The 72089-nt window shown below is 36.6% G+C and overlaps 1 protein-coding gene across 1 annotated transcript; it reads left to right on the top strand.

Annotated features, from left to right (window-relative positions):
- The first annotated feature begins 43930 nt into the window (after window positions 1-43930).
- LOC124086698 (uncharacterized) lies at window positions 43931-50360 on the top strand. Its single transcript, XM_046435157.2, is given in 3 exon segments — window positions 43931-46647; window positions 46650-49028; window positions 49116-50360. Coding segments are annotated over 3 exon segments (5169 nt in total). The 5' UTR covers window positions 43931-44975; the 3' UTR covers window positions 50234-50360.
- The last annotated feature ends 21729 nt before the right edge of the window (window positions 50361-72089 follow it).

Raw genomic sequence — 72089 nt, 5'->3', positions numbered from 1 at the left:
TCATGGGAAGAGTTTTATTCAAAGACGGTGCACTGTAGGTTTTTACAAATCAAATAACTAAAGACAAAATTAATGGTGTGACTAGAAATAAAGATCATTTCCCCAGAAGGATTATTGTAGAAGCTGATGTAAGCATCCATAAACCTATAAAATAAAAGAGCACCCAGTAAAACTCAAACCAAATGAAAGCTTAACCAAGATGTAATCACTATACTGCTTCTTAAACAATGACAAAACATACTGAAAAAGGAATTAAGAGGTGTAAGAGGTGTTGTGTCCAGTCTGGCAAGTGAGGAGCTTAGATGTGGGGTTACTCCATTCTGACCCTGAGTAAAAGGCTGACAAGATCAAGGAACCAAAATCAAAGCACAAATCACTGCCCTAAAAATTGAAGAGACAGACAAGCAAAGACAGAAAACCACAATTTACCTAAGCAGAAACCTCTTTGAGAACCAATGCCCAAATAGGAAAAATATGAATCCTGATTGAGAAATAGCTCGCAGCTCCAGATGGGCAACTCTGTTAAAAACTCCAAGGGGACCAATTCACAGGGAGATGTTGAACTCCTCTGAGTTTTAACCCCAGGAAATCTATTATGTCCTTCTAGTGAATACTGGAGAAAAATCCCGTTGTGCCTTCATGGAGAGGAGGTGGGGAAGAACTATTTTGAAATATGCCAAAGTATTCTGATTTTCACAAAGCCTTGCTCTGCAAAAAACTCTTACCAGTATTCACTTCACGGAGTTTTTCTGGATCTTACCAAAGTGAAGGAAGGGAATATCCAGTTCTAGCTACCCTTATACCACAGTGGTAAGGGAAATGCCCAACTAGAAAGCTCACTCATTCATTCTGACTTACCTAAGGGAAAGGAAAAATGAGAAGCATTGCTGAAATTCACAGACTATGAATTAATGAAGTTCATAGCCCTATGCTCAATTACAGAACTACAGAAAGTTTCTATTCCACCTTCCCACTACATTACCAAAGACCTATTCTAGGCACTTCCTTTTACCAATGTCTCATGTCAACAACTACCACCACAACAAAATCCAGAAAAAAAAAATGTCAAGATTTACGAAAGGACAAAAATCAGTGTGAAGAGACTAAATGAGTACCAGACACAAAGGAAAGCTATGGAAAGAACACTGCAGTGCTCAGACCAGCAAGTGACAATCAAAGAAAACAAACACAGAAACAAACAAACAAAAAATGTGATTAATAAGCTCAGAGTTTTAATGGCAAAATCAGGCAGAATGTAAGAACAGATGGACAAAGTGAGAAATTTTTAAGAATCAAGAAGAAATGCTAGAAATCAAAAACACTGTAACAGAAATAAAGAATGCTTTTGATGGGCTCATTAGTATATTTGATATGGCTGATGAAAGGATACATGAGCTTGAGAATATGACAATAGAAACATTCAGAACTGCAAAGAGAATTTTTAAAGACTGAAAAAAATGCATAATAGAAATCCCAAACAGTTGGTTAACTACAGACAAGTAACAATTTCATAATGGGGATGCAAGAAGAGGAAAAACAAAAGTACCATTTGAAGCAATAATGACTGGGATTTCACCAGCTTAGTGCCAGATAAGCAGGAATCTTGGAGAACATCAAGATGAACCAATGTAGAGCAAAACAAACAAGCAAACAATAGGCACTGACATGTAGGTATATCATACTGAAATTTCAGAAGTCACAGAGGAAGAAACAAACTATGAAAGTCACTAAAGAGAAAAAAGCAAATTTCTGTACAGAAACAGAGATAGAAAACATAATAGGTTTTTTCTCATAAAAGATGCAAGCTAGAGAAAATGGAGTGACTTAGAATGTGGAGAGAAAAAAATTACAAGCTATAATTTTACACCGATGGAAAATATTTTTTCAAAAGTGAGAGAGAAATAAAATCTCAGAAAAATTAATAATTGAGGAAATTTGTTGCCAGTGGATCTGGCTTGCAAAAAACTGTTTCAAAACTTCCTTACAAAGAAGAAGGATAATGTAGGTTAGAAACATGGATCCACATAAAGAAAGGTAGATCAGGGGCTGGGGCTGTAGCTCAGTGGTAGAGCGCTTGCCTAGCATGCATGAGGCACTGGGTTTGGTCCTCAGCACCACATAAAAATTTTAAAAAATAAAGTAAAGGCATTCTGTCCATCTTTAACTACAAAAAAAAAATTTAAAAAAAGAAAGGTAGATCATCAAAGAAGGAACATGAAAGGGTAAAGTACTTTTCTTTTTCTTAATTCATTTTGAAGATCTATATTATTTGAAGTTAGACTGATTTGAATTAGCTTTGAATGTATATTGCAAACTCAAGTAACAATTAATATAGGTAAAAATAAAGAAAATAAAGAAATAATTGATATACTAAAAAAGTTGAAAATTTAGAATAATAAATATGTACAATTAAAACTGCAAAAAGTAGAAAAAATATGGAAAGTCAAAAAACAGGCATAAAGAATAACAGCAACAAGTATGATAGCTGATACTCCAGGTATATCAGTACTTACTTCAAACATCAATGGCCTATATACATCAGTGAAATGTTGGCAATTGTCAGAATTGATTAAAAAAATAAGATGCAACTATATGCTGTCTCCAGAAAAAAAAAATATAAAGAGATATAGATTAAAAAGAAGGAAAGAGAGAAAGATACCATGCTAAAATGAATCAAAAGAAAGGGGAAGTAGGTATATTAATCTTAGTATAGGATTCTGAGCAAGGAAACATGTTAGGGATTAAGGAGGGTATTGCATATTCTAAGAATATATAGCAATCCTTAGTGTATTTTCATCTAACAACAGAGTGGTGGGATATGTGAGATAAAAGCTGACAGAACTGCAAAGAGAAATAAACGAATTCACTGATACAAGTAAAAACTATTATGTCTCTCAGAAATGTGCAGATTCAGCAGTAAGAAAACCAGCAAACATGTTCACAATCAACAACAATCAAACAAACAAACAGTTTTAATCAAATCTATACGCTACTTTATCTAACAGCAAATTATCGCTTATTCTTTGTATGCTCATAGGGAAACTTCACTATGAAATAGTCTCAATTTTAGATTGTTTTGTAGGGAGTTATTTTTAAAGAGAAGTCAGGTATCTTTAGTTAATACTAACAGTATTAGAGATGAACTGAAAATATGGGGAAATGAAGATTCACAGTTTTCTGGAATAAATGATTTGCCTGAGATTGTTTAAACCAAGTTCTGTCTTAATTCCAAAAAAACATTTCCCTTACTACAGTTCACTTTCTCAGAATTATACATACCACTCTCTATGTACTTATTTTCCCCTGTGTAAGTAAAGGAGTTTATACAATTTCCATTGGGTAAATAGGACTTTTCCTCACTTTGTTATGCACTTCTCTTTTGATTTGTAGATTAAAAAATAAATAAGCATATTTTTTTGGCAATTTACCAATTTATAAAAGTCATGTACAGTAGTGATTGTGGACCCTAGATGCATCAAGAACACCTGGGAATAATGCTGAAATCTAAATGTCAAGACCATACTCCAGATTCTGATTGTGGAATCCAGTATGACTATTTACAGAACTCCACAAGTGATTCCAGTGTACAATTAAGGTTAAGAACAGCTTTCACTGTAGTGCACAGGAGTGGATTGAAATATCAGATATTAATGCAAACCTTGTGGTTATGGCAAGATTATTTAACTTATCTGAACCTGAGTTCCCTTATCTTTGAGGATAAAATAACTATTTCTCACGGTCAAAACTTTTAGCTCATTGTCTAACACATAACAGTTACCTAGTAAATATTCATGTCCATGCTTATATCATTCTTTAGGAATTGGAATATTTCTCACTGCAAAAAAAATTCCAAGGAAGAAAAGGTATAAGATTTTTATCAGCTGGAAACTTATTCTCTAGTGTCTGATTGGCCATTGTTGGAGAGCAAATATACTTAGGGATGAGGATAGGAAAGAAGGATAAACCTAACAACAGAGGGGACAGGTGCACTTCAGATACTCGATCAGAAAAAGAACTGAGCTATAACCACATGGTAATTCTATTGGAAAAATGATAATTATGTGTCAAGTTGCATTAACGTTATTGCACTCTCTCCAGAGTATTTGATAATTAAGTTGTCACTATCAAGTCTATGTTGAAAGTCACTTGTATTGAAGTCTTTTACCAGGAAAAGAATCTAAAGGGGAGTCCTCTTCTAATTGGTCCTCTTCGGGCATGTCAAACAGTAGACATGGTTGGACTTTCATTTCTCTATTATCTAAGAGAGTCATCCTACAAGGACCAAGGAACCGAGCAGTGGATGCTCTTTAGCAGTTTCCTCGGGAGATACTGTCAGTCCGTTGCAGGTGAGTTTCTAGATTCTTCTTTCTTTAGTCCTAGATTGGTTTTTTGAAGGAGGTCTTAAAGGTGACCATGTAACCTCCCTGGAAATAGTTAGTGGTCATGAGAACAAAAACAGCCAGATGAACAGAAGGAGCCAAATGGTAGATACTGTGTGACCGTAGATATGCTCTTAAAAACTGAAAGGAAGACAGCCAACCTTAAAAGAACCTTTGGTGACTATTGAGGGGATATTTGATCTCACTAATAAATTCAATGTTTCATTGTCTGGGATTTGCTGGAGACAGATTACATTGTATATATGCACAGAAAATAAAATACTAAACAAATTATTATTCAGAATATAAGTGAACAGTATTAAAAATAAATTGTATGTGTGAGGAGATTTAAACTTGAATATATTTGGAAATATTCTGCTCAATAAAATGAACATATTTTTTTCCTAAAGAACTTATTATTATTTTAGATGTTCCTTGATCCATAGAATATAGTTGTATAAAATGCTGGTTTAAAGCATTCTGGGTGAACACCTACAATAGTTAATTAAAAATTAAGATAACCAAGAGGAAATAAGAGGGAGACAAATGATAGATAAGTATATATATATATATATATATATATATATATATATATATATATATATCTCAAATAAAAAAATAAAAAAATAAAGCATCAGAAAACCAGATCTAAGACAGAAAAATAAATGTTCAGGAAGCTGCATTAGTAGGTGGGAATTTAGGAAGTGAGATTGGCTATGGTGAGATGCAAGGCCTTTATGCTTCTCCAAGCTGAAGGTGACATCGGGAGTTTAAGGTATAAATGGCTTCAGAGAAAACCTGATAGTGCCTAAAACTTATGTCACTAAACAGAAAATAACTCAGTATTGCTCTCAAGGAAGGAAGATATTTTCCTTCTGCTAAATGCATTTTTTTGCTGCCTTATCTTAAATTGGAGATTTTTCTTTCTTTTGGGGGTAATTATAACAAAGATGTGTTGTTGAAAGTACTTAATAAGATCCCTGCACATAGTAAATGCTCATTTTTTTGGTCAGATGTTATAATTTAAGCAACAATCTGTTCAATCTATCAATCCCTCAAACACTGTCCAAGCATAAAACCTATCAGCAATTCCTGACCTAAAGAGATGAGATTTGCCATCAAGAGCCTTGGATTTGTTTTCAAAACATATGATCAGAGTTTTTATTTATGGATTATGAAGACAAACATATTTGAACAGACCCCTTAACTCAATTATCAATGTCTCTGCCATATTCCTGCGAAATCTTGTCCTGATAACTACCAGAGTTTGCTGGGGTGATGTGAAGAGGTAGGGATAAACCATGATGAGAATATTCATATAACAGAGATTGAACTCAGCATGATCAATCTCATATCATAACACATGTGAAAATGCTTGGAAAATGCCAAGTACAAGTTGGACATAAAGATTATTGTCTGCAAATAATTAGATGAGAAAAATTAATCTGCAAATGATGACAAAACTTTTCAAGAGATCTATAAGTTGGAAATGAGTAACAGAATTTTTATGTATGTGTTTAACTTTTAGGCTGAGATAAACCATCAACCATTTCACTCAAGCAATCCAATTTGGAAATGAGAAAATGCATAGAGTGTAGAAGTGTGAGCCTTTCTCACTGTCTGGGAATACTAGCTCTCTCTAGGATATATGAGGTTCCCTTCATTTCTATGCTTGATTTAGAAATACAGTCTCGACCCAATAGTCTGTTAAATTTCTGTTAAATTTTTCTCTTCATTGCTTGGTTCAATGTCACAATGACATTAAACCACACTTGTTTGAGTGCATCAGTAAATGGTGAACAGTTTGGTCAAGATCTCAAAATGGTCTTACATATCCTCATTACAGCCTCTTTTTGCCCTTGCCTCAGGGTTCAATATACCTTCTGTTCTCAGGAGCTGTTACTATCAACTGTGCCATGGGTATCCTCCCCAATCCAAGCTTCAGCACATAGCCAAATGCTCCAACAGTACCTTTTGACTATCTCTGGTCATGAGTATAGAGATTCTTTCCATCTGAATTGCTGTTTTTTGTTGTTGTTTTTTTTTTTTGGACTGATCACTATGGGGAGCCCATCAGGAAAGAAGCATGTGGAATATACAAAGTAGAGAAATTGATTGCATTCATGTTCCCTGATGCCCAATCCTTTATTGCTTCCTAATAGAAAATATAAAAGCCAACTAGGGATTTTGTCTACACCAATTTTTTCACTCACATTTCTTTTAGTGCAGGATTTCCAGTTTTGGTTTCCCCAAATCACTATGAATCACTATCACAGGGGGAGCTTTGTATAAAGTACAAATTGATGCAATTAAAAGTTTAAGTATTTCTCTGCTTTTCCAGCATTACATGAAAAAAAAGTTTATTGGTGTTAAGTATTGTCTCCATCTCTGCAAACAGTGTATTAGTGTTAACCCCCCACTGAGATTATCAAATAGGTTCTTAAAATTGTAAGATATACAAATAATATGAAAAAGCTTAGGTAATTTGGTAAATTTCAAAGAACATTTAGAGAATATGGATCTCTGCAGAATGGGTATTTTAAGGAAGATTAATACTTAAAAATTATTTCTTCTGTCATATTATTCCCATTTCCTTCTGACCCCATCTGAGAAAATAATAAAAGTAAATATATTTGGTGACAAAAATGGAATAAGCAGAAGGATTTTAATTGATACACAGGAGTTGAGATAGAGATATTGGATCAGATAAAAAGAAGATCTTTATGACCAGCAAAAAAAGGGGAATTAATACCTGGATTTCTACCCAAAGCATACTCAGTAATGAATGATAAGTAACTAGAAAGAAACATTGAATGTTTTATACTATTTCCAGTGCATGGGTCTGTCTGGTGGTAGTTTCTGTCTCTGTGATGGCCTGTTTATTGTGGGCCTAAGTATGAGATTTCATGAAAACAACATTGGTTTAAATAAAACATACAAAATTCTGAGAAATAAAATAATTCAAATGAAAAGAACCAGTGTCCTTTGGAAATGAACTGGTAAAAAAAGAAAATTTAGGTTCCCGCAAAACAAAGACATAACATTGGAGGAACCACTACTCGACCCCCTACCAACAGAACAAACAAATCCACTCCAGCATCTGGCCTTTGCAGCACAGACAGAAGTGGGTGATATTTAACTAGGAATTTTGGTAAAAACCTCAAAATGTCAAATATGTGAACAAGGGGGAGATTAACAAGTCCATACAGAGAGATTGTCAAAATTAAACATAAAAAGGAAAAGAGAAATCCAAAGAGATCAACTGAGAAAAATTCCTCCAGGAAATAGAAAATAAAAATATATATATTAAAAAAAATACCTCTTAAGCCAAAAAAAAAAAAAAAAGCTGTAAGTAAACACTCCAAACAGAATTGCCACAAAAGCAAATATTTGACCATACTTGTATTTAAAAAAGAAACTGTTCTGGAATATTAATGGATTTTTAAAAGGCAGAGCAAAATGAAGAATTGGTTGAACTCAGACACAATGGAAGGAAAACAAAGTTAAACCAGCAGCAAAATCTAAATTATGGAGTGACTGGTACTTTCCAAATTATGCGATGGAGAGACTCATAAAAATTTAATAAGGAAAATGGAAGAAAGGTTGAAAACAGCAAATGAGAGAAAAATGAATGAAACAAAATAGTACAAAAGTTCACAGAGAATATATTGGGAATGGACAACATAAAATGTAGGCTCAATATGTGTGTCATTGTTGTCTCTGAAAAAGAAAAGCAAAACAATCGAACTGCAATAAAATTTAAAGAAAATATTGCACAAGAAGAAAAGCACTTGAATTCACAAATTGAAGGGGCTCATAGGGCACTTTGGAAAGAAAACTAGAAGACTCATTTTTATTATCTTATTTTCAAAATGCTTCTTTTGAATGGAATAGTGCACTTAAAAACACAATTTAAAATTCCATGCAGTCTTTTATGAAAGATTTTGAAAACTCAAGTTATGAGTCTTTGTCTTCATGACCACTATGCTATCATGCTTTTTTTGGACATCTTATAGTACCCCTAAGCTTGTAGACATGAACTGTACTTGATCCCCAAATCTGACTCTTTTTTTTTTAATTTTTTATTGTTGGCTGTTCAAAACATTACATAGTTCTTGATATATCATATTTCACACTTTGATTCAAGTGGGTTATGAGCTCCCATTTTTACCCCATATACAGATTGCAGAATTACATCAGTTACACATCCATTGATTTACATATTGCCATACTAGTGTCTGTTGTGTTCTGCTGCCTTTCCTATCCTCTACTATCCCCCCTCCCCTCCCCTCCCCTCCCCTTTTCTCTCTCTGCCCCCTCTACTGGCATTGATTTGTCCCCCTTGTATTATTTTTCCCTTTCCCCTCACTTCCTCTTGTATGTACTTTTGTATAACTCTGAGGGTCTCCTTCCATTTCCATGCAATTTCCCTTCTCTCTCCCTTTCCCTCCCACCTCTCATCCCTGTTTAATGTTAATCTTCTTCTCATGCTCTTCGACCCTACTCTGTTCTTAGTTACTCTATTAGGAAAGGACCTAATCTTGATTTCTCAACAATTGGTCACTCTGGATTCCATTAAAAGTTGCTCTGGGGTTTATATTTCACTGGACAAATTAATTGCTTAGTAGAATTAAAAAAAACATTGGATGTATTTATAGATAATTAGATGATAACCTCTATACTCATACCCATAAGCCTCATCAATTTTTTGGTGATAATAATTTGGGCTGACGTCAACAACAAATTAACTTAAAATTATGAAAAACTAATCAATGAGCTTAACCAGAGTTGTATAAGGTTTTTCCATGAGGAAAAATAAAACACACATGAAATATAACATAAAAATGAAGAACATTAAGTAAATGGAGACATATACTATGTTAATGGACAAGAGTTTTAATATTTTTAATGTGATAATTCCTCACAAATTCATCTATGGATTCAGAATTCCAGACAAAATACCAGCATGTGTTTTATAGAAATTAAAGAAATTATTCTACAACATATGTGAATATATTTAAGAATTAAGAATAGCTTATACATTCTTGAAAAGAAAACACAATCTGGATAGCTTATACTAGCTGGTACCAAGCCTTATAATAAAAATACAATAGATAAGACAATGAATTATCAGTGTGAAAATAGGCATATAAAAAGAGTCCAGAATAGACCAACATGTATATAGTCAACTGGTTTTTGAAAATAGCCAATTCAATTCAGGATGAAAAGCAAACTAAATTAAATCAGGAGGTATTCATATTAAACGTCACAATCTGATTTGCAAATTTTTGAAATATATTCCAAGTGATTTTATATGAAGTCATAGAGAAAAAATCATTATTTTTAAAATGTGAAATTATATTTGAAAAAATATTTCATTGAATTAAATATATTTAGATGAAAGATAGGAATAAAAACTTTAAAAAAGTAAAAATCTACTCTTGTAATCATATATCATAGGTCTATAGAAACCTAGAATTTCTATTCCATATGGCTAACAAGTGTTAATTTTTTGTAACTGCATGCCAAAAATAAGAAATGCCTATCAATAAGGTGCTCATAACAAATTCGTATATTTAAAAGATATGGTTACTAGGCTAAAATAATAATAAATTAGATATTTATGAGTTACGCTCAAAACACAGTAAAGGCAATACCCTTTTATAAATGGAACAAAGCACAGGAAAGTGACGACTCATTACAACTACAAACATAAAGCAGTAGAAAATAAACACACGGATTGGATATAATAACATTGTTGCTCCTCAGGAAATTAACCATCAATAAGGTAGAACATTTTCTAGTAAATATGTCAAGAAAATAAGTATAAATATACAAAAATAAGTTGCCAAAATACAAATACAGAAGGCATTTCAAAACTATCTCAACACACTATATTCTTGTTCAGAGTTAAAAATTGCATCTCAAATTCATTCCTCATGGGGCTGTGGCTGTGGCTCAGTAGTAGAGTGTTTGCCTGGCCTGTGTGAGGCACTGGTTTGATCCTCAGCACCACATAAAAATAAAATAAAGGTATGGTGTCCACCTACAACTAAAAATATATGTATTTAAAAATAATTTGCATTCCTCATTTAGAAAACTATAAACTGGAAAGATGATATCTTGAAATAAGAAAACAAAAACATAGTTAAGAAACTATCCCCAACTACTAACCATACACACTCACCATATCCTCTGGGAAAAGAGGATGGGGAGTAGTTGGGTGGTAGAGAATGTGCTTAGCCTGCATAGGGCCCTAGGTTCAGTCCCCTGCTTACCTACATACATGTTACCTATAATAATCATCTGGCACAGGATTTTTATCTATAATTTTTAAGGAATAAATTATTCAGATGATATCATTATAATGCTTCTTTACATAAAACCCTGTAATGGCCATTGTACTTAAAATAAACCTAACATCTAAATGATGCCTACTCAATGCCTACTGATTTCTTCTCTATCCTCATCCTAAATCAGTCTTCCCTTGCACACCAAGCTCAAGCCACATTTATACCTTTATTAAGTTCAGTTACTCCCCCTAACTTTTGTTGTTGTTGTTGTTTGGTACTGGGGATTAAACTCAGGGGCACTCAACCCTTGAGCCCCATCCTCAGCCCTATTTTGTATTTTCTTTAGAGACAGGTTCTCACTGAGTTGCTTAGTGCCTCGCTGTTGCTGACACTGGCTTTGAATTTGTAATCCTCCTGCTTCAGGCTCCTGAGCCATTGGGTGACAAGCGTCCACCACCAAGCCAGATTTATGATTCTTAATGAAGTTTCAATTCCATTGTTTTGAATACTTTTTACATATTGAAATGATCATTCATAGTGCAAGACCTGGAGTATACCAGTTTACTAAAACTCTGTTTAGAAAAAGGGAGATATGTCTTTTGTATCCTCATTCTAATTCTTGCTCTATCTCATTGTGAGCCCTGGAAGTCAGACCCTCAAAAACACAATCAATAGACTTCCCTGCTCTCTGACTTGAGGTCACATGGGGAGAAACAGAGGGTGGGAATTTCTTCCATGGATTCCCTTCCTGCAAAGTGACTGTTGGTTGGCTGCATCTTTCTCATAGGGGTCACACACCTTGTTAAGCAGTCTTCTGGGTTGCCATCTTCTTCCCTTTCCCCTTGCCCTTCCACCATGGGATAACAAACTTTACTAGTCCATGGTACAAGGCGACCTCTTGTCTCTTTCCTGATCCTGACCACAGTGGATAGTCTAGTTGTTAAACCCTTCCTTTCTACCCAGTTTGAGCCTTTACCTGACCTACATACATTTAGGAGTAACTTAACATTAGAAAACTAATTATTATAATCCTTCCTAAGAATGAATCAATAATAATAAATCATTTGAAGAAATACAGATATTTTCCATATTTTTTTTAATTTGTGCATTAAAATTGTACATAATGAGCCAGGCATGGTGGATGACACTTGTAATCCAGCAATTTGGGAGGCTGAGACAGAAGGATGTAAGTTCAAGGCCAGACTCAGCAACTTAGCGAGGCCCTAGCAACTTAGTGAGATCCTGACTCAAAATAAATAAATAAATTTTAAAAATTGGGGATGGGGCTCAGTAGTTGAATATCCCTGGGTTCAATCCTCCAAAAACCTTAAATAGATAAATAAATAAAACTGTTCAGAATGATGGTATTGTTGCTACATATTTGTACAGGCACACAATATAAAAAATATAATTTGGCAATTATCACTCTCTCGCACTTCCTCCCCTGTCCTCTCTTTCGCATTGAAATTCCCCTCCTTCCTCCCTGGTCCCTGTATGTTAGAGTGCTGACCCTATGTTTACTTCTAGGAGTTGCAGAGATTCTGTTCTAATGTAGATCTTTGATTCATTTTGAGGTGACTTTTGTGGAGGGTAAGAGATAAGTGGCTAGTCTCATTCTTCTTCATGTAGATAACCAGTTTTCCTAGCACCATTTGTTAAAAAGGCTTCTTTTCTGTTTTTGGCACTCAAAGAATATTTTTAAATTCAAAATCCATACCTACAGGAAGCTATTAATCAAGTAATATTAACTTTCCTTAACATAATAAAAAACGGATGTTAGAAGAAGAGATGCTGAAAACATAAGCATTATTAATATAGTAAAATATTAGATTGGAAGCAATCACACTAAGCTTAAGCATCAAGATGAAAATGGATTATACCATCTTGGTTATTAAACTGCATTCTAGATGTAATCTTAAATAAAATCAGAAAAGAAATAATTTTCGAAGTAGAGAGTAAAATTTTCACTAATTATGAATTATATATGTCTTTTTAAAATCTGATCAACCCAGCAGCTTCAAAACAAAAAAAAGGAGAAAAATAACCAGAAAGCCCAATAGCAGAATTAATAATAGTGTTACCAAAAACACCAGTTAAGAAATATTACATAATAACATTTGCAATCACAATGATCAAAATAATGCCACATGGTTTCTGGTATGAAACCTGAAATTAATGAACATTTGAGAAAATACTTCATGTTAGGTTTAACTTTGACACAGGCAATGCCATTTTGAAAATATATGTTCCATCTTAGACCCAGAGTCACCTCAAGGTCATAGTCTGACCTAAACACCAGACAATACTCCATCATCATGCAAAGAAACCCCAAACACCCCATCATCATAAGGAAAGAAATTATAATCTGAGACTGACATCCTGAAAACACCTAGTTTCTTATAAAGGTGACACCACAAGGACCCTTCCCTGACAAGCCCCTAGCAGTGGCCTAATTCCCCCCTCCTTCATTCTGCTATATCTACCCCAGCCTGGAAGTGGAAGATAGGACTCAGTCCCCACTGGGCCCCCCCCCCACAGGTTTTAAAACTGTGCTATTGTTGAGCAGCGTCTCCTCTCTCTTTATTTCCTTCATTTTCTTATTTCCTTAGACTGTAGAATATTTGAGACTCCGTGGTGAAAATGAAGTGGGAAAATCCCAAGAAATTAGGCAATAAATTTTTAAAAATTGAAAAATTGAACAGAAGTGGTTTTGTGAAAAATAAGGCACTTTCAATTGCTCACAGAATTCCCTCTCCAAGACCATAGAAGATGAAAAACTAAAGGCTACTTTTCACATCATACATTCCTAGAATCCAACATCTCATATATAACAAGAGCTAAATTTATGATTTCTGAATGAAATGATAAAAATGTATAATTGAATCGATGCTTGTGTGCATACACAACACCAGCGTGGCTGATGCAGCAAATGTTAAATTTCAGTTCAAACTGCCTTTCCCTGAAAATGGAAATTGCACATAAAATAATTTACTGCATGAATATTTGAGATTGTGCAGCTCTACCAAAAATAAGAAATGACTTACCACGGAGGTTTTATTACCTCCAAATGTCAATGCTTATCACTAGACTAAAGTCAAGAGTTCCCCAAAAATGTAATGTGGGAGCTTCATTTGGAGGAAGACTTTGAAAAAAAAACTCATTCAAGCCCTGTACTCATTCCTGATTTCCCCTCAGGGTCCCTTTGGGAGGACAGATGCAGCTGGAAGCCACTGTAGATGTCAGAGTGAGACAGTCACTTGAACAGAAAGATGCTAAAAATAAACTGAATGGTGGTACCACGTGCAGGATTAGCCATAAAGGACTTAAGCTTTTCTCAGAATTACAGTTATCTCTGAAAAGCTGTTTGAACTGATACTATAAGTGGGAAGAAATTCTGACAACACATCATAAGGGATTTTCATAGAGAGATTAACCACATTGGTTTATGAAACTCAGATATGTCCAGTGAATATAGAAAAGGTTAGAGATTTCAAGTTTTATTGAAAAGTTTTTCAGACATTAGACCCAAGTTTGGTGAAAAGCTAGATATTTAAGAACCAGTAGTTAATTATTTATTATTAAGTCATGGGTTTAAGTGAGTTTAAATATATACCACAGTGAAGGTTATAGATTTTGAAAGCAGAAGACCAGGTAGAAAGTCCTGGCTCCAGCCCAGAGGTATGCGGCCTCTCCATCCATTTATCTGTATCAATTCTCTTATTTAAATGATAACAATAAGAATGCAATATCAGTTATTTCAGGACAGATCATTTGGACAATTGCAAAAGAATAAACAGATTGTAAATGTTGTCTGTAACAAAGAATGTCTCTGCATAGATTTTTGCATTTCATTGTCACAAACATACTGGGATTGTAAAGAACTAGAAATGACAATTCCTGGCTATCAATCTCTTCAGTTTGGAAAAATACACCCTTTCTCACAGACCCTATCTCTTCCTCTGTCCTTCCTTCTTTCTCCCACGATCTCCTTTTTTTTCTTTCCCTAGTCCCACTTAAACCCGGAATTAGCCCCTGCTAGTTTCTGAGCAAGAAGAACAAGACATGCCCACATCCACTTATGAAAGTTCCTACGCACTCCCACAAAGTCTAGGTCTTTATTAGCTATGCATATATCTCATGCTTATTTGTGAATATGGTAGCATTTGTGTGATAAAATGAAATAAATAGGACAACTACCTAATAATTCAGAAATAACAATAATATTGTCTTTAAATATAAATATCTCATTTTGTTGGAATGTTTAGAGAAGTAGATTTGTATGAAATAATCTGTCTGAATCTCATCATTCTCGTTAGCAACAGTACAACTTTTGGGCAGTTTATTTAACACCTTTGTCTCAGATACCTTAAAAGAGAAAGACAGAGAGACAGAGAGAGAGAGAGAGAGAGAAGGATATAGAAATAAAACAAAGCAAGGGAATATGGTTGAAGTTAATGAACTAATAAAATTAAAGACTTAAGAATAGTGTTTTAATCATAAAACTAATGATTAATTATTATATATCTATATAGTTATATATCTTATATTAATTCTACAGTGCACACAACCGTGGGTCACATAATGATGCTTTTACTTATATGATTATGTTCCCACTAGATACCAATGGGGATGAAAAATTCCTAAAGGCCTCATGATTCACAGCCACCTAATGTTGTGCAATGAGTTGGTCATGTATATGTGGAGATGCTGATGTAACAATTTTATATCTTTTATAACATTTTTTGCAGCAACTTTTCCATATTTATATACACAAGTACCACTGCTTTACTGGTTCCCTACAGTATTCAGTAGAGTAGCATGCTGTAGCTGTACAGGTTTGTAGTATGGAAGCATCAGGTTATACCTATAGCCCAGGTATGTAGTAGTCTACACTATCTAGATTTGAATAAGTATACTTTACAGTGTCCATGCAATGACATAATTACCTAACAATGCATTTCTGGGATCACATCTCTGCAGAATGAACTATGATTCCCTTTATACACCACATATGTGTATATGTGGAAAGAGAAAGCACACATTGCATGTATACATTGGTGAAAAATATGATTATCCAGTCAAAAAAAAAAAACTCTATGCATTTATTTCAGAAATATTTTCAGATTGTCTGGTAGATGCAGGGTATGGATTCAGTGCTAGCAATACAGGTCAAAACAAAATGCCGTTAAGTAGGGAGCTATGACAATGCAGAATTAAAGTCTGAAACCCAAACAAGAAAATCTAACTTGCATAATTAAGCCCGTTAAACTAATTTCTAAATTGCTTTTGCACTTTAACTGTTAGTTTTGTATAATGAGAAAGCACTAAGATTAGGTACAAACATCTACTATGAATCAGCCAAATGCACAAACACCATTTTATAAAGAAAGATGTCTAACCATCTTTCTCATTTTTCAGGATACACCATTTTGCTATTTAATGAACAGTTGAATGACATCATATACTAATGTTTTTTAGTTTCCCCCAAAGTCAGTATTAATGCTAAATCCATACAAATTACTTTAGAAGCAATAGAATAGAAATAAGTAGAGAGGTTACCAAAGTTAAACTGGGTATAGAATTTGGCACCAATAAAAATGTATAATGATTTCTAAAAGTGCCCCTCTCCCCAAATTGCCATGACATAAATCAGACATTTTCAATAAGATCCATTAGCCAGATCTGTAAAACCCTCTTAGGAGAAATACCGATTTTCAGTACATTTCTCAAATTGGGTAATTTGGGGGTAATTTAAGAGTTTTGAAATCATTAAGACTACTTAGTGCAATTATATAAAGCCGACATCACAAGTATTCCTTTGAATTTTCTTCTATCTTGAAATGTAGCTTCTGTCTATATTATTTATAAGTGTAAATAAAAACAAGCCAACTATCTTTTTTGTTTCTTTAAGGGCATCGCTTTACATAAGAAGTGAAAAGAGTGTTATTTATTGGACACTCCATTTTCAATTTGTGTGAAATAACAAAGAATATTTACTGGAAGATACATATTCATAAAATATAGATCTGGTTCTACAACTTGACTCAATTTTTTGAATAAATTCCTTACCTTCTGGTGTCACGGTAGCAAATCAACTATTGTTTTCTTTACAAGGTTATTTTCTTTGATCATGGTCCTATATTTTATTCTTTGATCAAGTCTTTTTTCCCGCTTGTCTGCCTTCATTTATCTAACACCCTGCTGTTTGTTTCACTCATTAAATGTTGCTGGTTCCTAAAATGGTATCAGTGTTCTTGACTTTGGTGCATTATGATATCAAACTTGTTTTTCTTCTTCTTTTTTTCCCCATCTCTTTCTCATTTTATATGCTGAAATTCTATTTGCTGATGAACAATACTTAAAAGATAAATTTCAAAGAATTCTAGGCTACTCACCAAAACATCTAAGACAGTATTCAGTTAGTACAATAAAAAAATACATTGCTAAGTAATGTATCAAATTGTCACAATGAACAGATAGATGACTCTGGGGAAGGGTCCAAGGAGTTCCCAGAGGAGAAGGAGAATTCAACTCAGGTGGGGTTCTTGGCATATGTTACAGAAAAAATGTCTGCAGGAGCAGCCAAACAAGTCATAGGCAAAGGTTTATTTAGGAATAAAACTCTAAATACAAAAAACTCTAAATACAAAAACTCTAAATACAAAAAAAAAATAATAGCATGAGGACTATTGAGAGTAGTAGCAGCCCTGACTTGTGTGGGGAATTGAATATTTGTAGAAGGATTTTGTATTGGGGGCCAAATTGGAGGTGGAGCCAAGCAGAAAAGCACAATTTCCCACCGGTGTTCCCTGTGCTTGTGTGTCCCCTCATTTTACAAGGGCATGGGCCAAGGGCATGTTGCTCAGGATTTACAACTGTGCATCTCAATGGCTTGAGGGCATTTCCTTTAAAATTCAGTGTATCTCTCTTTTTATCCTACATCACTATCTCAAAATAGTACAGGTAATGTAACCTCTGTTCCTTCACTCTTGCTTGATTTTTGAAAGTAAGAGTTTGGGAAATGTAGAGGGCATTTTAGGGTACTGTAAAGAGACAATTTTGGCAATAGACACATAGAGTTTCTAATTCCTGCATTGCCTCAATACTTCCGATTAAAAACTTTGAAAAGTTAAAAGTGCATTTTTTCCTACTCTAATCATGGTGTCAACTTGGTCATGATACAAAACAACATTAGAAAAATCAAAAAGTTAAGGTTTATGCATAAAATGATGAAAACTTCCCAGGAAAGTAGGGATTCACTCGTGTTTTCATTCGAGTACATTGGTGGGAAGTGCTGTGGAGAGCAGTTGGAAGAAAAATGCCACAGTTTTGTCACAGTTTTGAAGGCCACTTAGGAACCTCAGAGGAGGGGTAAGCATGAAAACACTCGCTGACTCCCTCCTGTTCCTTCACTGAATTTATCAAGGTGCCACACAAAGTATGGAGGAGACAGAAGGAGAGAACTGAGGCACCAGAATCCTTCATCAAGAAGGAAGGCTCGGGGCATCAGGATGTTAGGGGTAGTAGTAGAACATGCGTAGTCCTTCAAAAGGACACTGATTCTTTGCCAATAATAGTAACCAGGTAACTTCAGTGTCTGAGCAAAAGACCAGAAAGACATCAGCAGGTGTAGAAAGTGAAAGTTAATGATGGGGAATAAAGAAACAAAGAGGCGGGCTCTGTGGCTCAGGCCTGTAATCCCAGTAGCTCAGGAGGCTGAGGCAGGGGGATTGTGAGTTCAAAGCCAGCCTCAGCAAAATAGAGATGCTGAGCAACTCAGTGAGACCCTGGCTCTAAATAAAATACAAAAGAGGGCTGGGGATGTGGCTTAGTGGTGAAGTGCCCCTGAGTTTAATCCCTGATACCTGCCTCCAAATGAGAGAGAGAGAGAGAGAGAGAGAGAGAGAGAGAGAGAGAGAGAGAGAGAGAGAGAGAGAGAGCTCTGTAGTGTTCCAACAGGATGACTTCCAGGTCTCAGAAGACGGGTATCTATGAAGAAGAGTATATACAGGTACCCAGAGCCGTGCCATTGCTCATCAGACACCCTGTTGAATTAGATGCACTGAGCCTGTCTTCAGAATATTTTAGCCACTAGTGAACTGAATCTAACCAAAACTACCACAAATTCCTCACACATTTTACAGATTAGACTCAGTCTCCACAATAGTCATCTCAAAGGAAAAGGGACCAAGGTAGGCCCTACACCTCAATGCAGTTAAATTATAAATATTTTGGTCTCTACTGTATACATACTGTCTTACATGCAATAAAAATGCATATCAGACAACAAAACAGGGAAACTCTATTCAAAGTCAAGAGAGTATAGACGATAAAAGTAGACATATAAATAGCCAGATATCAGAATTATCACAGATTATTTCAGATGAAAAGTGACAAACTAAAAGATCCAGGAAATGGTAGATCCCATGCAGGAACAGATGGAAAAATTTCAGATGGAATAGAAAAGGAGAAAGTTAAAAGTCAAAACAGAAGATGTCAGGAAAAAAGGACTCATTTGAGGAATTGAGCACCATGTTGATCAAATAGAGGAAAGTGACATTGTATTAGTTTTCTACTGCTCTGTACACTTGTCACCAGGATAGCTGCTTCAAGCAAGGTGTGTTTATTAGCTCCTGTGTTCCTTGAGGCAGGAATTGGAGTGTGGGTTAGATGGTTCTTCAGGTTAGGGACTCACACAGCTGCTCTCACTGGCTCCTCTAAGAAAAAGATCTGCCTCCAAGATTCCTCGGGTTTTGAACAGTTAATGTCCTCACAAGTGTAGGGTTCATGACATATTTCTTCTTCAAAGTCTGCAACCAGCAATGGATGAAGGAGGTGGCAGAAGGAGATCAATGGAGAGAGAGAGGGACCCAAACACGATGGAGACAACTCTCACGTATCATATTCACAGGGGAGAGAAGCAAGGCATAGGTTCCAACCACACGCACGGGCTCAAGAAAAAGGGTTACAGGAAGGTGGAAATTCCACGAAGAGGAACTCATGGAAGCCACCTTAAAGTCTGTCCATAGCGAGCTCTGAACTTTAAGACAGGTTCACAGAAAAAGGCCAGATTGAAACACAAAGAGAAAACGCTTTCAAGATCCATAGAAGAGTTTTAGAAAATGTCAAAGTAAGGTTCCCAAATTAGAGCCAAGGGAAATGGATCCAAAGAAATACCTGAAAAGATAGCAGCTAATGTTTTTAAAACCTGATGAAATATATTACTGTATAGGAAAACAAACCAACCAAACAACAACAACAACAAACCTTGGCATGAAGAATGAGATAAATCAAGTGATGCAACTTGCATTAACAAATATGGGCAAATAAATCCCATGTAGGTATAGTTATAACGCATCAATAAAAATAAAGCAAAACCTTGGCAAATATCGTTCAGGACAAACACAAAGATAAAGAAATCTAGTCATATGATCTGTAGCATGCCAGAAATTAAAGAGAAAGAGAAAATTTTAAATCAGTGAAAAAGGACACATTTCAATCAGAAAAGCAATGGTAAGAATGACAGCTGACTTCTCCTCAAAGGAAAAAACGTAGAACAGAAATCAAAGTGATGAAAGTAAATAAAAATAATATCATGGTAGTTGCAGTGGTGCACACCTGGAATCCTAGCAACTAGGGAGGCTGAGGCAGGAGGATTACGTGTTCAAAGGAAGCCTCAGCAATTTAGAGAGACCTTAAGAAACTTAGTGAAATCCTGTTTCAAAATAAAAAAAGAAAACAGGCTGGGTTTGTGGCTCAGTGGTTAAGCACCCCTGAGTTCAATCTCTAATACTAAAAAAAAAAAATTAGAAAAAATTATAACCTAGAATTCTATAGACAATGAAAGTACACTTAAAAAGTGAAGGGAAAATAAAGATATTTTGAGAATAACTTGAGATAATCTGTCGTGAATAATTGCAGAGCTTTATTATTAAGGGCTGTGGTATCAGAAGTCCCAGTTTGCAGGAAGGAATAAAGAGCCTGAGAAAGGAGAAATGTGTAGTTAGAAAAGGAGGAAATTTTTGCATGTTTCAAGCTTCATTTAATTACTGTTGACTCTTTAAACAGAAAACAATGTTGATGTCTTATTAGGTTTATAACATGTGTAGAAATAAAATGCATGCCCTGAAGTAGAAAATGTCGAGAGAAAGTGAAGTGGAGTCATAATTTGTAAGGTACTGTATTAATCGTTTTTTCATTTCTATAACAAAATACCTGAAGCTGGGGACTTTTTTTAAGAGAGCTTTGAGACCATGTAAATATAGCATTGGCTTGTGCTCATTCTAGTGAAGTTCTCTTATGGCAGATGGAGTCACAATGATAAGAACACATCACATGACATGATAGGAAGTCAGAGAGAGCAGAGATAGAGCTCTTTTCATGAAAATCCACTCTGACAGGAACTCACTGTGTTCTCCAAAGATCTACATTGACCCTAAAGAGAACAGCACCTCACTTCTACGAAGCCCCCAATTTTAAAGGTTCCAACCTGCTCAACTTTCCCACTCTGGAGACCAAGTTTCCAATAAACAAAGATTTTGGAGTCACACTGAAATAGCATCCAAATACAGCAGGTCCTATTGATGCCACTGGTGATGAGGAGAATCAAACAGGGCCAACTTCCAATTCCCAGGATGTGAATATTGAGCACACAAGAAACGCTGAGGCAAGCATAGAAAGCAAGTTTTATTTAAAGGATAGAACAGAGATAGACTTCTCTACAGAGAAGGGGATCCAGAGCTGGTATCCAAAGAACTGGGGTTGTCCTGCTGCTCTCATACATTTTAAAATTCCTTGGTTCTCATGCACCCCTCCACCCTACATCCTGCCTACATGATAAGTGACCCAAAAAGGGGAATCAAAGGTGGAGTGATCCTGGACAGGATAGAAAGAGAACAGCTCAGGTGACATTCATTAACAGCCCCTTGCAAGGAAGGAAAGTCCCTGGGTGCAGGTTACCACAGCAACAGGTGGAGGAGAAGAGGGACAGCTCTGGAGGTATTAGAATTTGAATTCCTTTCTAACCTGTCCCCATCTTCCCCATAGGACCCAATTATTTATTATTTACACTGATTGTCCTTTTCATCCCCCGTCTCACTATCATTATCAATGACCTAATGAAATGTTATCTGAAGGTAAAATGTGGTATGTCAAAAATGCCTAGTGCAATCACTAGTACATCATGTAACACAGAATTTTAGTCAACAAGTTGAATATGTGTGAATGCGTGTCTGTAGTATGTTTTTTTGTGTGTATTTAATTTTATTTATTCAATTGAAGGAAAAAGGAAGAGAAAAGCCAATGAAAATTGAGAAACTGATGTGACTCCATTTTTGAGAACTAGCCTCTACCTCAGAGCAAAGCCTGTCTAAGGAAAAGGGTGTGGCCCTTGTCCTTGGAAAAACCCACAGAGCACTCCTAGGCACATACCCACCCTGCTGAGTTGTTTGTCTGCAAATAACAGGAGAGATCTGTGGCGCCAGGTGTCCCTGACTCAGTCAGGCTAGGTGAGGACCCATAGCAACCTCCTAGCAGCCACCAATCAGCATGAGACAGTGAAAATGCCTGGGATACCAGATGACCCTCCCAATAGTTTATGGTGGTTGATAACATGTTGGGAAACTATGTAGTTCAACATGTACTCTGTACTCCCCAAGCGGCTTAAACCAATCAGTTCAAATGAATCCCCCTGTTGTACTAACTAATCACTCTTACCCACTTGTTCCCACCAGTGAATATGCTAATCATGTTTTAGAGTTGTTTTATAATTTTCCTGCGGTGTGTGATGATTTGCTGAGATATACTATGATGTATGTAAAGTCCCTCCCTTCCCCTAAGAGTGTATAAAACTGCTGCAAACCCTGAGCTCAGGGCCTCTCAGCGTCACCAGTTGCTGTGTGCATGCGGAGGATGGAGCTAGCTTGCAATAAATGCCTCTTTGCTACTTACATCGATCTTGGTCTCTTATGGTCTTTTGGGGGTCCTGAACTCAAGCTTATCAAAAAATAGGGCAAACAAAAATCAAAGAACAAGGTGATGTTTTTGTTTGGCTTAAATGTAGACTCACACCTCCCCTGAAAAAATACTAGAAGGTAGAAATTTCAATCAGCAGAGTAGTTAGAGTTCTATTATATACATTGTCCAACTGATGTATGGCTTCATCAGTTCTGGCTGCTATAATAAAAATATCATAGCCAAAGTGGTGCAAACAACAGAAAGGTATTTATTCCAGTTCTGGAGGTTAGGAAGTCCAACATCAAAGTGCCAGCTGTTTTAGTTGTTAGTGAAAGCTACTTTTCTGGTCCACATATAATGTGTTGTATCCTCACATGACAGAGCAAGACAAGATGAGAAGGGGGATCATCTTTCTGGTGTCTTTCTTAAAAGGGCACTAATTTTATTCACTCTCCAAGATAATCATCTCCCACACATCCCTCTGAATACATTAAGGATTAGATTGTCAACATATGCTTAGGAGAGTGGTTCTGTATGGTACCCCATGATGGATTGATGGATGGATATGTGACTATGCAGTTGATAAAATTCACTGCCTCATATCTAACAAGGAGTGATGCCTATTTAACAAGAACAATCATCAAGGATGTCAAAAGGTCCTAAGACTGAGTGAAGACCCTTCTCCCCTGCAAAATTACAACTCTAAGTACAAATTATGTTAGCCATGGGCTACCATAAAAAATACAACAGATCATGTGACTTAAAAGAAATGTCTCACAAATTCTAGAGGTTACAAAGCTCAAAATCAAGGTGCCAGTCAATTTGATTTCTGGTAAGGTCTCTTTTCCTGGTTTATAGATAGCTGCCTTTGCAACATGTCTTCAAACATAGCCTTAACTCAGTAGTGGGGGGTGGTGTAGGAGAGAGGAAAGGTAGAGTCAGAGGAAGAGGAAGGATCTATATCCCTTGTCCTATAAGGCAATGAGTTCTATTGTTAGAACCAGATTCATTTAACCTTAATTATCTACCAAGAGCTGTATCTCAAATACATACATATTCAAGGTTAAGGGTTCAACTTATGAATTTTGAAAGGACATAACAAATGTCCTTTCATAACAACTGTCTAACTTAACCTCATGAAAAGTTTGGGGAAAAAAAAGGCTGACCCAATTAACTTAGGAAAATGCAGTTTTTGATATTTTGATTAGAAATTATAAATCTAAAATCAAAAGGAATTTTGTGATTGATTTGCATGAATTTAGCATGTGTTGCTTCATTTTCTCCTTCCCTTCTTTCCAAGAGTTATTGTTAATTTGATCATACATCTTAAAATTAATGGCTTTTTTTTTAAACCAGGGATTGAACCCAGGGGTGCTTAACCATGGAGCAACATTCCCACCCCTTTTTATTATTTATTTATTTTTATTTTTTAGACAGGGTCTTGGTAATTTGCTTAGGGCTTCACTAAGTTGCTGAGGCTGGCCTTGAAATTATGTTCCTCCTACGTCAGCCTCCCAAGCTTCTGGGATTGCAGGCATGCACCACCATGCCTGGCTTAAAATCTATGATATTTAATGTCTTAGTGATTAGCTTTATAACATCTCTAAAGCTTCTATTACATCCTCAAATACAGAACTAACACAACTATTGGTAGCTATTATACTTATTAAATATTTTACCCACCTGATATAGTAAGGATAAAATATGTACAATTTTGTCTTCTACTTTTTACCAATATATTAGAATAATCCTGTGTTTTGAGAATCATAATAGTAATAATAGTTTTTATATTACCATATGTTTCAATAATGTTAGTGTACCACTTTAATTATACATTCCCCTAACTTAGACATTCAAATTATATTCAGTTTAATTTTTTTTTTTGCAATGTACTTTAGTACATAATGCTATTGCTTCATATTAAGTTTAAAATAAAACTGAGGCATAACAAGACCAAATTGATGGTTTGGGAAAGAATTCTACAGGAATTGGCAATATGGTTTAAAATTCATATGGAATTGAAAGAGAACCAGAATGAAAACCAAACAGATTTGGGTATGTAATCTTAAAAGTTAGCTACGTTTGAAAAGTGTGGGGAATATAATTTAAAGCTACCCAAAGAAATAATTATTATGGATTTTTCCCGTATTTTATTGTACCTTATAATTATATATAATAATGGGGCTCATTGATACAGTCTTAAGAAATTATTTTTCTTTAAAAAGAATGTAACAGTGAGTCCCACTATATGTAATAGTGAAAAACTGATCTGAGGGACAAGAGTGAAGAAAAGGAATAGATTAGGACAAGGTTTAGTGACAAGCAAGAGAGCAATTCTTTACCTCTTCCTTATACAACCAAGGGAAACACCCTAGAGCAATACCTCTCCAAACTGGGGCTACAGTAGGCAAGACTGGCATATCCCTTATTACATATAATAGTGGGACTCATTGTTACCTTCTTCTTCCATAAAATTCTTATTTTTTATCAAATTTTCTTTAGTTCTATCAATCTCTACATCATTTTGTTAGCCAGTTCCCGTATAAATTACTATTTATTTTTCTTCACTTTTAAAAATTTAATTGAGATATAATTCACATATTATACAATAATCCTATTTAAATTGTGCAATTCCATTGCTATTTGGATATTCACAGATATGTACAACTATCACTATAACAAGAATTCTTTAACTACTCTGGATACATGTGTCTTATCAGATATATAATTTTTAAATATTTTGCAAATATTTTCTCCCATTCTGTGGGTTGTCTTTTCACTCATTTTCTTGATAGGATTATTTCAATCACAACAGATTTTAATTTAGACTAAATACAATCATCTTTTTGTTGTTGTTGTTCCCCCTGATTTTGGTGTTATATAAAAGATTCCTCTGCCAAGCTCAAAGTGATGCAGATTTCCCCCCATGCTTTCTTGTAAACATTGTATGTGTTTGTCTGTAATATTTATATGTGTGTTTTATTTTCAGTAACATTTTTATACATGATTGGAGTTGAAGGTTCAACTTCATTGTTTTGCAGGTAGCTATACTGTTTTCTTAGCAACATTTGCTCAAAATATTTCTTTACCTATTGAAAGATCTTGGTACCATATCCAAAACTGATAGACCATAGATATGTGGGTTTATTTCTGGAATAGGTTGGTTCTATTCCATTTATGTGTACGTCTCTTCTCAGACCAGTATTCTGCTGACTTGATTACCCCTGCTTCATAGTAAACTTAACTAAGGAAGTTCGAGTCCTATTTTGTTCTTCTTGCAAAATTGTTTTGGTTATTCTCGGTCCCTCACAATTCCATATCAATTTTAAAATCATCTTGTCAATTCTTATAAAAAGAAGTCATCTAGGATTCTAATGAGGACATAATTGAATCTGTGTCAATTTTTGAGAGTATTGCCATTTTAACAATGTTAAGTCTTCCGACCCAAGAATATAAACTGTTTTTTACAATTATTCAGATAGTCTTTGATTTCTTTAAACACGTTTTAGTATTTAGAGTATGTTTTTGCATGTCTTTTGTTAAATATTTCCTAAATATTTCATTATTTTAAAGTATTGATAGATGAAATTTTCTTGATTTCATTTTTGATTGTAAGTATACAGTAACGCATTTGATTTTGGTATACTGATCTTGTATCTTAAACATTTGCCAAATTTATTTGGACATTATAATAGTGTTTACGTGTGTTCCTTTAGAGTTTCTGTGTACAAGATCATGTTGTCACTAAATAGAGATAGGTTTATGTGTTGCTTTTTAATCTGGATGACTTTATTTTTTTTCTTGCTTGTTTATCCTAACTATAACAGGACAATGTTGATTTTAATTGGCAAGATAAGACTTCTCAGACTTGTTCTTGGTCTGAGGAGGAAGCATCCATCTCTCATCATGAACTATAATGCTAGCTGTGGGGTTGTAGATGTCCCTTAGTAGACTGAAGACATTCCTTTCTATCTAGTATGTCAGATATTTTTATAATGAGAGAATATCGGGGGCTTCTTTTGCTCTACAGAGATAAGCATATGACTTTGTTTTTATTTTATTAGTATATTAAATGAACTGACCTCTGGATATTGATTCAACACTGTATCCCAGGAATAAATCTCACTTGCTCATAGTATATAATTTGGTTTATATGCTACTGATTAGGGTTTACTAACATTGTGCTTAATATATTCTTGCCATATTTTTAAAAAAATCTTTTTGGCTAGTTGTCTTCTTGTGACATCTTTGGTTGTGGTATTAGGATGACATTGTCTTTAAAAATGCATTGAGAAGTTTATCTTCTTTTTGTATTTTTCGAGGAGAATTTGTAAAAAAAAAAATAGGTATTAATTCTTCTTTAAATGTTTAGAAGTATTTAGTTGTGAAAAACTCTCTATAGACCTCACTGATCTGCTAAAATTCATTTTGCTTTTGTGTGGCTAAAGGCTAAATCATTTTGACTTTGAAAGAAAGTAGATTTGTTGCCATTCAACTGCATGATCCTGAGAAAAGAACAAGAAGGAACAATGGAAAAACTATAACAAATACGGCAAGGATTTACCTTCTCATTTTGGTATGAGTACTGGAGATCTATAGAAACCAAAGTAATAGATTTAACTTCTCGTATATCTGAGCTTTAAGCTCTATGTAATTTAGCTTAATGCCACTCCAAATTTCATTCATCTTATTAGTTCATGGCAAGACATTTGGAATTCTCTTCTACTCTTTTTAATATGAAATGATGGCCTTTATGTTATAATCTGCTTTATGGATTTTAAAGATACATAAATGCTAGTTCAGTGAGAATATATTACCCTGGGGCCATTGGAGAATGTAAATTATCTATGGTTAAATGAGATATTTGAGGTCCCATGGAGCATTGGAGAGACACACTATTCTGCATTTGCTGGGGCTTTTTGTAGCTGTTTATATTCATGTCCTAACAAAGTACATGCATTTGTCCATCTGCAGCTTCTTCTCAATGCACTGCTCCAGATATCACACCACATAATATCACCAGTGAGCAATCCAGATTGAAGCACCAGAGAATGTGCTGCAAATAGAATTCCATGTCTACAACAAAGCCACTCCTTTCTCTAGGTTCCATCTTTGAATTCTTCTGTTCCCATTTTTCTCTCCTGCTTTGGACAAAATAATTGTTGCTTTCATTGTTGTTGATGTTGTTGCTTTTTTTACAACAAAATATTGAGCTCAACTTAATGATTTGGAGTAGGTAGCTTTCAGTTTTATTTGATTATTTGGTTTTGTTTTTCTGACCCATTATGGAAACTCTTTACCTGGTTTACTATGAGCTTTTAAGTTTGATGGGAAAGCAATCAATACAAAGAAGATGAAAGTACTAGTTTTAGTGAGTTCAAAAAACATGTGTGAGTACATCACAAGACCTGTCAGTCAAATACACATTTTTGAATAAGGCAGACTTGCCCTCTGCCCTGCCTTCTAGGTGCCAAGATCAGGCAAGCTCTGCTGTCCTATAGGTAGCAGGAATCTGGAGTTCAGCAGAAGCATCTGAACACAGGCACAGTTGAAGTGATAAGGGTAAAAGTAGATGTTGTAAAAACAGAACAGTCTTTAGAGTAATGACCTGAGAAACACTGCTAAAGCCACCTGCTGCCAATGTGGTTGAACAGAATGTGTATGAGGCAGAGAAAATGCTTAAAGGTGTTACATTTGCATACTCAGAGTTTCAGGGAAATAGGCACATTGAACTGCCTTTCCTGAGACCCTAGATTACTCTCTCTCTCTCTCTCTCTCTCTCTCTCTCTCTCTCTCTCTCTCTCTCTATATATATATATATATATATATATATATATATTTCTTTATATATATAGAATATATCTAATGACTATTCTATACAGAATATTCTATATTATATAATGTTTATATACATTATATGTATATAATATATAATATATTTTATATATATGTATGTATATATTGTATTCTAGGCAAACAGGGACCTACAGTCTTTTCCCAATAACTCTAGCAGGTTTAAATATAGACAACTACACATTTTTACACCCCCACCCATTAATTTGGCATCATTTAGAAAAATCCTTTTAAGGTCATACAGGTCAAGCTTTGGATGCATTTCCCTACTTGTTTCCTTGGAGCACACACAGTATTTATAGCTATGTACCTGCTTTCTCCAATAAATCTCCCGTGCATGGGCTATGGCTTGTGCTAAGTGCTGGGTATGCGCTGATAAGTAAGAGGTTTTTTGTGTTGTAAAGCTCACTTTGCTGTCTGAAGAACTCTCTGTGATAGAGCTGTGCTTTATGCATGATGTCTAACACAGTATCCTTGTGTTACATGTGGCTACTGAACAGTTAACATGCCACCAAGGCAACAAAACTATAATTTTATCTCAATTTTTAATTATTTTAAATTTAAATGGCCAGAAAAGACTTGACACCACCATGTGGAAAGGAGTGTTATAATCTTATCCCAAACTCCTGTGGATACACTATAATCTGCACTATTGGATCTCAAACTGGTTGCTTGGAGCACTGAAGTTCAACTAATGCTGATTTGGTCCTTGCAGAAGACTGAGGGAGGCTGAGGGACAGAACTCAGCAGTCCAGGGTTGCTGCAATTAGAATGTTTCATTATTCTACTGATTTTTGCATTATTACATTTCACTGAGTAAAATAACTGTTAACATAGTTACAAACTGATGGCCTTGAAACAATCAAATATGATGTGATCTGGACCACAGTGTCCTAAACTTCAGTGCTCTTTTGTGAAGTACATATTATGATTCAATACTCAACAGTCAATCTAGGCCCAAGAGTCATTTAAAACCCATTTCTGGGAATAGAGTGGTTAATATTTTTGAGGGTAGATATGAGACTATTCCTAGAATTTCCATGCCATAATTCTCAAAGATTTTCATATCTTTAAACAGAGAAATTAATATGGTATATAAATTTTAAAAAATTGTCACTTTTTCTTAACAATGTAATTTCTAATTCTTGTTGTTTCTATAAATGTATCATTGTGTAAAAATAATGTTATCATGTGAGTTCCTGGCAACAAAATCATTGATCCAAAGACCAGATGATTTATGACTGTCTAAGCTTTTCATGACTAAGATAGGATACCAATACTTTATAAATAACTTTATGGTCTTGAAATAATGTACTATTTAGATTCATCTTCTACTTTCCGTCCAAATAATTATTAAAAAAAAAAACATAAAACATCTTTTGGAATAGAAAAAAAATACCACCAACAACAGAAACTTGGATGGTCTGCAGGGTATTCCTGGTAGCTGCTGCTATTTTAATCAATCAAGAAGAGTAGGTAATGCTTAACTATAGAAATCGCTCACACAACTATTATTATATATTATGTACTAGACTTGCATGGATCAAATATACATTTCTTGGAATTATTTTTAAAGGAAGACAGCTATCAATAAACCACTCTGGAAATATGTCATTTTCACTTTTATTTAAAATTATGCTGAACATATGCTTACTATGGTAATGGGAATATACATTAAAATTCTACAAATATACACAAGAAAACAATACATAGTTATGGTCATGTTTCACCCACTATATGGAGTGATGCGGGGTCCAAGAATTAGGATCAGACATTGGCACAAACCGACTGTTTTATCAGACCTATCACTCAGATTATGTTTATTTATTCCTTTGTGTTTCAAATAGGCAGTTTTATTTCCTTGTGGAAGGAGAGCTTAAGAATTCAAGTGATGGCCATTGAATATTGATGAATTTATTTTTTTTTTCTAATATCATCTTTCTACCTTTTCTGTTGGCATTCAAACTGCTATTCATAACTTATGAGTCAGTGATACACAACTTTGTTGTATGAGTTGTCGTGTGTCAGCATCAGCAATACTGAGCTTCTAGGATTCATGCTATGTTTTATCCATAAATATCTGCATTCGAAAAGAATGGAAAGAGGAAAGGACAAGAGACAAAGGAGGAGATGGCAGAAGGACAGCAAGAAAGAGAGAGGGAGAGGGAAGAAGAGGAGGAAAATAAAGTAGAAGGAAAGAAGGAAGTTCTGAGGGACAGAACTCAGCAGTCCAGGATTGCTTCTAGTATACAGTCATTGCACACCCTGAGAACAACTGAGTGAATGTCACTGCAGAGTGTGGCATGCTGAGAGGTGACGGCTGGGAAAGTTTACATAAGATGGATGCAATTTCTTCTTGGAATAAGCTCTCAACTCACTTTGTGGGGTGCCCCAGGCTGTGAGTGCCCCGAGAGCATGGTAAATTATTGACTTAGGTAATCCCAGAGTTCATGTGCTAATTCAGACCTAGTAAGTATCTGTCCAATGCTGGCTCTTGGCTAGGTTCTTCCTCTGAGATGCAGGCAGAGATCAGTGCAGTGGAACAAAGTCTATTAGTGATGATATTTTTACAACTGTAGAAAGTTAACAATATATGTAAAATATTACGAAGGCATCTCTCTTTGAATACAAATGGTATTACTGCAAAGTAGCTAAATAAACAAATGTAATTCAGTATTAAAACATCATCTCCTCAAACTGCTTCCCTTAATATTACTATCTTGAGGCTTGAGGCCTCTCTTTCAGCTCCCACCTTTCTCAGAAAGGTCTTGATTTAGACGGAAAGTCCATCATGCAAAGGCACTTGCTATTTGTTCATATCATCTTAGATCTGGTCCCTGTATTATGCAAGATATTTTATTAATAAATAAATTATTGAAATATTTGTTAGAGAATAGGGAGAATAAAAATCTCTTTAATGAAGTATGGCATTATGATATGATACATTACTATCAATCATTGTCATTGAATATTAATGGATTATGTATATAGACAAGCCACTATTATTAATGTGATTTTAAGAAAACTCTAATAATTTGCATATATATTTCTATTCTTAAATACTGGACAACCTCTGATACTGCAATTATTAAACATGATGAGACAGGTAATATAATGTGCAACACTTTCTGAATGCATTCCCTAATGCTGTTTGCTAAAGATGGGCAATGTTTATTGGATTTGTTTGCATTTCCACTGCCACTATTCTCATGCCCAGCTACTAAATATGAAATAAAATAATTCATGATCATTTAAATTGATGTTAAAAAATGTGTTTTAGGAATCATCCCTGGATTGATTGATTTAATCTTTCCTCTGTTCTAAAATGTTGTTCAACATGTGATTAACTAAGCTTTGCCTTACATACTGAACCTCTTTTCTGAATCTTCCTCTTGACTTCATTTCTTCTCCTAGAAAAAGTCCCGCAACTCTGCCTAGGTTATTCCAGCTTTCAAATGTAAACACATTTGCAGAAATATTTAGAGGTGGCTATAAATTGTCACAACTTTTAAGATTATTGGATGAGCTGAACACCATGGTGGATGTCTGTAATTCCAGGGACTCAGGAGGCTGATGCAGGAGGATTGCAAGTTTGAAGCCAGCCTTAGCAACTTAGTGAGACCCTGTGTCAAAATAAAAATGCAAAGGGCTAGAGATGTGGCTCACTGGTTAATAATTTATTATTCCCTTGTGCTCAATACCCATTACCAAATAAAATAAAATAAGATTAACAGAATGATATGTCTGAACATACTTCGGAATATCTAGCATGCTTGAGGTTAGGTAGATAACAACAAAGATTTGTTTTTAAATGGTTCTATTTTAGAACATTATGTTTTTGTAAGCTTCATGTTTGTTGTCTGTATGTCACAATCAGTCACAATGTCTGCTGGCAGAACACGACCATTTTAAGAGTTACTTTGCCAATATATTAGGTTCATTTTCTTGGTTAAAATTATTTCTTGTTTAAATGGCCCTTCTCATATCTAAGAAAAAAAATGCTACACTTACTGTCTTTGTTATAGTTTTTTGTGTTAACCCTTGCATTGAAAACTATTTTTAGGCAATGCATGGAATAACTGGTAGATTCTCTGAGAACTGGCTAGCATCCTGGTTTGAGCATATTCTTCCATTTCAACACATAAATTAGATATGTACTATACACATAGATACTGCTCATAGTAAGTATTTTTTTAAAGAAATACTGACCAAAAAATAAAATCAATTCTTTAAAGACTGCATTTGTAAGTATTCAGCTTGCTTAGAAGCTTACAGTTTACAGTCATGAATGAGGATATATATATATATATATATATATATATATATATATATATATACACACACACACACACACACACACACACATATATGCATCCATTCTAAATTCTAAAAATTGTAAGTATTCTTACAGTTAAGAGTTCATTAATCTCCTAGAGTATGACAAACTGTAAAGACAAAATGCTGACAGAATTAGGAAAAAGAGTACTGTTGGGAGATAGATGAGGTTGGTTTAAATGCCTGTTCTGTTGTTCACTAAATTTTAGTTCTTAGAAGAGTTACTTTTTTAATATTTATCTTTTAGTTGGACATATCTTTATATTTTATTTATTTTTATGTGGTGCTGAGGATTGAGGATCTAACCCAGGTCCTCACCCATTCTAGGTGAGCACTCTACCACTGAGCCCCAACCCCAGCCCTAGAGGAGTTCTCTCATCTCAACTTTGTGCTTTAGTTTTCCTCTTATGTGAAGTGGGGGTACTAAGTCCTATCTCAAGGGTTTTCATAAAGATTAAATTAAACTATATCCATAAAATTCTTGGCACATAATAAGTACTCAACCAATGTCAGCTTCCTGCACTCATGAATTATGGAGAAATCAATACCTTACACAAGGCCTGGCTTCCAGCTCAAGGGAAGAGACTGTCTATGGATGAAAAGTCAAAGAAGAATCTAGAGAAACTGAAAAGCATTTTAGAAGGGAGAAAAAAATTCTCACTTCACTGCCACACAAGAAGTGAATGGTTCCTTCTGTTCTAGGAATTACAGAAAAGAAGAAATCATTCTAGATTGTTAGGTGTAGCTCTCCTGAGGATAGGATTTGAGTAGGTAAGAATAAATGACAACCAAGGTCACAAAGAGGAAAAGTCGTCCTCTGTTTTTGTTTTTAGTCATCATTTTCTAATCATTTTAACGTACTGGGAATTGTTCTTTAAAATGAGGGAAGCGTTTGCTTCTGTTGAGTGTTCATATTGGAGAGTTGCGAAATATTACATTCAGGGCCGTGTTAACTCAGAAAGGAAAAGCCAGTGGAGGCTTCATGCTGATAACATGTCTCTGCTGATGATTCCTGCTGGGCCCTGGAATCTGCTCCTCCCTCAGGCACACATTATTTAATGACATTAGACAGAGCTATCCCCATCTTGCACGTCACTTTCATGATCTGGAGAACAGAATGAGGGGGGTCCCAATTGAGAATCCCTGAGTCCCTCCCAGCTCTAGTACACTTTAAGCGGAAGCCCAACTCTTTTATTGTCAGAAACTCTGGGGTACCCAGTGAGCTGTGAAAAGAAAACCTATTAGAAACTGGAACACAGGAGAGAAGGTGAGATAATTAAATGAGCAAGCACAATGGGGTGGGGGGGAGTTAATAAGAAACACCATGGGTGAGAAAACGGGAATTTAAAACCATGGAACCACTTCCAAATGAAGAAAACTCAATTTCAAAATAGTGTATGAGGGTCTTTAGCACAGTCAGTAAAACATGGTTCTTTCTGTTTTTTGGACAATATGTATCTGCGGCTAGCTTCACCATTAAATAAAACTCTCACATTCTCCTTCCAGAAAAAAAAATATGAATATGTATTATTCCCCCCCCCCCAGGACACTCTCCTAGTTAATAGATTATAAGATATTAATTTTGGCTAGATTTAACATATTTGGCCTCTGGAGAATGAATTAGAAATTTCTATTACTGTCAAAAAAGGAGAGACCCCCCATCTCTTCCCTATTTCTTACCTTCCTGGGAACAGCTTTGAGACTATTTCTAAAACAACTAAAAACACTAACAACATTCTAGCAAATTGTACTCAATAACCACAGGTAATTATCCCTCAGAGAAGGAGGATTCAAGTTTTATGGGATGTTCAAATGTTATCCCTTAACTCTCCCACTTCAAGTATCCTGTAAAACACAGAAATTGCAATTGCCCATGCGGTATATACAAATAAGTATAAAGAAAATGGTACAATTCATTTAATAATCAATATTCTCATTAAGGTTTCAGAGTGAAGACGGTAATTTTGTATTTTCCATAAGACGAACTTATAACCCAGGTCATTATATTGGCTTTTTAATTTCATTATTCATAGTTGTGGTGTTTCATATCAAGGTAAGACCTCCCATGGATAGTTTTCATCCTTAGAGATAGCATTAGTGGTTTGTCCATTTTGTTTTAAACCCCTTAATTTGTAATGGGATATTTGACTGAAACATCTCCTATTTGGACTCCATTGATTGTAATGTGTCTATTTTACATTTTCTTTTTAGGTTATAGACACTGTAATTTTTGAACTTAATATGTTTCATCTTTATGTTGCTCACTCAAGAATTCACGTTGGATTTGTTTTCCACGTGCTTTTTCAGGAGTATGAGGAGACTCAATAACACAGCAGCTTAAAGAAGAAAAGAGTTATTTATGTGTCTTAAACAATTGACCTGAGTTGACTAGGTCATGCCACTGGGTTATTTGAATTCCTCATAAGTTTTCAAGGGACTAGATAATCTTTTAGTTATGGATAAGGTACACACAGGCCAATTGCATCTTCTACATCATCATGTCTGGTTTCCAGGAGGTGAGAAAAAGAAAGAGATCACGTGAAAAGAACACCCATTCCAATGAAATCTCATTGTAGATGTAACTGAAACTCCACCATGATCATGTGAAAAATCCTGAGCTAGATTATTGAATGCTGAGAAGCCACATGGATAGGAGCAACATAGAAAATGTGACTCTTCCAACCTCAAATACTAACATACAGACATTTGATTGAGGTCAATGTGGATTATGACACTCCAGTAGAACCTTTAGGAAATGACAGCTTAAAGGAAAGTTAATGCCTTTTTTTAATTTCCCATATGATTAAATTAAAGTGGGAGAGGTTGAGTTCTGTGCCCAAGGTCACTCAGGAGTCAGCAAATTTAGGGTCCAGTGACGTCAAAAAAAAATAGAAATTAAGACAATGAAAGGCAGTGCTGAGAATAAAAGCAGTTTCAGCATTTGGTCTTATCCTTGTCCTGTTTAGTTCAATAATCTTCAGACTACACCATCCCGACAACCAGCCAGCACAAGTGAGATTAAATTTCAGAAAGGAGACAGGAAAATAATATGTATATCCCTGTTTAAAATTCTCTATCAACAAAAGATTTAGATCTGTAGACAACTTGCATCTCTACCATACAGAGAAGGTTGGTCTTAAGTGCACTTCTGAAATTATTTGAAAGGAAAAGAAATGGTTAATATTTTCTGATTTATTAGGCTCATGGGCTCCCTGTTCTGAATCTTAGTTTCTAACGAATTTTCCTGACAGAATTCAGCATGGAATCTGTAAGTTACAAATGTTAAGGGGAGTTAGCATAAATTGACTACTATGACCATAGAGGGAATTTATACGTAAAAGACAAAGGAGACATACAGAAGAATGCACACTTCAGGAAAATAGTTCTCCCCTGGGATGAATAATCAGGAGTTAAAACCCTCTTTCATAGAATGCATCAGGGACTGCAGTGTGTTTCAGCATATCTGATGAGTGAGGCAAGGTGTGGCAGGCAGGAGTGAAGGAGATTTGGTTTTGGACGGAAACTCAGAATATGGATCATCTGTGGGTTAAGGGATTAGAGCTTATTGCAAGTGTTGGAAATTTTTTTCTCAGAACCCTTGAGAACTACTGGTTCATGTTCTTAGAAGGGCACAGACTAGGACCATTCTTACCTGATCCAAGTGTGTGTGTGCACATGTGTGTATTTATGTGAGTAGTTTGTGGATATGGTAAGATCTATTCTTTCTCATATGCATAGAAGGAAAGAAAAGGCCAAATGGAATTTGCACTTTTATTGACTATCGACTCTTATCTAGACAATATGTTCCATAACTTTTTTTTTCAAATCTCACTTAATTCCTACACACAGAAAATTAATGCATTTTTCTTTACTTCTCATATGATAAAATTAAAACAAGAGAGGTTGAATTCTGTGCCTAAGGTCTCTCAGGAGTCAGTAAGTTATGGCTTACTGATGCCAAAGCTGATGCTTCGTTAGTTTCAGCATTTGGTCTCTTCCTTTTCCCGTTTAGTTCAATAATCCTGTCTGCAAGGAGGAATATCTAGCTGTACTGATATGAGTGTAGCGTGGACAATTGAAATTAAGACAATGAAGGGCAGTGCTGAGAACGAAAGCAGAGAGGAATGCTATTAGTACACAAAACAACCAACCAACCTCTCACTCTCCATTGAACTCTCAATGCAACTACTTATAACTGAATACAATGCAGCATGAAGTATATTTTAAAGACCATCAACATATCAGGATATCCTTATAATAATACTCTGCAAATGACACTGTCATCTAAAGCATAATTTTATTTCTATTCTCAACCCTTGGGGCAGGTATGGGAAATCCTGGCATAGTTACTATTTCTGAGTTAAGATTTATGATGCTAACCCACATGGACTTTTCTTTAAAGGAATTAAGAAAATATCCTATTAACAAACGGCATTGAAGAGAATGCTTTGGTGTACATTCTCTTATAGATTGATCTTTGTATTTGACAACTCCATCACCTTTTTCCACGTTCTTAGCCAAAAGCCATACTTGAAGTAACACCATAGCAAAGATTCAAATACTAATCCCTGAACTAGCCATCTCAATAGCTCCCTTGTCAATAAGTCATATGATGTAAGTCAGATGAAAATATGGATTATACTTCAAGTAAAGGAGCTTCCTGAAATAGTTCATTGCTGTAATGTGAAGGAGGTCAGAAAATTGAGAAAGCTACCTAGACAATCCTTTAGAGGAGACATACATGAAAAGTAATTTGATATGAATTTGAGACAAATTTAATTTATTTGAGGATTTGTCTCCTTCTGGATAGAATGGGGATGGTAACACCATCCACATGCTTCTTGGGATTGTAAAACTGGTATGTATGTATATCTATCTATCTACACATATATATGTGTATATATATGATGGCTTCAAAAATCATTCAAATATAAAAAAGTATTCAATTTATGATATTTCATAATGATTTTATTAATACTGGTATTTCAAATATAAAATCATTTGGACATAACCTTTGCTTTTGCTTGAATATAATAGTCCTCCCTCTTATGCAAGGAGTATGTTGCAATATCCCCAGTGGATGCTTAAAACAATGGGTAGCACCAAACCCTATGTATACTATTTTTTTTTCCTGTGTTCCCAGCAGCATTACCATCTAGTGCCAGAATTAATTTGTCTTTTCATGTTATATGTGTTGGTGCCTTCTTTGCATGATTACTTTGGGGGCATTCTTAAGTAAAATGTGTTACTTGAACACAGCACTGCTGGCATGATGGTCCATCTGGTGACTGATATGACTATTACATTAGTAGTGGATGGGTACCATACACAGTGTGGATGTGCTGAACAGAGTAATAATTCATGTCCTGAACAGGACAGACTAGTATAATGTGAGATTGCATGATGGTACTCAGATAGTGCATAATTTAAAATGTATGAATTGTTTATTTCTGAAAAATTTCATTGAATTATTAAGACCATGTTGACTGCATGTAACTGGAAAAAATGGAAAGTGAAATTACAGGTAAGGGGCTTGTGAGGACTGTACCTCCAATAATAAAAAATAAAAGACAACATGAACCCGAGTCATATACCCTGACTTTGAGTCCTGACTCCTCTCCATCTTGGACAAGACACTTTATCTCTCTGCTCCTCATTTTGCCCTGGATAAATTGTGAGTAATAATGGAATTTACTATAGAGTGCTGTTATTTCAAGTGTTTAAGCATGAAGCTCACATCAGGCCTGTCATACAGTAAGATCTACAATATTTGTACAATATATCTATTATGTTTTTATCCTGAGTTAATTTGATTAAATATTAAGGGTCACAATCCTGAGAGCACATCTAATCACTTGGAATGTGTTCTGAATTATTGGTGCCCACGCATGACTCCTAGAGGAGGACTAACTAATAAAAATATAATAAAGGTTATATATGTGATCATCTACCTTATTTTAAAAGGTCTTATTTTTTATCATACAATTTGTTTAATTGAATATATTTTAATTATATTCCTTTCATTTGTTTGTTTGGTGGTGGTGGTATATGCTAGGCAAACACTCTACTACTGAGCTCTATGGCCTGTACTTTTTAAATTTTATTTTGAGACAGGTTCTCATGAATTTGCATAGGATGGCCTAGAAAATTGTGATCCTCCTTCCTCAGCCTCCAAGTAGATGAATAGATGGGATTATAGGTGTATGCCATTACACCTAGCCCAAATGTATTTGTCTTTAACATATGATCCATAAAGAAACATTGACATTTTTATATTTGTTTGTATTATTAAGGACAAATTATTCACTGGAAACTCATCCAAGACAGCAGGAGAGGTAGCTTTCAAGACTAGAGGACAGCCTGAGTTCAACTCTGTATAGAGCAAGGACAGATGAGAATGCCAATAAGCAGAAGGAAAGGGTCAGTGGATTAACAATTTCTAACAGGAGACATCAGGGGGGAGGAGAAACCTTGCCAAACTGGTTCAACAGGATTCTTGCTCAAGGAATTCAAGGACTTAGACAAGCAGGGGTGGAAGGTGAACTTGAGCAGATATGAAGCTATCAAGGGTGAAGGGATTCTTGCTAAACTAACTTAGCAGAATTTTTATTAAGGCTGGGCTTGGTGGTCTAAAGGACAGGACTCAAGGACAAGGTCCAATTGAAAAGAGAGCTCAGGGGAGCGTGTTTAAAGATTGGTCGAAGAGAGTCTTTGTCATTATGTCCGTCAGTTTCAGAGTAAATACTTGAAATCCAATGTGTAATTTCCCCTTACAGCACATCTGAGTTCAGAGTAACTACCTTTCAAGTATGGCATGGTATCATATGGCCAATGGCTATGGTATTGGACAGGGCAGCCCTGGAGATTCTAGATTCTATTTTTCTAGGGCAGGTCCCAGGCATACCCATTTTTATTTTTAACTCATGAAGTAATACATTGTGTAGCCAGACTCGAAAACAAAGATTGAAGGCTTGTTTGCTCCGTACTGAGTTATTCATTGTTGCTTTTATGAACTTCTGGGTTTTGCTAGACACCCTGAGTGACTCCAAAGCAAACATCCATGATAATTTCTTACCCCATCTTTCGTTTTCTGTCATGTTTTGATCCTTCCTGGGCCACATAAAGGCATGTGAATCATATAAGAAAGATCTCTTATAAAGACAGAACAGAGGTCATTTTAGGAAATCAGAATCCTCAAACCTTTTGAGCTCTGGCTGTGAGTTCTGCTGATATTTAAAATCAACCATGTAGCTAAGTATGGTGACGCACGCCTGTAATTCCAGCAGCTTAGGAGGCTGAGGCAGGAGGACTGTGAGTTCAAAGCCAGTCTCAGTGACTTATTGAGGTGCTAAGCAACTCAGTGAAACACTGTCTCTAAATAAAATACAAAAAGGGCTGAGGATGTGGCTCAGTGGTTAAGTGGCCCTAAATTCAATCCCTGATACCAAAAATAAATAAATAAAGCATGTATTCTCAAAACATAAAGTAGGGCTGGATGTGTAGCTCAGGGGTAGATACTTGACATATAGGAGACTCTGAGTTTAATCTTCAGCATCACAAAAATAAAGATGAAGCATTGAGAAAATAGATAAATTAGAGTAAATCCGCCATTAGATATCAAGGACCAAGCTCCTAACTCTACTTTAGATATCTAAAATGTCCTTTTGAATAAATCTTTATAGAAAACACGAATTGCAGTTTCAATGTGTTATTTTCCAGGTTCCTACAGGTTCCATTATTTATTTCAGTGTAAACTGGACTCTGAAATAACACCAAATGGAAATGCCTTTTTGCCTGAGAGCTAGAATATCTCCATCACCCGCACAGAGGCTGTTTTATACACGGGCTGCTCCACAACTTTAAAAAAAATCACAAGGAATTGTAACTGTACACAAAAGCCATTAGTATTCCACAGGGAGGATTTGTGGTTTGTGTTTGAGGCAGCTTACATAAAACTCAAGGTCTTAATACTCCTTTGAGGCCTCTCAGGCCCCATGGTGACTCTTGAAAAGGCTTTTATTTCTTCAACATATGTAAATTGCAAAGGGTGAAGTCAATGTGATTTAAAGCTAACATCTCCTTAAGAGCTCAGAGGAGACATGGGTTTTATTAAATGAAATAGTAGAGGAAATTGAAGTTCCAACATTTCAATATAATGTGATCATGAAGATTGGAAAATAATATTTAGTGAAATTAAAAGTTCAGGTTTAGAATGTACATCACTCTTAATCTACATCTGTTCCTTTCATTTAATTTATCTGACATGATTCGTTCCTTTCAAGGGAATTCTCAAACAAGATTTATTGGATAAGGCGAGATTAGTGAGATGGCCTTGGGGGTCACATTGCAATTCATGCAATGCTTTTAAAAAGTGGGACTTGGATAAGAGTGTATTTTAAACACTTAAAAGTTTTTTTGAATGCATGTACAGTTTTCACTGAAGCTTTCCGTTGTCCTTTGGCATAACATAATCATTCATGGTGATAATACTCACTTTGTTATTTTAAATTTCATGAAGTGGAAAAATCACTTATCTTTATAAAGATTTAGATGATTATAGATAGATAGATAGATAGATAGATAGATAGATAGATAGATAGATAGATCCTACCTGTGAACTACTCTCATTTGAAGAGTTTAACATACAGTGACACAATGGGAAGGTTTAAAAGTATTTTCTTTAATCTCATTGGGATATTAGTGTGATGTTCACCCATACTTAATGAGTGCTGACACAAGTCTTCATTCCCCTATATCTTTAACTAGGTATCTAACATAGAATTTATAGTACTATGATGTATACTAAATAATGATGTAACTCCTGTATTTCTAATTGTATAGAAGCAAAGCAATGAACGAAGTGGGAGGGGGGGAAGACCTGCTGGGGCAGAAATAGCCCCTTAATTCAAGTAGACTATAAATAAATAAAAGCAATTCTGGGAAGGAGGGAGAGAAGGGGCAGAATAGAATCTTTATAACATGCTTTGAAAAGCAGGTGTTTTATAAGCATATCTTACTGAACTTCCTGCTATATTTTTTTAAACCCATATAGACTATAGATGGAGATGCTACACTGATTCTAGTATTAGTCACTTATTTATTTGTTATTTTTAAAAATTTAAATGTTTTATGTATGCCTACCATGAGTCAGTACCAGAGCTGATGTCATGTGCATCATTGGTTATACAGCAATAAGAGGAATAGTAAAAATTGGGCATGAAACAAAGTGCAATGGATACACTTTTTCTATTTAAAAATACAAATAAAAATATACAATTGCTTACTGCTTTAAATGCATAATGTTGAAAATTCTCTCTCAACATATTATGTCATATCCACACTCAGATATTTCCATCATGAACCTTCTAGTTGGCATTGTGCCCCATGTCCAAGTCCCCTTATAACTTAATTTATGTAATCAATCACATTCCTATAGAAACTTCTTCCTTTTTTCAAGGTTATTGATAACCATCTAGGACAGCATCAGATATCTTGTGAAGGAAATTCATTCGTGCACAGTTATCAATGTTATTATTTTAATATCATACACATTAGAACTTCTTGAAGATAATCTTCAGTAAAAGGATACTGCCTATCAGGGAGTTTTCAAAAGGCTCATTTAAGATATTAAATAAACTGACACATTGAACTGGAAAACCCTGAGTGAAGTCTACTAAATAGTGGGTATTGAAATCTATGTGTAAGGATAGAATCAAGGGGCTCATTCCTGAACCTTAAACTGCAGTTCTAATAACTGTGCCTGTGAGATATGTCACTGCTGTTAAGGAATAAACACATGCCTAGGTGCTGTGGCTCACATTGTAATCCCAGGGCTCTGGAGTCTGAGGCACGAGGATTGCAAGTTTAAAGCTAGGATCAACAATTTAGTGGACCCTGTTTCAAAATAAAAAATTAAAAAAGGGCCAGGGATGTGACTCAGTGACTAAGCACCCCTGGGTTCAATCCCTACTACATAATAATAATAATAATAATAATAATTATTATTATTATTATAAAATAATAATATAATAATATATAATAATAATAATAATTATAAAAAGGAAGAAAGAAAAAAAATACCAAAAAAATGAGCACACAGCCCACTGTTTAATCTCCCACAAGCACTTGGCTCAGACAGCTTTATGGGCATGCTGAGATTATTCAGTTGGTTAGCAGCAGAATCAGAAAGGGAATTCCAGACTATCCCTTTGATGTTATTTCCAAACCACAGTACTGTCTCCCTTCTTTCTGTGACCAGGTTCATATTTCTAGGGGATTAATAATTGGTAAGAAGAAATAAGGAGGAGTTGTGGAGCTATCCATGCATCAAGCAATATTGATTCTCCCTAAATGGAGCAAAAAATAAATTTTCACATCATATTAAAAAAGATGTGCTTATTTCTTAACAATCTACTAAAATATTTTTTAAAAATGGCAGTTTATCTCTCCTCTTTGGTTTGGCAAATTTGACAGGAAACTCAGGTTAGATAAACATTGTGGATCTAGAAGAGGGCAAATTTGTATCTCAGGGCAGTTTCATAACAGTAGTCTTAATGCTGCTCAGAATTCCACATGCGATTGGAGGGATGGGTTTAAAATGTCAAACACAGTCCTGTCTTCCTTATCAAAGAAGAAAAGGCAGGAAAGGGGCTCTGCAGAGACTGAATTCTAGTAGAAGGTGGAACCCAAACAGGCTCCCTCCTTCACCACCCCGTTATGTCTCAGGAGGATGAACATTCCCTTACTAACCGTAGTGTGAAGCTCTCTCCCTCTCTTCTTCCCCCATGAGTCAGATCTTGCTTTTCACAATTTCCTCTTGGGTAAAATGTCCTTATGTTCCAGCTACAAAAGAAAAACACTGATAACAAAAAATACACAGGTTTTTCTATTTCTCTCAAGTCTGCATTTCATTTTGAGAGTTTGCTTGCCATGTAAAAATTTCATTAAATACATTTGTACCTTTTCTCTCGTTAAACCACATGAAATCTTATGTCTTCACTCTAGCTCCTACCTCACCCTTCCACCTTCAAAATGGATAACCCCATAAACACATGGAAGTTTAAATTTCATCTGATAGATACAGCCTCTGCCTTTCTCTGCAGCTAGAGCTGTAGGACCTCAAGACCCAGGCCCAGCATTAGATGACCAAACCCCTAGGCCTCAAAGCTGCAAGACACATCCTCACCCAACCCCCATGTCAAAACCCCTCCAGCAGCATGTAGCACCTCAGGTGTTGCACAATGTTACCACAAGATGTTCCATGTAGATAACCCTAATGGGCCCCCTATCACAAGATGTTCCTTTTAGACAGTCCTACTGGTTAAACTTGAGAACTAGGTTTAAAAACAGGAACTGAAAGGACAGAATGCAATTTTATGGTTTTTCTGAGAACAAAAAGTTGAAAAACAAGTTTACCCCCCTAGGTGACTCAACTGCTAAATTCAGAGGGACCAATAGGAAGGCTGTTGCTGTGCTAAGCTAAGACCTAACCCACCTGTTCCATATAAAAGATCTATACCCCAAAGCCCGGTGTGCCAGCTCATCAAAGCTCCGGCTGAGGTTTTGCTGTGCACCCGCAGGCGCCTGTGTGAGAATAAACGCCTCCTGCTTTTTGCAGCCAGTGTCTCGTGTGGTTCATTCCGGGTTTGGGATCTGTGGATATTTCATTGTGGAGGTTCCACCGAGATCCAAGATCCCGGTTCCGGTTCCGATCCCGGTCCCTATCCGGAGGACACCCGACATCACTGGGAGGTAAGCTGGCCAGCTCAAACTGACTGTCTTGTTGTCCTGTTGGTTATCTGTTCTTTGTTCCGCGCAGCGTCTGTAAGACTATATGATCCTAGGCATAGTCATTTAGTATTCTGAGTATTCTGAGGCAGTTCTGTCATTTAGTATTCTGAGGCAGCTTGAGAAGGAGTTGACGAACTCGGACTTCTCCCCTGCCACCCTGGGAGACGTCCCAGGGATCAGAAGGGTCCATTTCTTTGGGGCCCCCGGTGTTTCCGAGGGTTACACCATTTTTGTAGGCGAAAGAGAAGTACAAACTTCTCCCAGGCCATCTGATTTGTTCGGTTTCCACCGAAGCCGCGCAGCGATCTCACTGTTTGGTTTCGTTTTTGTGTCATTGTGTCTGTCTCTCTATTTCCTCTCTGAAAGTAACATGGGACAATCACTAACAACCCCTTTGAGCCTAACTCTAGATCATTGGCAAGACGTTCAAGATCGAGCAGACAACCTGTCCGTGACAGTCAAAAAAAAAAAATGGAAAACTCTCTGTACTTCAGAATGGCCAACATTCAACACCAGCTGGCCAGCAGAAGGGACTTTTAATACTGATCTTATTTTCCAGGTGAAAACCCGAATCTTCACCCATGGTCCTCATGGACACCCTGACCAGATACCCTACATTGTTACCTGGGAGGACTTAGCCTCCAACCCCCCCCCTTGGGTTGCTCCTTTCTCTCCACCCAAACCCCCTCTCCGTCCTCCCCTTAAACCCTCTGCTCCCCTCATTCCACTTCCCCCTCCCCAAACCTCTCATCTTTACCCTGTTCTTAACAAATCTGAGACCTCAGTTAAAACAGGGACAACACCAAAGAAGGTTCTACCGCCGGAGGACTCAACTCTAATTGACTTGCTGACTGATGAGCCTCCTCCCTATCAGCCCCAGCCCTTACAAGCCCCTGAACCTGATCAAGCATCCTCCGAGGACGAGAACCAAGAAGGCCCAGTCGCCAATGCTCCCCCGGATCCTTCTCCCATGGTGGGACGGCTCCGGGGACGCCGGGATCACACCGCCTCAGGAGACACCTCCAGAGTTCTCCCCCTGCGACAGACGGGAGGCCCCAATGGCCAATATCAGTATTGGCCTTTTTCTGCCTCTGACCTCTATAACTGGAAAACCCATAACCCTTCCTTTTCTAAAGACCCTATAGCTCTAACCTCTTTGATTGAGTCTATCCTAGTAACTCATCAGCCAACATGGGATGACTGCCAGCAGCTCCTGCAAATTCTCCTCACTTCAGAGGAGAAACAAAAAGTTCTTTTGGAAGCTCGCAAAAATGTGCCAGGGGACGATGGGCGTCCCACCCAACTCCCAAATTTGATTAATGAAGCTTTTCCTTTAACCCGGCCAAACTGGGACCATGCGACTGAAGCAGGTAGGGACCACCTACGTCTCTATCGCCAGTTACTCATAGCGGGTCTCCATGCAGCAGGGCGACGACCCACTAATTTGGCTCAGGTAAGACAGACTACCCAAGGGGCAACAGAAACCCCGACAGCATTTCTAGAAAGATTAAAAGAGGCATATCGGAGGTTTACTCCTTTTGATCCTGATAGCGAGGACCAAAAAGGAAATGTATCTATGGCTTTCATTTGGCAGTCCGCCCCAGATATCAGGTCTAAATTGCAGAGACTAGATAACTTGCAAGATTTTTCTCTGGCAGACTTACTGAAGGAAGCCGAAAAGATATATAACAAAAGAGAAACTCCAGAAGAACGAGAGGACAGGATCAGAAAGATGCAGGAAGAACGAGAACTTAAGCTTAGAGAGGAATCAGACAAAAAAGAAAGGGAAAGAGAACAAAGGCGTAACAGGGAACTAAGTAAAATATTGGCCACCGTAGTTCAGGCAGGACATCAGGGAAACAAAGTAAACAGGGACAGGGAGCAAAGCAGACCCCGTGTAGACCGAGATCAATGTGCCTACTGCAAGGAAAAAGGACACTGGGTAAAAGACTGCCCAAAGAGACCCCCCAACCCCAGGAGAGATACCAACCGGGCTCCCCGACTGCTAACATTAGATGAGGATTAGAGGAGTCAGGGCCAGGAGCTCCCCCTGAGCCCCGGGTAACTCTACAAGTAGGGGAGCAACCTGTGACCTTCCTAGTGGATACCGGAGCCCAACACTCAGTGCTGACACAGACACCAGGACCCATGAGCCACAAAACGACGTGGGTCCAAGGTGCCACTGGGAGTAAACCCTACCGGTGGACCACCACGAGAGAAGTACACCTTGCCACAGGTAAGGTTTCTCATTCGTTCCTACACGTGCCTGACTGTCCGTATCCACTGTTGGGAAGAGACTTATTGGCTAAATTGAGAGCCCAAATTTATTTTAAAGATGGGGGCGTCTCCATCACGGGGCCAAACCAGACTCCATTACATATATTGACTTTCAAATTGGAAGACGAATATAAACTTTTTGACAAGCCCTCGGTACCTATGAAAGACATGGACTATTGGCTTAGTTCCTACCCGGAGGCCTGGGCTGAAACCGGAGGAATGGGATTGGCAAAACAACGGCCCCCAATAGTCATTCATCTGAAGGCCGCTGCTACTCCCATTAATATCAAACAATATCCTATGTCAAGAGAGGCCTATCAAGGCATCAAGCCGCATATCAAACGCCTCCTAGACCAAGGCATCCTAACACCTTGCCAATCGCCCTGGAACACCCCACTACTACCAGTTAAAAAGCCGGGGACTAATGATTACAGACCAGTCCAAGACTTAAGGGAAGTTAACAAGAGGGTATGCGATATCCACCCCACAGTGCCAAATCCTTACAATCTCCTTAGCACTTTGCCTCCTACTCATACTTGGTATACTGTTCTGGATCTGAAAGATGCTTTTTTCTGCCTAAGACTGTCTCCCCAAAGTCAGGCTCTCTTCGCATTTGAATGGAAAGATCCAGAAGGGGGAATCTCTGGACAGCTGACCTGGACGAGACTGCCACAAGGATTTAAAAACAGCCCAACACTCTTCGATGAGGCTTTGCATCAGGATTTGGCAGACTTCCGTGTAAGGCACCCTTCCCTAATCATGCTCCAATATGTAGATGACATCTTGCTGGCTGCGACCTCCAAGGAAGATTGCCAGGCAGGTACGGAGAAATTATTGCAAACTTTGGGGCTACTAGGGTATAGGGCGTCAGCAAAGAAGGCCCAAATCTGTCAGACAAAAGTTACCTATCTGGGCTATGAACTCCATGATGGTCAACGATGGTTGACAACTGCCAGAAAAGAGACTATCTCAAGTATACCAACCCCCCAGAGTCCCAAGCAACTGCGGGAATTCCTGGGGACCGCAGGTTTCTATAGACTCTGGATTCCTGGGTTTGCTGAAATAGCAGCCCCCTTGTATCTACTAACTAAGCAAGGTAACTCCTTTGCTTGGACTAAGGAACATCAATTGGCATTTGATAACATCAAATTGGCTCTTCTGTCAGCCCCTGCTTTGGGCTTACCGGACATTACCAAGCCCTTTGATCTGTTTATAGATAAAAAACGGGGATATGCAAAAGGGGTTTTAACCCAAAAACTAGGGCCCTGGAGGCGACCTATAGCCTACCTGTCAAAGAAATTAGATCCAGTGGCAGCAGGATGGCCACCATGCCTCCGGATGATTGCAGCTGTGGCTCTGCTGATTAAGGATGCCACTAAACTGACTTTGGGACAGCCATTAACCCTGTTAACCCCTCATGCCATCGAAACTGTGATTCGCCAGCCGCCTGATCGCTGGATGTCAAATGCCCGACTCACCCATTACCAGTCTTTGTTATTGGACACCGACCGAATTCAGTTTGGTCCCATGGTGACGCTGAATCCAGCGACCCTCCTGCCGCTCCCAGGAAAAGCCGATCCTCACAACTGTCAGCAGATTCTTGCAGAGACACAGGGAACCCGGCCGGACCTCACCGACCAACCGATGAAGGATGTGGAGCTGGTCTGGTACACAGATGGAAGCAGTTATCTGCTCAATGGAGAACGACGAGCAGGAGCAGCCGTCACCACCGAATCTGAGGTAATATGGGCGAGTGCACTTCTGGGCGGAACATCAGCTCAGCGGGCAGAACTGATAGCGCTGACTCAAGCGTTAAAGTTGGCAGAGGGGAAGAAACTAAACGTGTACACTGACAGTAGATATGCCTTTGCTACTGCTCACATACACGGAGAAATTTACAGACGCCGGGGTCTACTAAGCTCAGAAGGAAAAGAGATCAAAAATAAGGCTGAAATATTAGCCTTACTTAAAGCTTTATTCTTGCCTAAAAAGTTAAGTATCATGCATTGCCCCGGTCATCAAAAAGGTAATACTCCAGAGGCCAAAGGGAACAGATTAGCAGATGAAACGGCCAAGAAAGCAGCCCTAGGGCCACAGCTTTTGATAGTGACTCTATTGCCCCAACGAGTAGACCCACCACATGATGACCATGAAGAACACTGGGTCTATGAAGATAAAGATTTAGATGCCATACAAAAACTGGGGGCCACTTATGACCCCGGAAAAAATGTCTGGAAATATCAAGGAAAGACTATCATGCCCCTCAAAAATTCAAAACAATTAGTAAAGTCCCTACACAGACTAACACACCTTGGGGCTAAAAAGATGAAGGAGCTCTTAGAGCGTGGGGAAGGTACTTTATATCTTCCAAACAGGGATCAACTTCTGCGCCAAGAAGCAGAAAACTGTCAAGCATGTGCCCAGGTAAATGCTGGTAAGATCAAAATTGGAACAGGGATCCGGGTAAAAGGCCATAAGCCCGGAACCCATTGGGAAATAGACTTCACTGAAATTAAACCTGGTATGTATGGCTACAAATATCTTCTGGTTTTTGTTGACACTTTCTCTGGATGGACCGAGGCATTCCCAACTCGGCATGAGACTGCTAAGGTGGTTGCAAAGAAATTACTGGAAGAAATCTTTCCCAGGTATGGAGTACCCGGGACCATTGGGTCAGATAACGGGCCTGCCTTTGTCTCCCAGGTAAGTCAGATGGTGGCCAATACATTGGGGATTAATTGGAAATTACATTGTGCTTATAGACCCCAAAGTTCAGGACAGGTAAAAAAGATGAATAGAACCATCAAGGAGACTCTAACTAAATTAACGCTTGAAACTGGCACTAGAGACTGGGTACAACTCCTACCTTTAGCTTTATACCGGGCCCGAAACACCCCAGGCCCACAGGGGCTAACCCCATTTGAGATTTTGTATGGTGCACCACCACCTGCTGTTAACTTTTATGAAACTGAAACTTATGCCTCCCTCACCCCATCTATGCAGACTCATTTGCGTGCCTTGCAGTTGGTCCAGAATGAGGTTTGGAAGCCTCTAGCCGCAGCATACAAGGAGGAACTCAAAACCCCCTCGCTGCCACATCCCTTCAAAGTCGGAGACACCGTCTGGGTACGCAGGCACCAGAGCAAGAACCTCGAACCACGGTGGAAAGGACCTTACACCATCCTGCTGACCACTCCCACTGCAATCAAAGTGGACGGCATCACCGCTTGGATCCACGCTTCCCACGTGAAAGCTGCACATCCGCAGGAGCCCACAGACGCCTCTCTGGATCCAGAATGGAAACTGCAACGCACCCAAAACCCGCTAAAGATAAGACTTACACGTTGTTAATCACTCTTGCTCTCTACGCTACTCCCCTCGTCCTAGGTAGTAATCCCCATACCCCCATGAAGTTGACTTGGCAGGTGTATTCCGAAACCGGAAAAATAATTTGGTCTATTACAGCAGCCCACATCCCTGGCACATGGTGGCCTATTTTGACCCCAGACTTTTGTCAACTAGCCGCTGAATCAGACTCTTGGGATATTCCCGGCAACTCACATGACCTCAGTACTTATTGTTCTACCCCCATAACGAGATGCAGACTGGGTCAACATGACTTTTACGTTTGTCCCAAAGAAGGGAGAAACCGAACCCAAGCACGTAGATGTGGAAATTATAAAACATACTTTTGCTCCTCCTGGGGCTGTGAAACTACAGGGGACGCTCACTGGAAACCTTCTTCTGATAAGGAATTCATAACAATACTCAAAAACTTCACTCCCCATGGTACGCGCCCCTCTGATTGCTATCCCCCCCCTACATCTTACTACCAAGGGGACAAATCATTGCCCTTACGGATACAGTTTACAGAAAAAGGAAAAGAACAGCTAGATCCCTGGCTCACTGGGAGAACATGGGGCCTTAGATGGTTTATGAAAGGAGATGATCTCGGTGTAATTCTCAGAATCAAATTATCTCTAACCCCAATTTTGATGAGCCCAATAGGACCTAATCCTGTTCTCGGGGACCAAAGAGCTCCCTCAGTTCCCAGACAATCAAAAAGTCCGCCCAAAGTACCTCCCAGTGAGCCACCCATGTCTCAAATTGTAACCATAGACTGTCAAACCTCTAGTTACTCCCCCGAACCCACACTCCCTGAAACCGAAAACCGATTGTTAGATTTGATTCAAGGAGCCTTTTATGCCCTCAATGCCACCAACCCAGACCGCACCCGGGAATGTTGGCTCTGTCTCACCTTCGGCCCACCCTACTATGAAGGAATAGCAATAATGTCTGACTGGAACAGTAACACAAACCCTGATCCTAAATGTATGTCCCTGCCCGGCTATAAACTCACCATCACTGAAGTTTCAGGACAAGGGATCTGTGTAGGAAATATACCCCTGTCACATCAACCTCTCTGTAACACCACCCTCCTGACAAATGGCTCACAAAATAACTATTTGTGGGGTCCCCCCGGAACTTATTGGGCCTGCAACATTGGACTGACCCCCTGTATTTCCACGGCAATCCTCAATGCCTCCACTGATTTTTGTGTGTTAGTCCGAATCTACCCACGACTATTCTATTATTCCTCAGAGGAATTTGAAGGACATTTCATGGGCAGGATTCGATACACCCGAGAGCCTATTAGCCTTACCCTGGCAGTCTTGTTAGGAGCAGGAGTATTGGCAGGAATTGGGACTGGGGCTGCAGCTCTGGTTGAGGGCCCCCGACAGCTAGGGATTCTAGAAGCTGCAATCCAACAAGACCTAAGAGCAATAGAAACCTCTGTAACTGCTTTAGAAAAATCCCTAACCTCCTTATCAGAAGTTGTCTTGCAGAATAGACGAGGTCTGGACCTATTATTCTTGAAGGAGGGAGGACTTTGTACAGCCTTAAAAGAAAACTGTTGCTTTTACACCGATCACACAGGGGTAGTAAGGGAGTCTATGACAAAGCTTAGAGAAAGACTAGATGCAAGGGAAAGGTCTCTGCAAAGCTCCCAAAGTTGGTTTGAAAGCTGGTTTAATAACTCCCCTTGGTTAACTACTATATTATCTACTGTAGCCGGTCCCTTAATTGTATTGCTGCTGATCTTAACATTTGGGCCCTGCATATTTAACAAATTAATGCAATTTATAAAAAAAAGATTGTCTGTAATTCAAACTATGGTACTCGCGCAGCAATATCAAGTACTCCCACAGCACCCTGAACCATCAGCTGAGCAAATACCGGACTCTGAGCAGGTAGATCAATGGATATAAGATTATATCCCGGATAAAGAAAAAGGGGGGAATGTAGGACCTCAAGACCCAGGCCCAGCATTAGATGACCAAACCCCTAGGCCTCAAAGCTGCAAGACACATCCTCACCCAACCCCCATGTCAAAACCCCTCCAGCAGCATGTAGCACCTCAGGTGTTGCACAATGTTACCACAAGATGTTCCATGTAGATAACCCTAATGGGCCCCCTATCACAAGATGTTCCTTTTAGACAGTCCTACTGGTTAAACTTGAGAACTAGGTTTAAAAACAGGAACTGAAAGGACAGAATGCAATTTTATGGTTTTTCTGAGAACAAAAAGTTGAAAAACAAGTTTACCCCCCTAGGTGACTCAACTGCTAAATTCAGAGGGACCAATAGGAAGGCTGTTGCTGTGCTAAGCTAAGACCTAACCCACCTGTTCCATATAAAAGATCTATACCCCAAAGCCCGGTGTGCCAGCTCATCAAAGCTCCGGCTGAGGTTTTGCTGTGCACCCGCAGGCGCCTGTGTGAGAATAAACGCCTCCTGCTTTTTGCAGCCAGTGTCTCGTGTGGTTCATTCCGGGTTTGGGATCTGTGGATATTTCAGAGCTACTTCCAGAAGTGAGATTATTTGTTGTCTTCTACTCTAACAATTCATCCAGAAGGGAGACAAAACTGGTTATGAAGAGTGGTGTGGGCCCTAGGATGGGGCTGAATACTAACTGTATATGCAATGTTGAGCTCCTGAGCAAATGGTATGCATCATAAAATCTAGGTTTGCTCACCTGTGACATTAAAGCTATAGGAATCGGTAGCAAGATAATCACTAATGAAACTGGGTTACCACAGCATAATAAAAGGACAATGCTTACACTTTTGAATATAATCTGGGTGAATCCCAAATATTTATCAACATGACTCCATTTTGCTTCCTACATATAACAGAACTCAGCCCTAGCTAATGCCCTGCACACAGATCTGATTTTTTAAATGTTGGGCTTTATTGTAAAACTTCTTTCCTTAGAAGACATCTTACTGTATCATAAGTATGTAAAAGGTCTTTGAAGACTGTTGGATTGATGGATTAATAATGCAGATTTTCTCAAGTTAAGCTCATGTGCCATTAAAGAGGACACTGTTAGGCATCCAGGAGGGAAAAAGATCTTTTCCCCACCCATCCCATTTCCATGGTTCAGGTCCCTAAAACAAAAAGTGGATTAACAGGAGAAAAAATACAAATGTGTTTAATGAAAATTTTACATGGCATGCCAGCCTTCAGAATGAAATGAAGACTGTAAATAAATGGGAACATCTGTGTATTTTGGGTTGGTGCTAGTGTTTTTCTTTTGGAGCTGGGATTAAACCCAGGGCCTCCTGTGTGCTGAGCATGCACCCCACCACTGAGATATACCCCCAGCCTGTGTGCATTCTCTATGCTAAGTTTGAGAAAGAGGTGAATAGTTATGGAGAAGTAAGATGGATTAAAGTATTATCTAATGGTTATACACTATGGAGAACTTAGGAAAACCTCTCTTACAGGTTCCCTTTTGTGTCTTTCTGTCTTCAGAAATAAAGGCCTTTCTCCTGGTGTAGAGAAGACGACATCTCTCACATGACAGACTTGTTTCAGCGGAAAGTAAGAAAATGTCTCCTGGGTTTTATGATCTGTTTTATAGGAGAAAAGCAGGACAAAAAGGGCATTTTGTTCCCATCATGGGACACTATCCTAAGTCAGCAAGGGTCAAATGAAGTCACTTAAGGGTAAAAGGAAGCAAAGACTATACAATTCCATGTGAAAGGCATTTTTCTTTACTGACCTCACAAGACTACTCCTGCCTACAAAGAATACAGGAGCTCAACATTTGGAATAAAGCCCCTGAACTTGGACCAAGCATAGGTGGGTGGTGTAAAAAGGAAAATCCAACTCTATAGGCTTCTCAATTAAATCAGTGCTATCTGTGAAGTGATTTTCTCTTCACTTTTGATGTTTGTTTACAATTTTGTTTTGTTTTGGTTGCTAGCAATAGTAAGTGACTGTGGCCCAGTTAAAAAGGAAAAAAAAATGTAAAAGAAAAATGAGAGAAAAGGAATAAAAAAAAAGGAAGAAAGGAATTTAACCTAAGTAATTTATGAGAAAGTTCAGGATATCAAAGCAAAGCTAAAGAATCAGATCTGAGAAAAGACAGGAGTCAGGAGCCAGGGCAATTTGGGGATTCAAGGTGATCCTGCCAAGGACTGTCTTATCATGGAAGACCTGGGATCAAGCAGCTACAACACATGTGGTCTTGTCCATTGCTCCTCTAGGTGCACATTCCTGGAAATCAAGTCATAACTCATACACATAAGTTGGCCCAAGGAATATCTAGGTATCTTGATGGCCTTTCTTGGAAATAACTTAAGCAAGTAGGGGAGAGAAACAATTCTTCAAGGACAAATTGAGTTATTGATACCAGAATGGAATAAAGGTAGCATTAGCCAACCAAAGCTACAAACTAACACAATCTTGAGAACTTTCATCACTTTCAATGATTTTACAGGAGTAGACAGCTCAGATTATGCTGGGAAAGGCACAATATCTTTGTTTGAGAGTAGGGTCAGTGTTAAGGGTGAAATAACACAATGACCCTGTAGCAAATCCATTCGTGTCATTATATGATCTCCAGAAATTATATGCTAATTTAGGTTGCAGTATTAAAATCCAAAGAAGAAGAAATATTAATGATTACCTCTGGGCCACAAGGAAATTTACTACTAGCCTATCACAATTGTTTAGTATCTGCATCAGCTGACCTGTCCCCACATTTTTATTTCAAATTATTATGCACAATATTTTCCTTCTTTGGTGATGTAAGAACTTTACACAAAATTGTTCAATTATTGCTCACATTTAATACTTAGATGACTCTAGTGGTGGAACAGAAATCACATCATTAATCTTCACTTTAAAATGCTTGACCATGAATCATAAACCACCACATATTTCATGTTTGACACATTTTTATCAGGGTGCATGGAGCTGAATACATGTCATCTATGATTTTGAGTTTTGTATGGGAATTTTATTTATATACTTTTATTTACCTCATATTCTCCAGAATAAATATCAGAGTCTGCAATATTTATAAACTCTGGGGGAAATAGTGACATTTACTATTTCCTGCCATCAGGACACTATATAAAGTAGGAACATACATATATTTATTTAGGAATCCATCAGACGATGATGTAGAATGGTGATTTTGTTATACAAACAGATGCACACAACATATTCTCATGCCCACATATGCACTCATACACAAAAGTCTGCAATCAGGGTAGACAGAACTCCTACTTTGTACTTTCAAATGTTTAAAGTAGACATTTTATTCCAGCAATGAAAATTAAATTTTATGGTGGAGATGTTATTTTTCCTATGTTTAAACTCAGTATATCAAAACTTCTCTAACTATATCAAAGGAAAGACTTGGAGTTCAATGATTTCACAGAAATCGAGACATGCACAATGTCAAGTTGTGAACATATACTAGTTTCAGCCTCACGAGGCTTTTTGACATTTTGTTAGTTAACTCCAGTCAAATGGGTTAGAATTTTACCTGAATACATTGTTCACATTTCAAATTTTAAAGTATGATTTTTCCCTACAAGCATTATACCATTCCTTTCTCCAGTCCAACTCCTATTCAATTCTTGCTGTCCATTAAAATCCAACATGCCAAATGCATTTTCCCTAAACCCTCTTTGTTGAACCTATGGCCCCAAAACTGGCTTTGTACAAACAGAGCATTCCAGCGATAATTCCATGAGAGAGAAGCTAAGGACTAAAGCAATTGGTGATTTAAATATATGTGGTTATGAAAAGAAAAGAGCATAGAAGAATTCAAGACCAGGAAAAAAACAGCAAATTGAAAAAGGGGTCTTATCTTAGAGATACTAGATCTACTTCTCTCAGGGCAAGGGAAGGCAGTACCCAAAGTTCCCAGACTTCTGATATGGCAGCATCCTCCCAATAGATCTTTAGGTTTTACATACACAGTGCCCATTGTTCTAGCAGATAAGATGTTATAAAAGGCAAATGGAGATATTAGCAAGTGTTGATGGTAAATTAAGATACTACCGGGTTCAAATGGATTCAGTATTGCTGAAAAATTGTGAGTGGCATAATTTCTCTGAGCACTACTAATCTTACCTATAAAATGGGAATAATGCTACTTAATATGACTGTTATAATTAAATGGAATTATACATAAGTGGATAACACAGATGCAAAAAGAAAGATTATAACATTATTGATTCTATCTCTTTTCTGTGTACTACTGAAAAAGAATAGTGTCTGGTATTTAAAAGAGCAATTCCAGCATGGAAGATAAAGAGAAGAGCCCACATGCAGATCCATAGCCCCAGACTAAGTCAGTTGTTAATAGGACTATTAAATTCTCACTTACTTAACATTGCAAATTCTTAGGTCTTGTCTACTCATTAATATAAATTCCAGAACTCTCGCCAAAACCATCCTTCCCAATTTCTGAACACCATTTTTAATGAGTTACTTCTTGTATAGTAAATATACCTTCAAAATTTACCTATGATGTGTCAAACATTGTATAGTTAAAAATTAAAGAAAACATATACCCTGCTCTCAAACAACTTTCTTTTCACTATAAAGTCAAGAACAAGCCCTGTCAACTGATAGGCAAAATATGAAAACAAGAATAACTACTTTTTTCAACCTCAGATATGCATTTTTAATGAATTTCTAATACAAGCAAGGTGGTGCCAACAGTATATTGCAGATAACTGAGCCCATAAATAAGTAAATAACCTGAGTCCTTGAAATAGTGGCTGGAGGTAAATGATGCTTACATATTAATTATTTGAACAAATTAATATATAAATATACTTCTTTGGAAAGCATTATAAAGGTACACAATAGGAAAAATTCAAATTCAGTTTATAACATATATTTTAGTTAGTGTACATATATACATGTTTAAGACACTTATTATGTAGAAGTGAATGAATTTAAATGTATGACAATACTTAGATCATCATATATTCACTGGTCATAATGTTGCATAGATATTAACATAATTAATGGTGTGTTTGAAGCAACTAGAAAAATAGAAAAACAACTGTATGTTAAAATTTGCATGTTTTCTTTTTTCTTTGAACCTAATACTATAATTCAGACTCTCTTAGAAATTTATGCCATTGTATTGCTTAAATATAACTGCCAGGAATTTTTTAGGAAATAGACATAAATATAAATATAAAATTAAATCTATAATGTCATTTTTATAGAAATCATTTAAATATAATTTGTCATTTACCACTATAAAAGTATGTTCTCGTTTCTCTTCAGAACATATAACTCATGTGTGTATGCATGTATATGTATGTGTGTGTGTATATATATATATATATATATATATATATATTTATACAGGTAATTTTTTTCATCAGCTCTGCATGAAATACTGCGGAGACAGGCTACTTCCAAGATATGATACAACAAAAATCAGAGAGAAATTTAGCAAATCTCTCAAGGAGCCTAGGAGATCCTAACCTTTTGTCTACAATAAAACTCTTAATTCAGGCACATTAATTCACATCATATTTTAAAAATTGCAACTTCTTTTCAAGCCCAAGAAAACAGAAATATGTTTGTGGGAGCAAACTTGAGTATTGTAAGATAAACCCTCTGAATCATGAAAGGGAACAATGAATTCAATAATTGATTTGCATTCTTAGGCATTAGATATTTTCTTCTGAAGATGACTTACACGTTGCTGTGATGTTGGGAGTTCAAATGCTTATTAATAATGATGAAATGAATAATCCCTTACATTAATTCAGAGCTTTATAGATTATAAGACATTCTAACATCTTTGATTTCATTTAATTCTCTGGAACACCTTGCATGGGAGGCATGACGAATTTTTATGATCCCTGTTTTATCTGGGATTAAATTAAGGGTCAGTGGGGTTAAGCTAATGCAGAAACTTTCACAGGAATTGGGAGAGTTGGTATTTAATCTCATATTGTGAATCTAAGAACTGTAACTATTCTTCCTATTACAATAATGTATCTTCTTATTTCACTTTTATAAAGGGTAAAAATAAAATAATGACCTATCATTATTTTCATACGTTTAAAATATACTTATAAACAAGTTATAAGTCTTTTAAACTTTAGAGTACATTGAATTGCAAATCAAGAAGTATGTATAAAATAATAAAACAACAAAAAGAACCCCACATGCCCAATTGAATCAAAAGAAAGAAATAGAATTATAATTTGCTAGAACTAAATTATTATTCAGAATGTGGAAATAACACCAACTACCAAGAATAAGTTTCTTCTGAATTTGCATAGCATGTCTTATTGTGTGTGTGTGTCACATCATGAGTGTGTTCATTTTAAAATGATCTCTTTTGAAGTACTGAAGTGACTTTTTCGGTTCAGCTCACTCTGTTCTGTTTCTGGCTTTACTTGATGTGATCACATCACACAGACATTAAGTTTACTTGTGCTCTTTGTGCATAGTACCACTTGATGTGAACGAACGCTACCAAACATCCAAATGCAAATATAAGCACTAAATTCTGGCGACACCCAGTTACATGGCAGTCATTTACAGGAGTCAGGCATGTTTACACAGCTCATCTGATTACAATCAAAAACAAGTAAAATAAATAAACCTCCTGCGGCAAATGCATGCACCTTGGAGAACATTTGTGAAAAACCTCAGAATTTAATTTCTATTTATAGAAGTATTTTATTGTTTCTTTAGTCTTTCCTTAGTGTAGAACAAATTTTCACCAAGTGTATTCTGCTGTAAGGCGTCATACCTTGTGCCGAAGTTATCAGGACATGTCAGTGGAGCAGATATCTGCATTTTAGTAGCAGATAGAATGTGGTTGGGAGAAGATAACTTTCTCAATCTTGCTAGAAAAAAAAAATAGCAAACACTGGAACCAGGTTATTAACCCAGATCTAAGTACAGGTTCACCCGCACTATTCCAAGTCCATATTTCATTGACCAGGAACAATTCTGATTTTAGGCAACATCCCACAAAACATTCTTAATATACAGAAAAAAAATACCAAATATCGATTTCTTCTGACTGAAGTACTACTACTGTAAATTATAGTGTATGTAGACCTCAAGGCAACCAGAGTATGAGACACCAGTTTTAAGCAAAGTCAAGATCAGTATTTATTAATGTTCAGGGGCTATGTTTCTCTGGAACATTTAATAATACATCTTCGTTTTGCTTGTTGAAATGTTTGCTTCTATATTGAAGAAGAATGTGATGGTCTGAAAATGCTGAAAAAGTGTGCCTTGTAGGTTTCCCTGAATTTTGTAAATGTTAACAACATAAAACTGAAAAATCCAATGTAATAATTATGTCAATCTCTTACACATATGGTAGACTGAGAGATAAACAGAAAATCTTAGAAACTGGACAATGCTTTCCATTGAGGTCCTGCAATTTCTGGTCAGAAGCTTAAAATCACAGGGGGTTTGTGTATTTACAAGAATACAAGGCTACCTATGAAAATCTTTATATGTAATTTTTATGTTTAATGAAAGGAAGACACATGGGTCATTAAAGTAAGACAGAGCTGCTTTTGTGTCAATTAGTGAGGCAGTCTTCTGGATCATTAATTTCCATTTGAAGTAACTCCATTAATGTGAACTTTTCTGATTCTAAACCATGTTGTTTCATTGAAATTTCTATGTGCATTCGTTTTGTTTTATTTCCTGTGATGTACACATTAGATTGCGTTTTTAGTCTTGGCTTGTTTTTGTTTGCAGTCTGCCCTATCCCTGGATGGTTCATTCTAAGATTGATAGCACTGACTTTTACTAACAAGTTGTTTTTTTTTAAACTGGTGTATTATAACTAGACATGATTGGTGGAGAGTCACTGTTACATATTTGAACATGAACACACTGTAACAATATAATTTGGCTGGTATTTTCGCTCTCATTCCCCTCCTCAATTCCCTGGTCCTTTTCCTCTACTGGTTTCCCTTCAATTATCATGAGGTCCTTCCCCACCTCTATTTTTCTTAATCTTTTTTTTTTCCTTTCTGGAAAACAATTAGTTCTTGAAATGAACCCAGAGAAAAGGACTAGTTACCTTAGGATAGTGGAAGAGAAATTTATTCATCTTCTCCTGAGCATTCATGTATTCTATCTCACTTCCTTCACTCAGGGATAACTTCATAGTCAGGCTGTTACCAGTGGGACAAGAGGAGACACTGAGGGTTCATTTTATCACACACCCTAACTGTATTGTGGATATTGTAAATATATCAACCATAAGTCTATTACCCTGCTTACTTAATTTTTTTTTTCATTCATAGTTGCAGCTTCTCCCTTGCTGAATTGTTCTAATGACATTAAAGGTTTTTTCATATAAATGGGAATTTGGAATAGTGGGCACGGAATGTTGGCATGTTATTATTTTATAAATAGACATCCAATTGTTGGATTGCAGAATAGAAATCCTGTGAGTGGTGACTTTTAAATATGTCCGTTTGCTCACTTGGTTATGAAATGACTAAGATCATGTCTTACATCTGGTATTCACCACATGGCATGGGAATGTATTTAGTGTTCTGTAAGTTTTATTTTAATAGGAACAAATGAATATTTATTCATCTTTTCATTTGTTCAAGATTGTCACTAAAACTTCTTTTCTGTTTTTAGGGTCTCCCAATTGGTAATTAAGTGACAGTTGAGATGCAGAACTTTGGATCACTGGGGAAAAATTTCTTCTCATCTTGGGTAAATGTCAATGAGAGTATTGTCTTTTCTTAGCCAAAACATGGCATGTAGATTCTGTTGATTAATAGTATTTCTAAAATGTAATAATTTGTCTAATAACGTATTATGTTAGATACTTATTGGGATTTAAAAATCCCTAACGTGTGAAAATATTACTACTTCCATTGTATCTCCATTATGAATATTTTTGGGGTTCTGATCTCTACTCCATTTATAATTGTTATAATGTTAATATGCAAGTTTGGTGATTGATTATATTTATCTTAGGAAATAATCCTTAGAAACATCCAGTTTTTATCAAATGATATCTGCTTGGTTGTCATAACAAAAAGTGGATTCCCATTTTCAATTTTTCTGGGAATAATGTTATTTTACTAAATCTAATATTTGTTTCTTCTTTATTCTATTCTACAACAACATGTTATCCATAATAATATCATTAACTATCTCTCTCAACTAAGTGCCCACACCTGTGATTTTATAATTCTCAGTATGACTTGAAAATCAGTTCAGGAACTAACATTCAATTCAACTAAATCCAATTCAGGAACTAACATTTATTCCATTGTCACTCACATGCCATCATTCCATTTATCATACCTTACTTGTCACGTAGCAAGTGAAGAATGGATTAGGAATGGGAATTCATCTTTAAAGACTTTTAAAAAAGATTTTAAAATATATTTTTATTAGACCAGTTTGTCATAGACAACACAAAAGACATAAAACTAAATTTACCATAGAATTTTTAGTAGTCATTTCTTTATTTCTTTCTATATGTGGTCCATCTCCACATATAAGATCCATTAATTTTGACATTTGTTTTCACTAATTCAGTTTTGTGTGCTAATCTAGCTATGCCTAAAACACAAAAATTATTTCTAAGAGATCAAATTGTTTTATAATTTTATATATTTTAAACAAAAGGCAAGTTCAGTATTTTCAGTTATAATGAAGAAAAACAGAACAAAAATAAGCCAATATTACACTGACATTGTTATATTCTTAACATTGATATTTACATCTATTTTAATCAACAATATTCAAAAAGAGAGAGTAAGAACTTGATTAAGATCTACAGAGACAGATAATGATTAAGATTTTGTCTTTTTTTTCCTTACAGATTAGATTGTCATGCAGTGAAAACATGGTAGACTTGGAGCCGAAAAAATTTGAATGCTAATCCCATCTCTATGTGTCATACCAGGCCTCCTATTACATAGGTTATGTAGACTTTATAAATAATTTACTTGTTGTTCTATATGCACATAATTACCTTGAAAAAGTGAGTAGTGGCAGCTAATGCCAAGAGAATTATTACAGTGTACATCATTCTTAGGGTACCCTCAATACAGTGTCTGGAACACTATAGATCATCTCTCCACTTCATCAAATGGTACTCTTTTGCGCATCAGGCAGTGATTTTTTTTTTCTGGATATTCGTCTCCTATGTCATTTCATGAAACAAATTTGATACGAAGTAGGTGGTATTTAAATCATCTAAAGTCTTAAAATAAATTAATATCTCAATCCAGGCATAGGTCAGCCCACCATGAATCAGTGGAGAGTCATATCTATGATCTTGGATATCCTTTGGCAATATCTTGTAAATACATTTACTTTTCAACTCCCCTTTCCTTCTCTTCAACATCAACTAGGACCAGAAGTGGGTCTTACTCAATACTTCTAAAGTCTGATTAATATAAAAAATTGAATTTTCTTTTTCCCTATTTTGTCAGTTCTGAGGACTAAACTCATGGTTTCACACATGCTAGGCAAATGCTCCACTACTAAGCCACATCCCTAGTCCCCAAAAATTGGATTTTAATTTGTCACCAATGTAGGTCTACAAAGCCTGCCTCCATGGGCTGACTGGCACATCATTTACTTTTGTTTTCATTGTGATCATATTGTAACCCTGGGTCAGTCATCTTTACTCAAGCTTTGCACCTGCTTAGTAATGTAATAAGTGCAGAAAATTTCAATAAACTAGAGCTATTATCTTACTTACTATTAGTGTTAATTTTAATTTTCTCTAAATTCCTATTACATCTCCATTTAGATTTGATGGTGCTTTCCCAAATTATTTTCAGGCCCGTCCCAAGCACTGAATGAAAGGTAGGGATACAGTGAAAAATAATTCCCTGAATTCTTAGTGGTTAATAGTTGAATTAACAAATAGATAGCCCAGTGTATAATCACAAAGGTAAATGTGATGAAATAAAATATGTTATTCTGTGAGAATTTATAAGAAAAAAAATTGCCTGACAGAATGAGGGTTGGGGAAAAATTCTCTTGAGGAAGCCGTGTTTTATCTAATGTGTCCAAAATAGGAGTTAATTAGGCAATGGTGGATTGTGCCATAGAAAGGTGTGTGTCAGAGGAAAGAATTTAGATACGTCTGTGAGACAAGTGAGTGATCCCATGTATGGTAGTGAAACCAAAAGACAAGGATGAATGAGTTAGAATTGAAATTCTAGCAGTACTCAAACAATAATAGAAGGATTGGTAGGCCACACACACACACACACACACACACACACACACAAATGAAGTTTTATGTAAAGACCAGCTGTTAGACATTGAATGATCTGTGTATGAAAGTTGAGATATGAAAATTTGCATTTTGAATATACAATCAATGAGGGGATGGGGCTTTGAAGTGTGATCTGAGAGTAGAAATGGAGGAAGTTAAGTTAGATAGATACTAAAAACGTCTAGCAGAGAATTAATATTATGTTGAACAAGATGGTGAGTTGAAAATGGCTAAAATGTCATAAGTACAGATTTTTAGACCATTTATATGTATATTAAAGAGCTGGTAAGACTTTTAAAAATAGTGATACTACCCATGAACACAGTACTGCTGAAATTATGCACAAGTTTTCTACAGTAGTAGTTAATACAAATTATACACACACACACACACACGCACAATTGTCCCTAAGCCTTGAAAATGCCTGAACAACTTGAAAACCATCTCAACATCTACAGAGCCTTGAACATGGAATTCTGCAGTGTGCACCTCATAAATCAGCCAGTGCTGTCTGCAGTTGATGAATCAGACAAGCCACATGCAAGGTTCTGTCCCCAGACATGAAGACTATCACTTCCTCTTTCACTGCTTAAACAAGTTTGACTTCAATGAAATTTTAAAAGCACTAAGATAAGGTGCATTGACTGGAATGTGTAATTACATTGTTCCTATAAATGATTAAGGCAGTGGACAACAAAGGAGAAATGACTGCAGATTTTTTAAGCCCTTTTTAAGGAAGTAGAAATCTCTCTTCCCAACATGGATGCCATAAGAAAGCTTCATCTGAAAGTCATTTTTTTGGAGGGGTAACAGGGATGTATCTCAGGGGTATTCGACTGCTGAGCCACATTCCCAGCTCTATTCTATATTTTATTTAGAGCCAGGGTCTCACTTAGTGCCTTGCTTTTTCTGAGACTAGCTTTGAACTCATGATCCTCCTGCCTCCGGAGCCTCTAGGCTTACAGGTATGCTCCACCACGCCCAGATCATGTGAAAGTAATAATAATCTCTGAGCTAAATCAGTTGTTTCCTCTTTGTCATATGCTACAGCTTTCTCTATACCCATTATCTTAATTTGGTGCTTATAGCAACTGAATCTGTTATTATTATTTTTTATACTGGGGATTGAACCCACTTAGCCACTGAGCCATATTCATAGCCCTATTTTTAATTTTTATTTTATCTTGAGACAAAAATATCACTAAGTTGTTTGAGCCTCATTAAGTTGCTGAGACTGGCTTTGAACTTGGACACTCTTACCTCAACCTCCCATGAGCCTCTGGGATTATGCCTGGCCCAAGTCTGGTAATTTTTTAAAGTTATCTTTTCAGATGAAGAAATAAGTTAAATGGCTTGCCTAAAATTGAAAAATACAAAAAAAAAAAAAAAACAACAACAACAAAAAAAGTTTTTTAAGTGTCCAAGACAAGAAGGCTAACCTGAAAGCCCTATTCTCACACTTAGTCATGATATTTATATCTCTGAAGTTCAGAAGTTCTTGAGGACTGTCAACATGTAAGAGGGCAGTGGCCATGAGTGATGCACAGTATGTATTTGTGACATTGATTCATTCAATAGGAACTGGGTAATCATCTGCAGTGTGAAAAATACTGTTAATTGCTGGGAATTTAGTATGAGTATGACAAGCAGAAAGTCTGCCATGCTGTAGACAGGAGAAAATTGAACCAAGTTTAATAATAAAATCAAAGTTTTTATAAATAAAATCACAGTGTTTTAGGATACAAATGAGTATATCATGGCTGGGGCATTGATGGGGTACAGAAAACAAAGATACTTGAAAGGCAAACTAATTCATTACTGAAGAAGACAGTGTAAGTCATAGTAAGAAGGTTCAACTTTATCTTAGGAATGATACAATTAGAAATTTGAGGCTCATTCTGGGTATGGTGTGCCCCAGGGACAAGGGTGACAGAAACTTATATAAGGAGTTAATCAGGTTGTTAAGGAGTGTAGGTGGCAGATTGCAGTGATCTGGGCTAAGAAACTGCTAATTAGGCTAGAGAGAAATAGAAATTTTCAAAGATGTATAGCAGGTTAGATTGAAATTGTATGGTGGAGTGTTACAAGGTAAGGAAAAGGAGGAGGTAAAACAAAACCAAAAAATATACCTTTGTATTGGGTAAATCACAGGAGGCTGATGCTATGCCCTGAGATGGAAAATGACATATAAGGTGGAAATAATTTCTAATTTGTTTCTGTTTGATTTAATTTCAAGATATGAGCAGCATGCCCAGCGGGAGTATATGTCCAATGGGCATTAGACAAATCAGACTAGAGATGAACATTTGAGGTCCTTTTATACTGGGAGTGAAAGATGCCTATGTTCAAGGTTGTGACCATGACTGTGGGATTCAACTAGATGTCTTTAAACTAGTGAGGATTATAGTCGTGGCTTCCCATAAAGAAAACAAGTAGGGAAGATGCTAGTCTTTTACAGAAGACATAAGGTAGGCTTAAGTTGCATAAAAGGGGTATTTTGAATAGGGAAGGCAAAATTAATAAATCCAACAGAAATATAATCTAATGGGTGTCCTTCTAATGTTTTAGAATTTAAAAGGAGAAAAATGATATGGGTATTAAAAGGTCAACTTTAGGAAACCCAGGATGGCTTTTCCCAAAAGAAACTTAAAAACAATTTGACAGGGATCTGAATAATGCTTATTTAGTGGCTACTCTTCAAATATGGGGACCATGTTAAGCATTGAATATAGTCCATTCTAATTTCTTGAATATTATTATTATCAAACATACTAATCCTATGATTTTACTCCCTATTTTGGAAATTAGTAGAAAGCTCAGTTTTCATGTTGAGACTTCAGTGAACTTAGATTGGAGAAGGAAGGATATGGCAATGGGGATGTCGTTATTCAGATCTGACTCTCCATGATCATGATGTGCTAGTAACTGTGACTCTTTTTCAGGGAATATTCACAAATGAGAAAAAAAATGATGTGTTAAGTGGTCAAGGAAATTGATCTCAATGAAACTGCGCGTGAACAACAGAGGCAGTAGGTCAAGTGTGGGGAATGGCAAATAAGACTGGTGATAAAGTCTGATTGACAGGATTTAACTTGAAAAGTTCTGCTTCATCCCACCAGGTGTGTTTCTTTGGAAATAGGCAACATTCTTTACAGCCACACACCCATCCTTAGTGAGAAAGAATTGCCAAAACCTGTGACCAAAACACCTGACAAGAACCACTCAGAGGAGGAGTGATTTATTTTGGTTTATGGTTTCAGAGGATTCATTCCATTGAAAACTGGCTCAAAGACAGAAACATTGTGACAAAAGGGTGTGGCAGAGGAAAGCAGCTCAGTTCATGGAAGTTGGCAAGCAGAGAGACAGAAAGGGGCCAGGGACAGATATAATCCCCAAGACCATGCCCCCAGTGCTGTACTCTTTCCTGTCTATCCTGCCTGTCCACAGTTACCACCCAGTTACCATCTATCAAATGGATTAATCAAGTGATGAGGTTATAGCTGTCACCACCCAATCATTACACCTCTGAAAATTGCTGCATTGACTGACACATGAGCTTTTGCTGGACATTCCAGACCAACACTATAACAACTGGGTATATGTGTATATATATATATATATATATATATATATATATATATATATATACATCCCATACAAGGTATATGTATATATGTGCATATATATATATATATATATATGTGTGTATATATACATATTTATGTGTATATATATATATATATATGTATATATATATATATATATATATATATATATATATATATGTGTGGTATTATTTCCAAGTCATATTTAGAGTTTTATTCTATGATGTTTTGTTGGTGGTTGTTATCTGCCACCATCTTTGGTCAATGGCTGCTTTATGTATTTTATTTGATGAACATACTGAGATTCAAAGATGTAAATTGATTGTATTCATTCTCAAAATAACAAAAAAAGATTTTTTGTATATTTACATATGTTATAGAAAAAATATTAAGATATTTTTACCAATTTTTATGTTATAGAAAAAATATTAGATATTTTTACCAATTTAGAGATGACATTTATGGTATTTCTCTTACTGAATGATTGAGTGGGAAATTGGACCAGAACTTCACCTTGGCAAGTACAGTGAGAGAGAATTATGTAGCTGCTGGACAGTGATCTTATATTTACTGATGGTGTACCAGTTTCTATGTGCAGGTTCTAGTGGCCCTAGAGTAATGCAACCATTTCTGATTCATGCACTGAAACCATAAATGATGTGACTGACTTTGGAACAAAAATGATTTAGAGGAATCATGTCTTCTCTATCACTTTTTCCTCTTCTGTCTCAGAAACTATGAAAGCTCTGTGTTGCAGAATATAAACGATGAGATAGAGACAGCCCAGACCCTTGACTATACAGTTTCAGCAGGGTGACAAGGAAGTGTATCCTCATTCTGAAAAGAAAAAAAAAAGTGAATTCATGCAATTAAATGTAATGCTCCAAAGTCACAGAGATTTGGGGTTGTTGTTTTTATGAAGAACAGCCTCCCATCCTGACATAAACTGTAGCTGCAAAATAGCTCAAGCTGAGAGGTCTTAAGAAACCACAGCAAGCTGCAGTGCAGAGAGCCATGCTGAGTGTGTTCAGTTGTGCAAAGAGCAGTTGCAACTGTTTCAAATAAGAGCCTCACGTTCACAGTCCCAGACTTGGGCAATATTAATGATAGATATCACACACTGGATTTTCCAAGAAGCTGACTCTTGGATACTTTAATGTAAATATTTTATTGGGGAATGCTCTCAAGATGAACATTGTTGAGCAAATAAATAAAGCAGGATTGAGCAGAGGGAGGTGTGAGATGCAAATCAGCCTGAGTCTTTTGCTCCCATTTTTTTTCAGGGTACATAGAACTGGAATAGATTTTTAGAAATGAATCAGGAAATGGTGGCGAGGATTTTAGACCCCAGTTGGTGCAGGGAAATGATGCAGGATGTTCTTAGGAAGAGGACATGGCCTCCATGTATGCAGCTCATCGCAGCTGAATTCACATCCCCCCCAAAGGTAATTAGCTGAGATTTGTGAGTCATTAACCCTCCTCCAGGCAGCTTCAGAGATCACTGTTGAAGTATTCAAGGAGGCATCTGTGGTGTGGACCATGGCATCTAGTGCAGTAGATATGGAAGCAGGGGCCATAGGCTTCTCATGTGGACACACCTCTCTGTTGGCAGGTTGAGATGCCAAGATGTCTCATGAGTCTGTACTTTTTGATTCTTTGCTTGCTTTTGAATATAGACAGAAAAAAAAATTGATGGATGCTCTAACACCACTCTGACCTTCTAGGCTGATGATATAGTTGGGTAATTCCTTGCCCAGTAGAGCCAATCACTTGGAAATCATATAGACTTCGTGTTGAGTCCCACCACCTAGTTAAATCCAGCTTCCACTTGCAGCTCTTTGGTGCATGAAAGTGGGCTCAGCATGTTTTCCTTAATGAACCTTTCTCTTCAGTTCCTCATTCTAACTGCTCATGCAGATCACTACCTCTCCCTTCCACCATCTCTTTAGGATAATAAATCTCTCTTTCTCTTTGAGAAAAGTATTAATATTTAATTGGAAAAACTCTTAAAATGTTAGGAAAATATTAAACCAAGCACTGAATAATGCCCAGGAGAGCAGGCAGCTTGATTTGTGGAGTGAAGTTTTAGTTGTTCATTTGCATTTTTTTCTAATAACAGTGACCTACTAAGTGGATCTTTTTCATGTTCCTTTTTAGAAGTAAAGTTCTATTGAGGAAGAAAATAAGTCACAAAAGGGGATGTCAGTTTACATTTCTATTCCAAAGCACCCTTTGAAACACTGCTTATTTGAACACATTAAATTTGTTCCAAAAGTATTCAGGTCATGCATAATTAAATATGTAGCTTTTAGCAAATTTAGTTGTTCTAAAATACTTGTATACTACATAATTTGTACTTTTGAGTGAATATTACTGTATCATGCTTCCGGATGTCTTTGTAATTTGCTATTCAAAGATTAATTTTATGCAAGTATCAAACAAAGGTCAAGACTGAGACAGATTTTAAATACTAAAAAATGTATGTGTTTCAACATATACTAGAGTGGAAAAAAAATTAACAGAAATATATTCAAATGCTTTTTCTGTATCTATATGATCATCTCAGTAGATGCAGAAAAAGCATTTGACAAAATACAGCACACCTTCATGTAACAAACACTAGAAAAACTAGGGATAGTAAGAACATTCCTCAACATTGTAAAAGCTATATATGCTAAACCCAAGGCCAGATCATTCTAAATGGAGAAAAATTGAAAGTATTCCCCCTAAAAACTGGAACAAGAACAGGATGTCCTCTTTCACCACCTCTGTTCACTCTGTTCATCATCATCTTTGAAACTCTAGCCAGAGCAATTAGACAAAAAGAAAGAAAGAAAAAAAGAAAGAAAAGAAATTGAAGGGATATAAATAGGTAAAGAAGAACTCAAACTATCACTCTTTGCTGATGACATGATTCTATATCTAGAAGATCCAAAAAATTCCACCAGAAAACTTCTAGAACTAATAAATGAATTTAGTAAACAACGAAGAAGTAGCATGATATATAATCAATGCCCATAAATCAAACACATTCCTATTCATCAGTGATGAATCCACTGAAAGAGAAATTAGGAAAACTACTCATTCACAAAAAAATGAAAGAAAGAAAGAGAAGAAAAAAAAAAAAAAGAAAACAAGTACCTGGAAATAATCTAACAAAAGAGGTGAAAGACCTCTACAATGAAAACTACAGAACACTAAAGAAAGAAATTGAAGAAAACCTGGGAAGATGGAAAGATCTCCCATTCTCCCATGCTCCTGAATAGACAGAATTAAAATTGTTTAAATGGCCCTACTACTAAAATAATTCTATAGATTTAATGCAATTCCTATTAAAATCCCAATGACATCTTCATAGAAACAGAAAAAGCAATCATAAAATTTATTTGGAAAAATAAGAGACCCAGAATAGCTAAAGCAATTCTTATAAAGAAAAATTAAGCAGAAAGTATCACTATACTGGACCTTAAACTACACTACAGAGCTATAGTAAGCTTGGTATTGGCACCAAAATAGACTTGTAGACCAACTATATAGAATAGAGGACACAGAGACAAACCCACATAAATACAATCATGTCATACTAGACAAAGGTGCCAAAAACATTCACTGGAGAAAAGACAGAGTATTCAACACATGTTGCTGCCCAAACTGGAAATCCATATGGAGCATAATGAAATTAAACCTCTATCTCTCACCCTGCAGAAAAACAACTCAAAGTGGATCAAAGACTTAGGCACTAGAACAGAGACCTTGAATCTAATAGAAGAAAAGATAGGCTCAAATCTTCACCGTGTTGACCTAGAATCTAACTTCCTTACAAGACTCCTAAAGTGCAAGAAGTAAAATCAAGAATCAATAAATGGGATGGATTCATATTAAAAAGCTTTTCCTCAGTAAAGGAAATAATCAATAATGTAAGGCAAGAGCCTACAGATTGGGAGAAAAATCTTTAGCACATGAATGTCTGATAAAACATTAATTTCTCAGATATATAAGGAACTCAAAAAACTTAACACCAAAAAAATAAATAACCCAATCAATAAATGGGCTAAGGAACCGAACAGACGCTTCACAGAAGATACACAAGTGAATCAACAAATATATGAAAAGGTGTTCAACATCTCTAGCAATTAGAAAAATGCAAATAAAAACTACATTAAGATTTCATCTCACTCCTGTCAGAATTACAATCATCAAGAACACAGGCAACAATAAATGTCGGTGAGGATGTGAGGAAAAAGGTACTCTCGTACATTGCTGGTGGGACTGCAAATTGGTACAAACACTATGGAAAGCAGTATGGATATTCCTCAGAAAACTTGAAATGGAGCCACCATTTGACCCAGCTATCCCACTCTTTGGTTTATACCTAAATGACTTAAAATCATCATACTATAGTAATATAGCCACATCAATGTTTACAGCAGCTGAATTCACAATCGCTAAACTATGGAACCAATGTAGGTGTCCTTCAATATCTGAATGCATAAAGAAAATGTGGCATATATACTCAATGGAATATTACTCAGCTTTAAAGAAGAGTGAAATTATGAAAGAAGAGTGAAATTATGGGATTTTCCATTAATGTATGGAGTTGGAGAATATCATGCTAAGTGAAATAAGCCAATCCCCAAAATCCAAAGGCCATTTTCTCTAATATTCAGATGCTACTTCACAATAAGGCCAGGGGCACTAGGGAAGAATAGCAGTACCTTAGATTAGGTAGAGGGAAGTAAAGGGAGGGGAGGGGATGGGATGTGGGGATAGGAAAGATAGTAGAATAAAACAGACATTATTACTTTATGTATATATGTGACTGCATGACCAATATGATTCTATAACATGTATTCTCAGAAAAATAAGAAGTTATATCCCATCTATGTATGATATATAAAAGTGCATAAGTGCATTACACTGTCATGCATAACTAATTAAAAAATTTAAATAATTTAAAAATATATTTAAATATTGGTTTAATACTGAGGGAGACTATGGGATATTTTAAGATATGAA

This window comes from Marmota monax, unplaced genomic scaffold (assembly GCF_021218885.2).
Source record: "Marmota monax isolate L192 unplaced genomic scaffold, Marmota_monax_Labrador192_F-V1.1 WCK01_AAM20220418_F8-fsc00024, whole genome shotgun sequence".
Lineage (NCBI taxonomy): Eukaryota > Metazoa > Chordata > Mammalia > Rodentia > Sciuridae > Marmota > Marmota monax.
The sequence above is the reverse complement of the archived record's forward strand: the minus strand, read 5'-3'. Positions and strand labels throughout refer to the sequence as shown.